At 38.3% G+C, this 72,089-nt stretch overlaps 6 protein-coding genes across 6 annotated transcripts; 2 read left to right on the top strand and 4 right to left on the bottom strand.

The window, feature by feature from the left end:
* Positions 1-6,003: 6,003 nt before the first annotated feature.
* mtnr1c (melatonin receptor 1C) lies at positions 6,004-7,058 on the top strand. The gene has a single exon (XM_015006778.2). It carries the CDS (start codon positions 6,004-6,006, stop codon positions 6,898-6,900), a length of 897 nt encoding a protein of 298 aa, XP_014862264.2. The 3' UTR covers positions 6,901-7,058.
* Positions 7,059-17,954: 10,896 nt separating this feature from the next.
* On the top strand, positions 17,955-21,552 carry vma21 (vacuolar ATPase assembly factor VMA21). The gene is made up of 3 exons (XM_015006781.2): positions 17,955-18,141; positions 18,346-18,455; positions 20,659-21,552. Exons 1-3 carry the CDS (start codon positions 18,080-18,082, stop codon positions 20,796-20,798), a joined length of 312 nt encoding a protein of 103 aa, XP_014862267.1. The 5' UTR covers positions 17,955-18,079; the 3' UTR covers positions 20,799-21,552.
* Positions 21,553-28,841: 7,289 nt separating this feature from the next.
* LOC148157122 (nerve growth factor-like) lies at positions 28,842-36,027 on the bottom strand. The gene is made up of 3 exons (XM_088009252.1): positions 35,108-36,027; positions 34,649-34,700; positions 28,842-29,808 (listed from the first exon to the last, which is right to left on the bottom strand). Exons 2-3 carry the CDS (start codon positions 34,671-34,673, stop codon positions 29,225-29,227), a joined length of 609 nt encoding a protein of 202 aa, XP_087865378.1. The 5' UTR covers positions 34,674-34,700; positions 35,108-36,027; the 3' UTR covers positions 28,842-29,224.
* Positions 36,028-40,930: 4,903 nt separating this feature from the next.
* LOC148157121 (nerve growth factor-like) lies at positions 40,931-50,052 on the bottom strand. The gene is made up of 3 exons (XM_088009251.1): positions 49,948-50,052; positions 49,527-49,578; positions 40,931-42,563 (listed from the first exon to the last, which is right to left on the bottom strand). The coding sequence occupies exons 2-3, from the start codon at positions 49,549-49,551 to the stop codon at positions 41,992-41,994; spliced, it is 597 nt and encodes a 198-aa protein (XP_087865377.1). The 5' UTR covers positions 49,552-49,578; positions 49,948-50,052; the 3' UTR covers positions 40,931-41,991.
* Positions 50,053-55,049: 4,997 nt separating this feature from the next.
* Positions 55,050-65,381, bottom strand: LOC148157120 (nerve growth factor-like). The gene is made up of 3 exons (XM_088009250.1): positions 65,276-65,381; positions 64,856-64,907; positions 55,050-56,951 (listed from the first exon to the last, which is right to left on the bottom strand). Exons 2-3 carry the CDS (start codon positions 64,878-64,880, stop codon positions 56,377-56,379), a joined length of 600 nt encoding a protein of 199 aa, XP_087865376.1. The 5' UTR covers positions 64,881-64,907; positions 65,276-65,381; the 3' UTR covers positions 55,050-56,376.
* A 3,019-nt stretch (positions 65,382-68,400) lies between these two features.
* On the bottom strand, positions 68,401-69,647 carry LOC148157119 (nerve growth factor-like). Its single transcript, XM_088009249.1, has one exon. It carries the CDS (start codon positions 69,640-69,642, stop codon positions 69,046-69,048), a length of 597 nt encoding a protein of 198 aa, XP_087865375.1. The 5' UTR covers positions 69,643-69,647; the 3' UTR covers positions 68,401-69,045.
* Positions 69,648-72,089: the final 2,442 nt, after the last annotated feature.

The raw sequence follows: 72,089 nt of genomic DNA, 5'->3' as shown, positions 1-72,089 counted from the left end.
TAACAGAGCGTTTTATTGTGATGCTTCTTTTTAAAAAAAAAAAAAAAAAAAAAAAAAAAAAAAAAACAAGGCTGTGTTTTGATTTTCTCGTAATCGGTTTTACTAAAATTCCTGTGAATTTTATGTGGGGACACAAACATGGCTGTCAGAAAACCATGAGAGATTTGAGGTTTTCCACACAACGAAACATTGACGCAATTTTATTTTATTTTTTTACAAGAAACAGGATGAGACGAGATCATACTGACTTTCTGCCTGTTGGTCTGCGATAAAGGGAAGAAAATAACATCTGCTCACACCACAAAGACAATGTCAACAAATATCTGAGAAAGATGAAATCACCATCTAACCGTAGAGCTACTCTGGTACAATACTTGGCTGGATTTTGTCTAATGAACAGAGACGTCTTTGTGCCGATAGGTGACTTCTCAGTCAAAAGTCACATGTGGGGATCCCCTTGGTTCCACTTGAGCATCCCTATTTAATATCTACATGCTTCCGCTAAATCAGATAAGAACAAATTGTACAATTAGTTGAAACTACGCAGATGATACACAGGTCTACATTACATTGTTGCGAAGCAACTCCAAACTCACTGAGGCTTAAGGAAAATCGGTTTTAAGCCTCACTTTAAGTTTTTATGATCCTCCAATCTGGAACAAACTCCCAGAAAACTGCAAAAATGTTGGAACACTGAGTTTCCTTAAATCAAGGCTAAAAAAACCCATTTGTTTGGCGCTGCCTTTGATTAATAACATCTGGAACGTCAATCTGTCTTCGTTTCTCTTTACTTTACCAATGCACAGTGGCAAAGAAGGGAAGACAAATTTTGCTTGTTTGTTGTTTCATCTGCCAGCTGATCATGAAAAGTACTTTGAATTGCCCTGTTGCTGAAAATGTGTTATGCAAATAAAATGTCTTTGCCTTGGGAAAGTGGAACACCTCTTCAAGTCTGAAGGGTCTGACATTCAAACATAAATATCGTTTTTATATAGTTCGCAAAGTCACGAGTACAGTTATTAGCGTTCAACTCATTTTGATGTACATTGACTTCTAATGTACGTAAACGTAAGCCACATTTGGTCACGGTTCAATCTATTTTGGGATTTAAATGTGACAAGCTAATATAAAATGGTGCATGAGTTTGAAGAGGAAGTAAAATTTTTTTCCATTTCTTTTTAGAAAGATCTGAAAAACATGACATACAACCATATATTTCTTTTTGTATTTCACCTTTATTTAGAAATGTAGATCTTACTGAGACACAAGCTCTCAGTGTCTCGTTTTAAATAGAAAACAATAATCTGTTGTACAGATTATAGTCAATGTGATTCGTACAACAAATTAAATGAAAAATAGAAAGAAAGGTTGAATGTAAAAAACGCTTTTGATTGTAGGACATATTTGCTTATTTTTAGATGAGATAGTAAGTCAGAGTGACTCATAAATAAAAGTATATTAATGCAGCAGTATGGATGTGGACAGTTAACCAGAGAGTATAAAATGCAATGGTGGCCAAGAGGTTTAAATTCTTACCTGTAATAAAGCTCAGTCGTCTATAATAAGATCATAAAGAGCCAACAGCTGCATTTCATAAACAATGTTCCCATAATCAGTGTGAGGTAAAAAGGTGACTGTGACACTGACGTGTTCGGATTTAACCTTCTGACCCACATGCAGAATAAACAGAGTCCAAATAAGGGATTGGTTTTGTTTTTAAAGAGTGTTACGGTTAGCTAATGGTGGCTAGAAACGATTGAACAGGGATGGAATAAGAAAGAGTTTACTTTAGAATGACTCAGAGCGAAGCGTGGAGGAAAAGATGGCCAGTGGAGAATGGTTAATGGTGAGTCCTTAGACCAGTGCAAGGAGGGTGGTTACACAGAGAGCCAGGGGTCTGATGGAGCAGGGTGGAGAAACGAGGAACGGCAGAGCAGGCAGGCAGGCAGCTTGCAAGTAAGATCCACAGGAGGAGAAACAGCAGAACTGATTCTTCTTGGAAACCCAACGAGACAACCTAGAGGCAGCAAACACAAGGACTATAAAACGTCTGGCAAATACACAGGAGATAGTCAACATCTTGTAACAGGTAACTAACTACAAAAGAGGACCAGAGAGACTCCCGGTAAACATTAATCATCCAGCACTGAGTGAAGTTCTCTGCCCCAGATCTGTGATGAGGCTGATGAGCTCCACCTGTGTGGCTGCCCAAGTTCTCCACCAAGATCCTCACTGGAAAAGATGCATCACTCACACACACACACGCACACGCACACACACACACACACACACACACACACACACACACACCCACACACACACACACAGGAACCCTGACAGACATGTTGGTTTTCACATTACATGAGAACCATGGTTTACTTCTATAAAAGTAAATATTTGAATTTTTTTCCAAAGATGTTCCAAATTTGACAAAAAAAAAAGCTGGAATTTTACTAAGTACTAAAATATTTACAAGTCATAAATTCAGTAGTGATACCTTATGCAGACACTGCAGCAGGGCAATCAGGGATTTTATCCTTCGTTTTGTTAGCATCAGGTACCGGGTTGAGCTACAAGAAATGTGAGTAAGATCAACACGAAGGTGTTGCATTCTACCTGCGCTTTGGTCAGCTTAGCATACGACCATTGCTACATGGAGCAGAATGACTTTGAATAGATTTTTGAGCAGGTGCCACATTCAGTGCACAAACCTCATAACCATGTTATCCATCCATTATCCTCCTGCTACATAGCAGGAGTAAAAAAAATAAGCTGGAGAGTTTGGAGAGTAAATTTCAGATGAGTTTTACTTCAGAGACCCAACATTTAAAAAAAAAAAAAAAATATATATATATATATATATATATATATATATATATATATATATATATATATATATATATATATATATATATATATATATATATAATAAATAATTGAGGTCAAATGAGTGAGATATCCTAAGACATCCTTCAGTACGCTTGTCTTTTGTTTCCAAGCGGAAATCACCGTACTTGTAGAGGATTTGAAAATCAGATTTCCACTAAAATGCCCTTTCAGGAGAAACACAAAGAGAGGCTGGATAGTTCTAAGTTAAGAACTGATTGACAAAAACTGAAAAACATGTAAGTATTTCATTTTTTATATTCATGTATAGTTTCTTGACCTAGAAGAATATGAAATAGAAAGCTGATAGGGGAAACGCCTTAAATATAACATTGGACATACCATTTGAAATGTGAAACCTGGCGTTGGAGTATCAAGCTGTGGGAATGTTTTGCTTTGGGTTGGGCAAATTCAGATCAGTCCTGCAAAAATAATGTTTCAGCTTGTGCAGTCTTGGGACTGGACCAGAAGTTCATCTTCTGCCGTGTCAATGACCCCAAACAACCAGCCAGAAACACAACATAATGGTTCAGAGCACTTAATGTGCTAGAATGGACCAAGCAAAGTCCAAATTTTAATCCAGCTGACAATCTGTGGCAAGATCTGACAATGGATTTTCACATACTCTATCCGTTCAATCTGACAGAAATTGAGTTATTTTGCAAAGAAAAATTGGAAAAAAAAATCCATCTCAAAATGTGAAGAGCTGGCAGAGACACCTCGCCGCTCCCTAAGAAATCAAGGTGTAATTTCAGCAAAAGGTATTTCTGACATTCATGAATATATGGTTTAGGGTTCAGATTTTTATATCTGAAATGTCTTCTTTTTTTTCAGACATAACAAAAACATTTTATATCTTTATATCTACAGTGTCTTTTAAGATTAAGTTTGTGATAGCAGCATGGGAATATAACGATCCTTCATCTGCAGCTAACACATTGCATTTCTTGCATCATGTTAACCTCTGATTTTAGTATACCTCCAGACTTACTTTTAAGGCAGCTATTGATGAAATGTCTTACAGAACTCATTAAGGACATTGAAAAAAAACAAAAGAACAAACAGATATTCTCACACATTGCGACATGCCCAGACACATGGATACTCTGACCTTCACTGAAGCTCACAATGTTCCCGGCAGCAGAGAGTCAGATTGCTGTTTCATAAGGAAAAATTGAGAGGACCACCAAAGTCAGACAGAAGACAAATATCAGTCTTTGTCATTTAAAGGATACTGAATTTTTTTTTTTTAGCTCGCACTGAAAGAACAGACCAGTAGATGACTGAAAAGAAATAAAAAATGTCAGTATTGACTATGATGACATAACAAGACTAAGCAAGACATACAAAAGAAAAAGAGCTTGTGACAGAGAATACATGGACTTGGACAGTAAAAAGAAATTATTTCAGTCCGTTTTAATCGTTGTTTTGTGATTAAACTGATACAGTCAAGAAAAAGGTTCACAATTGATAATGAGAAACCAAGATGAAAAGACAAAACCATTAAGAGACTCTCATAACGCAGTTACGGTCTGCTTTTCTCAAACGGTTTGTTATGCACTGCTTTCCTAAGTCAGGCGCTGCTTCACATCGGTTTACTGCTCTACGTTGGTTCTCTCTTTATTGCGTTACTGCTGCCATACACAGGGAAGACAGGGAACTAGGTTCAATGATTAATGCCTTAAACATACCAGAAAACAGACTACAAAAAACACTCTTAAAAATCAATGTGTTTTATGTTACCTGCTTCTAAAAGGTCTACTGGTTTTTATATTACTGTTGCTTTAATATTCCCAGTATCCACTGGTTATATCCCCTCTTATCCTTGCAGTGTCGTTTGGGGCAGGATCCTATCTCCAATGGTCAATGGGCGAGTGAAAGAGTGTGTGAATGTGTGTGTGAATGCATGTATGACTGAATGTAGTGTGAAGTGCTTTTAGGTCCTCTGGACTTGATAAAGTGCCATTTACCATTAGTTGCATTGAGAATGCATTCTATTAAACTCAAACAATGTGTGATTTATTCGTATTTTTCAGTGATTTTCAAAAACAAGTTGAGTCATTTTGCACCTGCTGTCAGTTCTTCTCTAATCCACACCTTTGCCGAAGCGTACTCATTCTGATCTTGATTAAATGTAAGCAAGCTGCACCTCAACCAGAAGCTTTTTCTACCCACCAACGAGCTTCATTTATTTTTGTTTTTGACATGTTTTCAAGAGAGGTCAGAGTCATTCCAGAAACTCAATATAGTTCTGATCTGTGCACTTCAAAACTACTACTGAGTCATGTTTTTTTATTTTCCCTTGTTTTAGTTCTCGTTTTAACCAAGTGATGTTGGAGAATTTGAAGTGGACCTTCCTCTATTTTATTTCTTCCACTTATTTGGAAGCCACTGGGGTTCCTGGTAGCTTAATAGTCAACATGAAATCGGCATCACCACGTTTGACAGGTGGAACAGTGTTTTTAGGTTTGAAAACCTCAACTTGACTACTTTAGACATTCTTCTCATCATTTTTGTCTAAATAGCTCATCCTTCTCTCAGGTGTCTCCTGAATGCATTTGGTTTGACAACGTGGGCGGCTGCATCAGTCAAGTTTGAAGGTGCTTTTTTGGAGCAGTAGAGCCGAGGTCTCCTTCTCGGTAGACACCTCTGAGTCCATGGCGATGTAAAACAGGCTTCATTGAGTTTCTGAAAAACTTTCTGGTTCCTGTGCTGTTTTTGAATATTCTAAGCAAATTTCCTTTCATGTGAGGGTTCGGCTCAGGTTTTTGATACTTTGACATAATTGGGTGTTACTTCAGTACGCTTCTGAACACCTCTGACCTTCACCCCATTGGAAATTCATGAATTATGCTTAAAGACAGGTAACTGTCAAAAGACGGACCAATTAAATGAACTCCACCATTACTGATGAAACGAAAGTTTAACTTCAAGAACTTGTTGATGGCTGCAACTCGTAAGGCAGCAGTTATTATAGTAGAGTAGAAACTGAATTAGAAACTTTTTGAATCGTTGAGGTTATTTGTTGTGCAATCATATCATTTTGGAAAATAAACAACTAAAATACATCAGTGAATGCCCCAAATTATGTTGACAGCCGGTACTTTGTAAAACAGCATGACTCACGCTTTGCCCTTTTGTTCTCCAGGCAACATCTTTGTGGTGAGCTTGTCTGTAGCGGACCTGGTGGTGGCGCTGTACCCGTACCCTCTTGTGCTGACAGCGATCTTCCACAATGACTGGACCATGGGAGACCTGCACTGTCAGGCCAGTGGCTTCGTCATGGGCCTAAGCGTCATAGGCTCCATATTCAACATCACAGCCATCGCCATCAACCGTTACTGCTACATCTGCCACAGCCTCCACTACGACCGCCTGTACAGCCTGAGGAACACCTGCTGCTACCTGGGCCTCACTTGGCTGCTCACCGCCATCGCCACAGTGCCCAACTTCTTCGTCGGCTCTCTGCAGTACGACCCTCGCGTCTACTCCTGCACCTTTGCTCAGACCGTCAGCTCGTACTACACCATCTCAGTGGTGGTCATCCACTTTCTGATCCCGCTCCTGGTGGTGTCCTATTGCTACATGAGGATATGGGTCCTGGTGATTCAAGTGAAACACCGGGTGAAACCGGAACAAAGGACGAGACCGAAGCCCAGCGACGTGAGGAACTTCCTGACTATGTTCATGGTGTTTGTGTTGTTTGCGGTGTGCTGGGCTCCGCTGAACCTCATAGGTCTGGCTGTGGCTATAAATCCCGCAAAAGTGGCGCCCAACATACCTGAGTGGCTCTTTGTCACAAGTTACTTCATGGCATACTTCAACAGCTGCCTCAACGCCATCATATACGGACTGCTGAACCAAAACTTCCGTAAGGAGTACAAGACGATCCTCCTTGCCCTTTGCGTCCCACGTTTGCTCCTCATGGAGACATCCAGATGTGCCACCGAGGGGCTAAAGAGTAAGCCTTCACCGGCTATAACGAACAATAATATAGCTGAAATAAATGTATAAATTGATGTTACACTGGACAAGTAATGGTGCCATGTTTCACTCAGTGCCTGTTTTGGATGTTTATCTTTGTTTCTTGTTTTTAAGTGTGGAGTTATCCAGATGTCTCCCAAAAATCTATACACCATGGAAACTTGACATAAAGTACTCTGTTTCAAAGCATGTCAGTGCCTCTCGATAACGTATAATTTCACGGTCTAGATTTAGGTTTTTATTTGATTATGGCTTATGATGAATAAAAATTCAAAATCTTAGACTCTTAGATTCTTATAAAATTACATAAGACTAATGATATTAGTAATGTAGGTCAAACTAAAGTTATATCCAACTATTGTACAGTATTTGTACTAAATGCTGCTTTTACAGGAATTTCTGCAACTATGCAGTTTGGCATTGAGTTTAGCACCAAAGTTGACACAACTCCCCAAATTATCACTCACAGAGGAAACGTCACACTTGACCTCAGTCAGTCATGATTCTGTGCCTCTGGGTTTTTTCCACAAGACTCTGGAAAACTGATCTTACTGTGACAGTAGTTACTCATGTCTTGGAGGCTCTTGAAGTATTGACCTTCGCCTCACATTCCTCTCAAAGTTGTAGGAATCCATGTAGATTTTTCCTTCACACATTTTCCTTCCACTCAACTTTCCATTAGTGTGCTTGGATACAGCGCTCTGAACAACAATTTATTGCGCAACACACACACACACACACACACGCACACGCACACACACACACACACACACACACACACACACACACACACACACACACATATGCATATATCTTATTTTGGTCCTGAATGAATAAAATAATTCTATTTTTCAATATTTTTGAAATCTACTTAGATGCATCTCTGTGTGCTCTCCCAAATATCGATGTTCATTGCAAGGAACATCGAACATCAAAAGACAATATTCTGTGACCTCCAAAATGCTGAACAACAGTTGAGACACGTAGGACTATGTTTCCTCTTAAAGGGGCAGTGTTATGTGTCTAGGCAGCGCCTGGTTCAAACCCAAATGGCTGCCATGGGATATTCAAGGATTAAAAAAACATGCATGAAACAATCAAAGCAACCCGCCATGTATGTTAAAAAGCTAAAAAAAGAGTAAATTTGAAATAATACTGCCCTTTCAACTGCGATTGCCGAGCTACGCTGCATTGAAGTGCAGGCAGTTTAACTGGGTGAAGGCAGATAAAACCACAAAGATGCACAAATCACAATCCACTGAAACATTTTGGTAAATGAGTGGATACAAATTAGTTTCCTGAATATTTTCTATTTAATTTCAATACAGCCGTGAGGATTTATTTTCTGTCACATCCGTACATGTGTGCATCTAGGAAGAAAAAGACTCCCTGCCTTTATTTGCACTGATTGACTTAGTCAGAAGCACACGACAAGAAAGTTTTTTTTTTCTTGCTACACTTTCTTTGGTCTCTCAAATGCAGCATTAATAAAAGCCCCAATGTTTGTAATTTCCCTGTAAATTCAATCCTTTTAAGCTTTGATGCTCAGTCAATTACCAAGGACTTAATGGTCTTATTGGGATTAAGTGGCTTAGAGTATTAGAAGAGGGCTAGGTGCCAATTTGGAGAATAAGTCTTCTTTATCAAAGCTGCAGAGAAGATGACGTTATACTCCATCCTCGGTTTGTGAGAACATCTCAAGCTTATTTTTTGTGGAGAATGTAGAGTTGTTAATTCACCACAACACTGTTTCACCCTGGAAAAAAAAGACAAGTTAAAACACTTATAATATCTGTGAAACCTTTGCTATGGTTTCAAATAAAGAAAAAAAAGAAAGAAATTCCAACAGGCTTTGTGTGAATGAAAATATGTTTTTTTTTGTAAAATAAAAAAAATAAATTCTTCTAACCACTTCTACCTCTCCAAATGCATTGACTTTTAAAGGTCTGAAGGCGTTTTTTCAAAATGATTCTAAATGATTTTAGAAACTGTCAAAAGAGGAAGAGCAACTGATAAACAAAGCCGGCCCTCTTGTTTATTAAATGTCTGCGAGGCACGATATGCATCAGAAGCCAAGGAGATGTAATTTCATGATAATGCAAGTGTGCCTGGGCGCATGTCACCCATACCCAAGATGAGCTCTGACAGGCTCCCAGCATAACTTCCACCCCGCAAAACAAACTGGAAGCATTTCACCTCACAGGGAGGCTCCGAGACGGCTGCGTGACACCTTCTTGAAGTGATGCAGTTTGTTGACGCATTAAACAGATTACGCGTTTCAAACGACACATTCAGGATGTTCGAACTTTCTAAGAGAGTATATTACATTTCACATTCGCCCAGCGATCCATATCCTCTGACTTGTTGACACCTTGCTGTGGTTTAAAGCCTCTAAGCTCAGATGGGTCGTTGGATGTCAGAGTCGAGCGTAAAGAGCCAGGTGCTGTCAGGTTTTCCGGGCTGCAAAAAGGGGGGCACAAAGCCGTTCACTTCTGCTTTTTACAAATAAGTGACTGTGACGTGCAAAAGAAATGCGCGGCACACATGCCAGGGAAATGTCAGCTACTGGTTGGTAGCTAAAGCGGCTCGGGGGGATATGACAGCATCAGCTCCATCACAACAAGTACTTATACACAAATGGGTCATCTTTCCTTCCTCCCATCTTATCTTCTGCTGCTATTTCTTTTTCATTTCTTGTTCTTTTGCTTTTTATATAGATTTTCGGGTGCTGGGCATCATCCGTTTTTTTTTTTTTTTTTTTTTTCTGATAATTTAATAAAAGGGTCATTTGTTCAGTTTACAAGAATTTCCAGCTACTGTTATCCGAGCGTTTAAAGAAGCTGCCAACTTTAATTTCCTACTTGGTTTGGATGTGGTGCCTCGGAAAATTATTCTTATCTCGTGGATAATTTCTCATTTTCTGACATTACAATCACAAGTTCGGCTTTTACTGTCTGTAAATTGCGTAAAAAAAATAAAAAATAAAATAAAAAAGTCCTTCCAACAACATGGTGCTGATACCGCCAGGTTTCACATTGAGGATGATGTGTTCAAGGTCATAAGAAGTTTTGGTTTTCCATCAATCGTGACCAGTTGAACCCTTTATTGCATGAAAGCCATTTTAATCCAGATGTCATCTTACTAGAGCAACTTTTGATATGTTTTATCCCCTACATGTCATGTAACAAACTAAGGATTATAATTTTTTAATTCAATACAATTCAACATATTCATATAGCACAGATTCATAACATCTTTGCAAAACAAACAGACCCTGAAGTAATGTAGTTAACTTTGCAGTAATCCTTCAAACAGAGCATGCAAGTGGAGACAGTTGAAGGAAAGTTTCCCCTTCAGCAGGAAGAATCCTCCAAAAGAGCAGAGTCTTTGACAACACAGAGCACACACACACACACACACACACACACACACACACACACCCACGCACACACACACACACACACACACGCACACACCCCCCCCCCCACACACACACACACACACACACAAACCCCACAGAAGCACTGATGCATGAGTTTAAGTTCAAAGATTGCAAAAAGTTTGTATGACAGGATTATTCTCTAATTGTGAGGACGAATGTTTCTTTGAATTTGGTGAACAATAAATTGACTGCTTAAAAAATTCTTTCAAACATTGGGAATTTTTAGGATCTATCCAACAGCAATCAGAAAATTATGATTACTGCTTTAAAACCGTCTCCAAGTTCTCCCAGTTGCTCTGTAATATCAGCTTTAAATTTTTATTTTTGCTTCCAGTTTTAATTTAAGAGTAGAGCCAAGTCAAAAACTCATAATGTGATGTAAATTATGTTCTTTTCTAATATTTATTTGTCGTATTTTTTTTTAGCTGCAGTTAAATTGTTCTCTTTATCACTGAATAATTATGTGGAAAACTTGGACCAAGAGAACTAAGGGTGTGAATCTGTTTTTTGTTTTTTTTTTCCCCGATGACATAAAACTCAGCTCTGTGGATTTCATTCTCCTCCACAGGCCCTTTTTGTTTGCACAGGAAGTCTCAAAGAAACTAATTATTTGAGTGAGATAAAGGCTATTTCCACACCAGCAGCAAAACCTCACCGTGAACGCAGCTAACACAAGATAAATGAGCAATGAGGCATTATATAGCCCAGCGCTTGCGTGCAATGGTGTTTTTTGTTGGGGTTTTTTGCCAGCTGCATGAAAACCAGACTTAGCTCCTGCTTGTGCACACAGGAATTTTTACTGTTCTTGCACTTCATTGCACTTACACCAGCAGGGTTTCATTGTGAGTCCACTGCTACAAGAGCAAGCCTCCTAATGGATTTTTGCATCAGGTTTAGGAACGCTTGTGTTCTCATGCATATGATGGGTTGCTACATCTCCCGAAGGGATGTCAGGGGCTTTAAGGTGCAGTAGGTCCAGAGAAGCCGATGAAGGCTGGAATTACAAGACAGGGTAAACATTTCATATCGTTTTTTTTTGTTTTGTTTTTTTTGACAGGATCATAGACAACAGAGGGGATTAAACATTAATTTGTCTGCATGGGAACATATCCCCACACTTACACAGCTCTGGTTTGCTACACTAGATCCATAAGGATCCTAAAAACAATGTATAATTCCAACAAAGATACATTTCCTCGTATGAAATACAATTTAGAAATACTACAATAGCACATTTAGAGCCATAACTGTTCATGCTCCAGTATTTTTCCTCTCCGTCTCCTCCTGCTGCTCCTTAGATAGGCGTTATCCGCCGTGGTGCCTGCAGACCTCATCATCATCATCTCCTCATCAGGTCAGTCTACAATCCTCATCTCTGCTTGCCCAGCCTCGGGCACGACACCCAGGCAGCAATACAGGAAACCTACACAAACACAACGGCACCTTTGCTTTATTATGCTCTAATTCTGTCATCCAGAGTCATGCAGCGCTGCGCTGCTGAATCTGAAACAGGACAATATTTGCAGCAAGTGTTTAAACTTGTCCATGCTTCCTCTAACTCGACTCTCCTTTCTGCTAGAAACAGCCGGAGAGCAATCGCCTTTCCTCTGTTTTTTATTCAAAATAATTTCCTTCAACTTTTTTTTGTAAGAATTTCTCTTTGCTTGCATGAAGGATGAACTCAAAACGTAAAATGTTGATAACTACCTTTTCATGACTTTCATTACTTGTTATTATTTGATTACAAAAATGAAATAACATTTATATACTAATCAGTCACAATCAGCCTTATGAACTGGTATTAATTATACTAATCAAATTCCTGAATGGAGGAACGTCTTAATTTGTTTCCTTGTTAGATCATGCAAAAAAAAAAAAAAAAAAAAAATTCATGCAGACCTAGAACAATTTCAATAATTGTTCTAGGTCTGCACTTTAGTCCAGATGTGTAAAATCTCTATATTTTTACACTTTTAAATAAAACACAAAAGGTGCAAAAGTTTCAAAAGTTACTTGTTTTGGCATTAATTTTCTCCTGAGGGCTATTTCTATGACACTTCAATATTAAGAAAACGACAAAAACAGAAATTCATCATTGTCTTATTCTGAGTATAATATACAATATTTCCTTCTGATTATTAATAAAGAAATGTCACGGGAAAAAACTCAGTTATACTCTGCAGGCATGTGATTTGCTGTAATGTCCCCTGAGGGGAGCATCCAGAAGAAGAAGAAGAAGAAGAAGAAGAAGAAGAAGAAGAAGAAGAAGAAGAAGAATCTGCTATTAATTAAAATCGACCTTTCAGTTCATATTTTTGATTCTCTGTTAATTTTGCCTTTGAAAAAAACTTATTGAACTCGATTTCTAGCCGAGCAAATCATGAGATTTAAACACTTAGAACTGACATTTCAAAATTGCTTCAAAATGATTGGTTCACTGCTGGAATCTTCATACTGAATAGCAGCTGTCTTTATTAGTTTGTGCTCTCTTGTATTTGCATCTTTAATTGTTTCTTTTATGTCAACCGTAAACTTGGTATTAAAATTGTAAACCAAATGAAATAAAATGCTTTTTAAATAGGAAAAAGTAACAGATGGTTAATAGAAATGCACAAAACATTTTGGCCCAACCTTTTCTAACTGACCTGCTCTGAAAAAAGTTAATCTGATTCTGATTTTTTTTTTGTTTTTAACATTCAAAAATCATTTCCTATTTTTTATTATTTGTATTATCAACAAAGGGAATCAAAAGCAGTCACCGCTGAGCAGTTTTAGTCTTCATAGAAACTTTTTTATAGAATAGTTTGACTCTTTTAAACAGCAAAAAAAATATAAAAAAATATATAAAATCTGGCATGTCAACATTTCCAAAGCAATAATGATACATTAAAGTCAGATGTTACATGTGAGTGAAAACACTAACATATAAAATCTTGTTGTCTGCATTAGGGTCATTACAAAACATCAAACCTTGATTATTTTGGCAAAGAAATAAATAAATAAGTAAATAGATGGCTGTGGACCAACCAGCATTTGGAGGGATGTGTTACGTATCGAACTCTGCAAGGTGATGGCACAACTTTCCTTCTCATGTTTGACTGACTCTTTAACTCTCTGGGAAACATCACAGGATCTGTCAAACTCCAACTAACCTCTGGAGCCGAAGCAGCAGCTCCCTATACAGATAAACCCGTCACACGTCCATCCCTGTTCTGTTTGGGCTCCGATCCGCATCCGGACCCAACCATTCCTCCTGCCCACATGCTGACTCTGACAAACAGAGTTACCGCCGCAGTGCAGGACCAACATACTGACTGGCATGAATGACTGCTTTCAAGAATCGTTTCAGTCTGACAGTGGTTGACCCAACAATGGATCATAAAGCTATGAATACCGTAAGCTATTCCTAGAGCATTGTAAGCTCTGCTATAGCCTCTCATGGAAACTCCTGGTTACCGCACTTGAAATATCTTCGGAAGGTCACGGTCTTGTGTGGCTCAACAACAGGTGCGGAGCGCACGGCGTCCCGCGTTTGGCATGCACAACTTGTGACGAAGCAAACAGCATAACCTGGGGAGTCCAGAGGAAGTCGTGGAAAAACTCCCAGGAAGCCGAGAGGAGAATAACGGCAAGGATAACTAGGAAGGACATGTTTGCGTGGACCTTGCAAAAAATAGCGTCTAATTTATTCCATGCAAAGGGTTTCTTTTTATCAAGCTATTCTATTAAAATTCCTCCCTTTATGACTGGGTGAGAATGTGCCTCTCTATCTGGCTACATCTGTTGTAAGTTATGGTTTATTGCCAAAGTTCACTGCAATAATCCGTCTGATTTATTTCCATGTACGTTTTTTGTTTTCAGACAAAATACATAATCAAAGTCTATCCCATGATGGGGCTCTGTGTTTGGAATGTTTGCAGATGACCTGTTTATGAGAAGGGGTCATTATTTATTTTACAATTAATCCCAGCTCTTTTGATTGGCAGAACTTCTTTCATGAGAGTCTTTTGCATGTCAGAGTATTTGAAGTTACACCAGAGAGAGAATTTCCCAAAAGTATTATGCTGGGATTTAACTGAAATAATTACTTAAGCAACAAGGAGGTAAAAGTATCAATTTTTGAAAAAAGTAATAGAAAAAAAAAACTCAGAAATACGAAGTAAAATTATTGAATTTTCCATATATGTTTGCTTGCACATGAAGCATGGAGATGACATTTAAAACCTACTTGGAAACAACCCAGAATGACATCTGACATATATTTAATTATGGATATACTTTTAGAAAAATCAGCACATGACACCATCATAAATATGACATAGCACCTGTCATGAACATAACGAAGTCTTTATGAATGCTGTCATGAAGTGTCATTCCGTAAATAGTGACACTTTTAATGCAAAATGTCTTTAAATTTTTGCATTAAAAGTCAACTAAAAGTGCGAACTTTGCATTATTAGCAAATAATGCCACTTTAATCCTAAAATGGCACTTTTAATTGGCTTTTAATGCTAATTTTAATTTTAAATTTTCCATTAAAAGTGTCACTATTTACCAAATGTCACTTGATGACAACATTCATAAAGACTTATTTATGTTCATGACAGACGTTATGTCATATTTATGACAGTGTCATGTCAGTCTTATGCACATGCCTTCAAATAAATTGTTGCCGAAAGACTTTTTGAGACACAGAAAGAAAAACATCAGAAAAAAAGAAATACAATCTCTTAAACAGCCAAATCCCTTATGGAAGGTTTTCATTGGCTCTCCAAATGAAATCAGAAAAAGACACGACAAATTTGCATCAGGAAAAATCATCTTTCACTGCAAAAACAATGAGGATACGTAATAGGTTCTAGCTAAATTTCAAGGGAAATTAAACAACACTGTGCTTTTAGTAACATAAATAACCAGAACTGGCGGCTTTATTGGACTGTTGAAACAAAGAGAGACAAACTGATTTCATGTGAGTGAGAGCAATCAACATTGTAGTAAATGCCTAATCCACCCATGAAAGGCTGCGTTAAAGCTGAAATGTAACAGAAACAAGGCAAATTATAGGCATCTGAAGCTGAGAGACAGAAAACAAAAGGAGATTTTATTTGAAAAAATAAATAACAAGCTGTAAAACACAAAGCCCTGTGTCGCACAGCTGCAGGTCAGGGACCACATTTCCAACATCTCATTTCCGTTTCTTTTTTTCGCGAGCTGCATGTCGACATTCAGTCGCACTCCGCGCTGCTTCTCTTGCAGGTCAAGATCGACCCTGCCACTCACGATGGATGGAGGTGAATGAGGCGTGATGCATTTAAGTTACAAACCCCAGATAAACATGGCGATGTTAAGAGCTGGAAGCCGTGTCTCCTCAGTTGCAAGCGTGCATCATCGTTGAGAACAAAATGGGCAGAAAACTATTTTTCGGATTGTTCCTGTTTGTTCATCCAGCAACGTGGCTGACGAATGATATGATTCACCGTGACAGCCCTTCCTGTCTCCAGAGCCTGTGATGTTCTGGGCGTTCTTTCTTTTTTGCCATTACTAGCACACAAGTGAAATTGCTTCACAAAGCAAAATGATTATTTTGAACACACCCCAATGAATTGTTCCTCCTGCGTTTGGTTGGCCCCTTTAAGGAGTCTTTTCGAATTAAGTGTGTTTTGGGCAACCTGCTGATCGTCGGATCACGGGGCGTGAAGCCAACTGGAGCAGAAAGGGTCACTCCGAGAGGCTCTGCTTGGGAGACATCAGCCCTGAAACGCAGCCGGTGCACCGGCACGAAGCGCACAGCTCGCATGAAACAGATAAAATGACTTCACTTCTGAGACTCAGCAAGAAAGGACGCGTTTATTCGTGTGCAGCACGAGCACTAGCATGTCCTCTGATGAGGATGATCTAATGTTAATCTTTTATCATTCAGGTCTAGTTTGTGTCACATTTTCAGAATATTTCTTATATATACTTATATTTGTTTCCACTGCTTCAATATGTAATTTTGTTAAGCGGCTATAGTGCTGCTCATCAATCTGTTAAAAGTTGTGAAGTCATTTCCAAGTAAGTCTGAGTTTTGTTCGCCAATTGGGCCAGAAAGCTAAACTCCTCCAAGGTCACACACCAGACAACTGCACTGGTGCTTGGAAGATTGAACGGTAAGAGACAACAGCGATTGGAAAAGTATTTTCAATCTAACTCGGACTGAATGTTTAGGGTTGTTGTCTGTCTGGAAACCAACTATGAACCAGTGCATTGACAAGACTGAAGTATGTAACTTTTGTTAAAAAAAACAAACAAACAAACAAAAAACCTGGGACCTGACACAATGTGAAAATGTTCAAGAGATGTGAAAACGTCTGCAAATACTGCATATCTCTGGCTGAGCAGATCCTTAGATACAAAGATAAAATTTGACCTTTTTTGACTTTAAAAAGGAGGAAAAAATATATATCAAGTCATGGCATGTTTGGAAAGGCAGTCAGGAGCCCCCGCCCAATAAAAAACCCAACAAAAAAAAAACAAACTCTCTAGTCTAAAAATAACAGCATCCCAGCTTGGTTTTTAAATTTGCATATGAACTAACCGCAAGACCCCTGAAACAAACTCCTTTGGACAGCAAGGGAAAAAAGTGGAGACATTTTTCCTATATTGCCCAGAGTCATGTCTGAGGAAAAATAAACACACTTCACCAGCATAAACATCTTATCCTAAAAGTCAGAGTTGTGGAAGGATGATGATTTGGGCTTATTTTTAGCCCAGAAACCTTGGCTCTTGGGATTTGCGTGTCATTTGTGTTTTCCTGCATGCAAGGACAACAAACATGTTCAATTGCAAAATTAAAGTGGAGCTAACTATGTAAGTAGTTATACTTTATCGAGTTATACTCTATTAAATTTCTAGGAAGCTGGAGTCTGCGAAGTTCTCCATTTTAAAAAATGGCAAAAATGTCTCATTTTTATTCTGGATAAGATAATTTTTGTAAGATATTAATAAATGCTGCTTTCAAATGAATTATATTAAATTTAATTCAATTAATTATTTTATTCCAACTTACAAAAAAAAGTCATTTTAATTTAATCACACATAAATTCCATTTGATCCTATCAAACAGTGCAATAAAACCACCAGGTATTTTTCTGACCAGAGTAGCTTCATCCACGTATTTGTTCTCTTACTTTTAAGTTGTTTCATGTGACCTCAGACCTTCAATGTATGTTCATAGTTCTGTGTATACTTTGAATTTTCTACAGACATTTTACAAAATACTAAATTCATATCAAATTAAAAGTAATTATAACCTGGACTGGGCTGTATTTTTGCATACATTTTGCCCATTTGGTGAAAGATCAAAGTCTGTAAGCAAATTCAGGTCCAGCTTTTTATTTCAAGATGATTTACGTTGCTGCGTGTCTTTCTATCTTAAGAAGAATGAAAAGCCTTATTCTCCAGATTCTAGATATAAAGTATACAGGAAGTTTCCTGGGGTGAAATTTAAAAGAAAATGTCAGAACATAGTAGCTGCACTCTTTTTATTCTGGGAACTGTGCCATATTGTAGGCCAGAGTCATAAATTTGCGCTCATTCACAGATTTTGTCTTCATGAGAGTCTGACATCGCGAGACTTGTTGGCGACAAAATCTAAGCGACGTCACGGTCTCGTGACTTATGCCGGAAGAACGGGGTTCACAACAACACGAACGAGAGTAAAACACCAAGGAACGGCTTAAATTCTCCCCTGTTTCCACCTTTTTCTCTCCTCTCATCGACGCAGAGATGGACGGCTCAGTCCGAGCATCGTCAGACTCATCTGCTGGACCTCCACCGTATTTTAGAGGGTGAGGAAGCAGCCATTAGTGAACAGACAGGCAGCAGAGGGGATGTGCGTGGCCGAGCTCCCTGTTAGATATGTCGTAAATCCTGCACCGCAGTGTTATCCATGGCCGAAGGACAAAGCCACATCAGTAGCAGCGGTGTTAAATCTAACAGTAGCTCGGCTGTGTTCGCTTCTTGTTGGATAATGTGAACTTTTGCCCCTGCAGAAATGAAGGCTCCTTGGTTTCTGCCCTGAAGACTCTGCTGTTCTTCACGATCCTCATGGTGACGCTGCCCATTGGGTTGTATTTCGCAACCAAGGCTTACATCTTTGAGGGTAAAATTCATTAGTTTGTCACCACTTTTTCTGTGTTCAGTTTGTGTATTATTCAGCAATTTGGATGGAAACGACGAGACTTCTGCAGACTGCCTTTTTGGCGTATTGTTTGTTGCCTTTTTTGGGGTAGGCCCTTTCCATACATCCACAGTCTTACTGTGTTACTTTAATGCATATAAAAGTAGCTGCTATGATGCAGCAGTGGCGTAATCTAGAGGAAATAAGACACAGCAGACAATAAGTACTGCTAATAAATAGCTTGAAACTTGAGATATTTGTAATTTAAGTATATTTGACATTTTTGGAAATGTTGCGTGAACCATTTTTGATGCTCTTATATTTTGTATATTAATACAGGCAGCTTCAGTTCATACCAACTGTTTTCATACACTGAATAAAAAGCCATACTTTTTTCTCACTGTCTGATATTCCATCAGATTAAACCTTTCCTGTTTTAGGTCAGTTATAATCATCAAAATGATCTCTATTTGCTAAATGTCAGCACAATTAGCTTTTTTGTTGCTTCCTCCACATTCTGAACTTTACTATATTTTTAAATAAACCAGGAAAGCCCAGATAATGAAGCCATTGCACTTTAAGCTTTTGATTTATTCACTGAACAACATTTGAGTTTAAAAGAAATGCATCTCTGGATATATTTTAGAATAGAATAAGAATATGCTTTATTGTCCCACAGTAGGAAAATTCAGCAACTATTAGCAGCAAGTTAAGAACAAGAGAGCATACAATGGGAGTAACACCTTAAACATACTTCCTCATTATGTGGCGTCATGGATAAAAATCAAACAAACACCGACAAGATAATTGCGGACCACCACAAGCCTGGTTTATCCTCGGATACAATCGTTTTAAATGCCTGAATATGTCACATTAATGTTTTTAAACAGTTGCATATAGAAACAAACACATTCAGGGTGTGATGGATTCTCCGTCCGTCATCTAAACACGCTTGTCCTCGTGGGGTCGCCACGAGGTTCTGCTGCCTATCTCCAGCAGTCATGTGGTCATTTGTGGAAAATGTGTGTGACCGAAACAGCCTGCAGATCCGACTCAGTTCTACCAGTTTTGTCAGGATTAATGGGCGAAAGTTTCAGCAAACCAAGCCAGTGAAAGGACGCCCGCAATGTTTGACCTGCACTGAACGGTTAAAAAGGATGCAAACTTTTACTTTAAGGAAAGCAGAAATGGAAACAAACGTATAATTCGCCAAATATAAATACTTTAGATTATTCCAACAAACAGGATTTAATGTCGGTGAGAACAAAAAGATTCCATTTTTCTATAGTGAATGTAAATATCAGGTTTCAACTGTTATCCACACTAATATATTAATTTATTAAGCATTTTGGAATTGCAGAATAACATCATAAATAGTGACACCTAAAACAACAATGTGGTAAATAAAATGAATGAGAGCAAGCAAGGAAAAACTAAAAATATCTGAGTTTGCTATTCATCTGTCCATGAATGGGAGTCTGTGTAACATCCTGAGAAGGGACTTCTGCACAAAAAAAATAAAAAGAAAGTGCTCCCTGAGTCTGTATCACTTTTTTTGTAGCAGAAATATTATTTTCAGGGCATAAGTATGTTTTCATTTTCCACGCATAAGGGCTTTAAACAGGGCAATGCTCATTTAAAATCAAATGTGACTGTAGAAATGACATATACAGTAAAACCCTGTTTGTTTTTTTTCACTTCTTTTCTTTTCGACATCTGCTAAGGAAGATCAATTGACTTTTCTCTGAATGAGGTTTTTCTAGACCTCAAAAACATTTTGAAGTTCCAGATTTAAGGCTAAAGTCAGAATAACTTTGGGGGGAATTTTGAAACCGATCCAAACACCAGGTCAGAGCTGCAGGACGTTAAGAGTGTTCAAACATGTTGCTGAGCGGGATTTTTGGATAGACTTTTCTAATTTGCAAGAAAAAATAAAAATTCTGATTGAACAAGCAAGAATATACAGATGTTTTCTTTTATTTACTCACTTTGATCTGTTGTTTTCCACTAAACTCCATGCTAAACTTTCCTGTTCAGGAATTTTGAAGAAGAAAAAAAACATGACATTTTTAGACTTTTGGCCATAACTTTTTTTTTTTTTTACGTTATGCATGTGTGCATTCTTTGTAACGAACTAAGATCACTAAGACATTTTTAGCATTAATCCACACTCTCCTCCTCTCAGGTTCGATGAAGATGTCGAGCTCCGACAGCTACTTCTACGCAGCCATCGTAGCCGTGCTCGCCGTGCACGTGGTCCTGGCTCTGTTTGTTTACGTCGCCTGGAACGAAGGCACGCCTAAAAGCAAGGGCAAACATGATTAAGGCGTACCCTTATCAGCTTCTGAGGCCGCTGGAGATGGTCAGACTGCGGGCAGGGATCCACAGTCCTGTCTCCCGCGGGCATCAACACTCACTGCTGCACCGTCTACCAACCAGACAAGTCGTCAGGGGGAATCTGGCTTGGCTCAGCCTTTACCCCAGGGTTATAAGCAGGAAGTAGTGTATTTTCCTTGACGCAGGGGTGCAGAGACCGGAGGGTGCAATTTTGTTGCCAGGCCCCAGCAGGCATAATTTTGTTCCCATCTCCTCCCCCCTCACACAAAATGATTCCTTTTGTTGACTGAAAACAGTTTTTGAAACAATTTGTCCTCAGATGCATTTTGACTTTTGGGCTCTGAGTCTCTCCACACAAAGAGTTTATGTCAGAATTCATCTGCGCAGCATGTTTTTGTTTTTATTATTATTTTTATTTAATTTGAGTTTGATCGATTTTTAATCAAGAAAACAACTGATTACTCTATCCTGAATTTTCAGTCCTTGTCCGAATACATCAAAGTTTTCCTTCTGTATTTTGGAACAAAGTTATCCTGGTGTCTCATTTGTTAAAATCACCTCATCTATCCGTTTCCTCCCATCGCTCATTTGAAAGTGTTTGTCCGCTGTAGTGAGGTGATGTTGTAAAACATGCATTAGAAATCGTTGCTTTTTACTTAAACGAGTCCTGGAGATGTTATGTGATGTTGGTGTAATACTAGTAGGGTTTGTTGAATTGCTCAAATAAAGTTTGAAGCTTTTATTGTTTGCATGTTTTCTTATTCTATGTCATTAAATTTCACTAACATTTGAGATTTTGCATGGAAATAATTTGTTTTCTTTATTATTATTATTCTCATGGGAATCTGCAACACTCAGTTAAAGGGACAGTAATTTATATCTTACCTACCTCTCTTAAGGCATCTTCTTTGGGCTACAGATGTAATTTGTCCTTTTCCAGGTCATAAATTATGTGCTGCTCCCTAAACCTCACTGCAGCTCAATTACTGGCCTCTTTAATAGGCACAATTAGCTAATACCAGGCTGAAAGTACCACTAATACTTTCAGACCTTTATATCTCTATATTCTTTACGGCATTGATTCAACAAGCTGTCAGAAACCTTCTTCTATTTTTTGCTTTACTAGTTTATTGATATCTCAGAGTTGTTGCAGATTTACCCACAGGACGTCCGTGATAGGTTTCTTATTTGTATATCTTATTTGAGCCTTAGGAACCTTTACACCTGTAGCCAGGTTTATATTGCTGATAGAAACAGGAAAAGTGATTCTGATCAAAGGAACTACCTAAAGAAAAAAAAGACAAATTAAATAGTAAGATAAGATTCACATAAATTGCTGTAGTATTTTGCGTTTCACTCCGTTTTACTTTATTTTGACTCCTGGGATGTCCTGTTTTCAAATCATGTTTCACACAGGAAGGTCACTGGAGGCGCACCCCGTCCAACCGCTGCTTCCTGTGAAAATTTTTAGCCACTTTTGTTAAAATAACAACCTAATCCACATGTTAAAATAACCTTGCAGCATCATCAAATATATTTTAAATTAAAACCGCCGTATTGTTTTGGGTGTTGGAGTTGTTTTAAGAGAGAACAAGTAAACTCTGGTCTTAGCCCCTGTACAATTAGGAGTTAGTTTCAGCCTCTGGGACCAACCAATTTTATTTATTACAGGTCAGATATTAACAGTAGGTTAGTTCAAGAACTATCCCTTTAAAAAAGATGATTTTTTTTTTGTGCGAAGTTGAGTTTTTTTTATTTTATGAATAAGAGCCTTGTAAAAAAAAAAAAAAGAGGAATCAGTTTGTGGTTAAGAAAACACAAACTATGTCTATTGATTCACAAAAACCCTCCTATCTTTTAAAGGATCTACTGATTAAAATCTTGGGTGAACTGAACATTTTTAGGTCTGCGCGTGATGAACAAGCTGTACCACCTCAAGAGACATCGACTTTCTTCCCCCAGCATTTGTTGTTTGAGCCAGCCTGAAAAAGCAACCGCACAAGTATCAGTCCTGTGTTTGTGAGCTTTGACTTTCTGACACTGGCTTTCTGACCAGTGTTTATCCCACAAGCATATTCAACTGTCACAACATTAATAAACCCACCAGGCAGTAATCTAGTGCTGCATAAAAACAACTTTTATTCACGCCCAACATGGATTAGGTCAAAAGAAAAATAAGAAGGGTGGCGGGGGAATTCTAATCATTCAGAATTAAAAAGTACATTTAACTTTCACATTTAATTCCATCCATCCATTTTCTGCACACCCTTGTCCCTCAGTGGGGTCGGGAGGGGTGCTGGTGCCTATCTCCAGCTAACGTTCCGGGCGAGAGGCGGGGTCACCCTGGACAGGTCGCCAGTCTGTCGCAGGCCAACACTGAGAAACACAACCATGCACACACACCTAGGGAGGATTTAGAGAGACCAATTAACCTGGCAGTCATGTTTTTGGACTGTGGGAAGAAACCAGAGTACCTGGAGAAAACCCACGCATGGACAGGGAGAACATGCAAACTCCATGCAGAAAGACCCCGGACTGGGAATCGAACCCAGAACTTTGCTGGAAGGCAACAGTTATACCAACTACTCCACTTCACACAAAATTATCCCAGTCTTTCTGTGGCCTCAGAAACACTGCAGTGGAATGAATCAATTGAGTTGTGATAACAACACAATCTTTCAAGAGTCCATGAGATGCTTTATTAAGTTGAGCAGAGCGTTGGAGTTGTCACATGGTGGCAGCAAATGGTCAGCCTGTTCCCGTATCCCAATAAGGAGGCCGAGAGGAGCGCAGACAAATCGACATAATGACATTTTCTGCATAGGAAACCGTGACAGCAGCTGACTTCAGTTCATCTCCCCCAAAGACTCTCCTCATCTTTGGAGCCCCTCGACTTTCCTCTTGCGCCGTTTTTTTTTTATTTTTTTTTTTATAGATTTTACTTTGTACATCCACATCAACATTAAAAACACTCAAAGAAAATGTGTACAATACCATGTTTTAAGTTTTTAAGACATTTACTGAACAAAATCTACAAACAATTCTGTTCTAAATTTCAAGACTTAATACCGGGCCTGATGCAGTGACTCAATCAGCCTCACTTGGTCTTTTACAGAACTTGACAAAAATGTTTCAATAAACAGCCCAACATAAACTTACATAATTACAACCATTACATTTGATAGAGATTTTTGGTATTATCATTTTGTTATTACTTTAGTTCTAATGTTAATCAGTATTATTGTGATTTTTAGTTTAAAGTTTCTCTTCCTTATGTGTGTATGAACTGACCTGGAGGTCAGGACTGTCTGTTTCATCTTCATGTGAAACAGTTAACTCTGTGTTTCTCAGACCTTAAATTCTTCTTGTGTTAGTTTGACCTAGAGATGAACTGGGCTCAGACCGTAGATCAGATATCACACCTGGCTAGTTGTTTAGATTAGAAGTTTTACGACCTCTGTTGTTTTCCTGACTGCTTCCTGTGGCTGTTCTGCTTTGACAATAAAACAGGGGCTCACGCAGAAGCAGATCAGAACTCTCTGTGAACGGCTGAAGAAGTTGTTGATGGAGATTTCTCCTTTTGCAAAAGTTTTGTCATAAAATTCATATACGTTGTCTGTGGTTCTTTATGTAGGTTCGAGAAAAATACCTATCAACATTCATTTCAGTGAATGGCCGAAAACAATATTATACAGAAAACCTTGTAAAATAGTCAAACTGCAGTAAATAAAAAAAGGAAATGAATACTTTGTAATATAAAAAAGAAAAAGCAACATCATGGAAGAACAGCGACATGAGAGGATTTACTTGCAGGTTCCCCCGTATCATCCCAGACTTGTGCGCTAGAAAAGAACAATAAAATCAGATTGTGGAGTTCTTGTGCTGAAAGATTCACAAATCTCTCTTTCTAAGATGTAAATGTGACTTTAAAAACGAGGTTATGTAGCCAAAGAATTTTCCACCCAAATGCCAGCTAGTACTTACATCTTGTTTTGTCCCAAAGATACAAAATAATCTTGACTTATTAAGTGTTAAATGATAAACTGACTGCACAGTCATTTTTAGCACTACACAAGCAATGAAATTCTCTCATAGCGCTTCAGTTTCTTAGAATAGTCTAAAAATCAAAACAGAAAAAAAAGTGACAGTTTCAGATTTAATTTCCAGCTTATATGAATTATAAAGGGCACAGAGTTAAATATTTTCTAGGAACATAGTGCCTTTTCATAATACAATCAAGTAACTTTAACAACCTTCAGCTGTTATAAAAAGTGTTGTACATATCAAACATGACTTAAAAGAAATGTCACTTTGCCATTTACACACTTTAAATTGTGGATCCCAGAAAGAGTAGCCATGTTTAAAATGGGTCTCTGTCTCTTTAAGAAGCGCCTGCTCTTCTGACACTGCCTTCAGGATGTCATCTCAACATCACTCCTTCATTAAGTGTTTACAGCCATTCTTAGTAGCGTTGGACTGAGGAAGCAATCCCTAACATGAGCTCAGCAGAGGGGCTGCTCCACCAGCCGTTTGCTAATTGCTGCTGCCACTAGTCTTAAGGGGTTGGATCAGTAACGTACGAGGGAGGTATGCTTTGTCGGGCGTTACCTCAGCTAGAGTCGGAAAAGCCAGAAATAGCTTTTGGGGCAAAAAGCCACAAAAAGCTTGATAACATTATAACATGATATACAACTAATGGAAAAGTTGATTTTCCATTATGTTTCCCCCTGAAATAGCAAAATATTTCTAATAAGTGCAAATAAAAACACTTCTCACCAAGCAGAGCAAGGCAACCAATGAATTTTTACTTCCTCTTTCCCCTAGACAGAACATAAAACAGAAGAGAAATTAATTAAAGCAATCATCAGAAAGCAAATCCATAAAGTGTTTCTAAAATGCTTAAGCATTGAAGCAGTTTTCACACATTATTGAAGAACAATAAGTGTTGAATCATAGGTTACCTTTAAAAAGTCCAAATAATCCCAAAATCAACATTTCTTTGCTGATAAACGGCTTAATTATGATTTTTGGAGTTCTATCTCTATGTTTCTATGTTTATGTGCAAATGCTGATTTTTTTTGTGTGTGAATTTGTTTCGCCCAGAGATGTTGTGGCCTATGTGGTATAAGTACTACTGATTCCTGTTGTAATCCCCCTTTTTTGTCCTCATAAAAAAATAAAGATAAATAGAAAAAAAGAAAAGGAGTCTGGTAGGTCAGTAATTAAAACAGGAACACCTTCTATCAACTACATTTCCGCCAACCTAAATAAAAAGAAAAGGGAAAAAAAAGCAATTCTAAAAACAAAATAAGAATTAAAGTCAAAGCGTGTACACTAGAAAACTGAAAACTAGTGTGGTGACTTTCATATTTTATAATTCTGCTAAACTTTACTCTTTTTTATATCGATTTACACATTTTCTCAAATTAGGTCAGAGGTTGATATTAATTTTAACCACTTTACAATGGCCACAGAAATGGAAACTAAGCCCAAAACAAGTTTTCTTTGCTTATAAACAGTCTATATATGTTTTCTGTTTCTGTGAGAATTTTGACATTTTAGTGGTGGACTCCTGAAGTCACTAGTTGAGTTTTCTTCTGGGTTCGATTCCCGGTCCGGGGTCTTTCTGCATGGAGTTTGCATGTTCTCCCCGTGCATGGTGGGTTCTCTCCGGGTACTCTGGTTTCTTCCCACAGTCCAAAACATGACTGTCAGGTTAATTGGTCTCTCCAAATTCTCCCTAGGTGTGTGTGTGTGTGTGTGTGTGTGTGCATGGTTGTGTGTCCTGTCTGTCTCTGTGTTGCCCTGCGACAGACTGGCGACCTGTCCAGGATGTACCCCGCCTCTCGCCCCAAATGTCCACTGGAGATAGGCACCAGCAGCCCTCCTGACCCCACTAGGGACAAGGGTGTAAGAAAATGGATGGATGTAAAGAAAACAAAACTTTCGCTTTCTCTTCTTATTGTCTACCCTGACTTAAGGAGATGGCTTGGGCAGCAGTTGACATGATTGCAGGTGTTGCTGATCTATGGGAGGAGACAGATGGAGTGGGAAGAGAGGCAGCTGGAGAGGTACTTCTGGGTCTTTTCTTCTTGGGAGGATGGAACAACAGCAGGAGAAACATGAACAAGATCAAGCACTATCACAGTCTCTTCCTGGATCTCTGGTATCATCATTGGATGCTCCTCAGTAAGCATCCCAGGCTGCTCCTCAGCTTTGGTCTCTGTCTGTTCACAGATCAGGTTCTCAGCTCTTTATTTCTCTTCATCTGGCTTGCAACAGCAACAAATAACATAGACAGGAGGAAAGAACTTTGCCTGTACTGATGCAAGTTCATTTTTACTTCAAGTAAATGACCTATAGCTGCAATCAGTGTATTCAGACAGGGTTCATAAACAAAACTTTAAAGATCATCACAGCCTAGGGACACTGATGTTTTTAGCAACCCTCCAATTTTACAAAGTGACAACAACAAGCATGACTATAAACACTATCATGTGACTATCATGGCTAATTAAATGTATAAAGCACACGTACAGTGCACAGAAGTGTTTCTCAACCTTTCTCAACCCTGTGAATTTCTGCTGGAGATTTTAGAAACATACATCAAAGGACTCGCATCTATAATGAAAGATTTAAGGTTTCCTCAGACATGCATCGAGGAATGCATGTTGGAGAAATTAATATTCTCAAACAGGCAAAAACGGGACAACATTTTAACATGCTATGAATCTCAAAAATGACAATTTTACATACTTTCCCCCTTTAACACCTAGCTTTATTTTACTTTGACAAATAATACATTTATTTTAATAATTAAATTAAATTGGACTTAACCAGGTTTTTGTGGAGTAAATGTAGAACACAGGACTAAATCCAATTGTAAGAGCCAAAAATGTTAGTTTGTAACATTGTTTATTATTGTGTATGCTGTTTGGATATTTAGATATTTTGTCAATAAGATTGCATTTCACTACGTTTTTTGTAGAAAAGCGACACCTAATGGACGTAATTGAAATTGTGTGAAGAGTGCTGGGTCACTTAGTTTATGAAAGGAAGTTAAATGTGGCGCATTTACCTGAACTCTACAGTTTTTTGACCGTTCCGTTACATTACTTTACATGTGGAATGCTGTTCAAGATTAAAAAATCATCTGTAACATCTGTTCAAAGAAAAGTAAAGTTCGTCAGACTTGTATGGATGTTGTAAGTACTTCTTTAATTCACTGAAAGATGCACAAAGGCATATCGTGGGACAGAAAGGCGTCAACTGAGAGCTAAGCTAATGAAGGTCAACGAAAGAAAACGGAAGCTTGTTAAACAATTTAGTGGCTTACACTGAACCGAATAAGCAGCCACTACACTAATCAACTCAAACCTTATTATATGTCCTCTAGAGTTGTTTCAGTAAATATAACATCTTAATTGTATTTTTCATTTTACCACCAGACTGTAATTTCAAACTGTTTATTCTGTAGAAACTAGAATGATTTTCCTCATGTTCAGTAGGGTTAGGTTCTGACAAGGTTCACTTCTAGCCTTTGTCCACTAGAGGGAAGTGTTGCATCTGATTTTGGGAGCAGCTCTTGAGTAGCTCCAGATTCAAGAGCTCCGGTTGAAAAACTGCATTTATATCTGACAGGTTGAAGCTATTACAAGTTAAATGTCTTATTGTAAAACACTTCCGTTCCAGCTTCATCATTTCATTTCAGTTTCCCTTGTGCTTCCAATCCAGAGTTTCACAAGACTGGCTCATGAACACAAGTTGTGACGCAAACCTGGGCTGGGAACCCAAAAATGTCCCAACTAATACCGATTGAATGCCAGCAGTCCAATTTTTTGTGTGCAGACAACAGTGAAATGTCACTGCCAAAACAAAGAATATGCTAAGCCATGATATAATCAGTGAGTAGGACTCATGAATCATTTGCTGTTGTACTATTTAGTTTAAGGCTGGCTGGATTCTAGGATTGTTCTCTTAAGGTCAAAACATTGGCAAGGTAAACAGCCAGTATGACTTGCATAGATGGGGTGATGTGAAAAATCTTTACAGCTGATATTTTATTCTGTTTTTGCTTTTATGTCACATTTAAATGTATAAAGCTATCAAACAAATTATTCAACTCCTAAATTTTGTTTTGTTTTTGCAAAACACTGCCTCTTTTATAAAAACAACAGCTGATTAAAACACCTTCACAATCATGTTAATACTTCAATGACTAAAACTACTTGCAGATACTCCTTGATCCAGGTCTGCTGTACATACATGCAGTCCTGATACTTTGACACATACAAGAATAATTTACTTTGTGCAGAGCGTGAGAAGTCATTAGTGATAAGTTATGTGATAAGACAGGCTGCATTTTAATGCATCCGTCTACATTGTGTTCTGTGTGCCAGGAGTGAAGACTCACTCTATGGGTGAGTCTTCCACGAATGGCGGCTGATCGCACACACACACTCCGCGTTGATCCGAATTAAACTCCAAGTCACCTTTGACTCGAATGTAGTCAGAGCTCGGACGTATGTTTCCACGTTCTTGCAGTAGGAGCTCCACGTCCTCGCGTCAATTCCCAAACATTTTGTGTTTCCAGATGGATTGTCGAGACACTTTGTCTCATAGAAATACTGTTTCACTTTCATATTGTTTACGTTCACATGCTCGATCACTGTCACCTCCTTGCCTGCAATGTTTGTGGCAGTGGTTTTGTTGCGCACCCAGGTGCTAATACTCTCACACAACGAGAACACCCCCCGTTCTGGAGGATTCCTTTGAATCCTCCCGCTGACGCCCTGTAGCCCTGCTGGCTCCGCATCGGGGGGCTGTGCGCTGAAAAGCACCCTGGGTGATGAGTAGCGGTGCTTTTTGAAGAGCTTGGGGTCCACAGAGGGGATGGAGGCGGGGTCGTCCTGTTGCGCTGTTGTGACGCTGCACAAGACCCCTATGATGGTTAAGATGAGAAACACGGCCAGCATGGATGACCTCATGGGCAAACAATCTGAGATGACCAATGAGAAGAGCAAACACAACTGTTACAACACAATCAAAAAAACATCCAAAGGAAAGAAGACGCCAGCTTCTGGTACGTTGATGTGAAAAACACTGTTTTAGTTGTTTGTAGCTACTTTACAGAAACATCAGCAGTCATAAACAGTAGTCACCCTTCAGCTGTGTTTTGTGCTCGTTTTTAGCCAACTCTAATGGATTTAAAACCTTTGTGTGGTCACCAGTTTATTTTCTGCTTGGTCGTAGGCAAGTCCATCTGAATAGCAGCATTTATACAAAAGGTGACTCAATCTGCTTCACAGAAGAGTAAAAGCAACACAGATGAAGATAAGCAAAAACATGACACACTTAAAAACAATGATAATAAAGTTTAAGCTTCACACTAAAAAAAGCAAAGATTAAATTGGTGGTTTAATAAGGTAATAGATAAATACAATTACCCATTAAAATAAAACCTGACCTTTATGTGTAAGTAGCAGAAAAACTATGTTTTGGTCCTTCTTGTTTAGATCTGGGATTTCCAAGTTAACAGGTTTCAATCAAACGGGTCAGCAGTTTCAAATTTAATGCACTTGCAGGCCACTATAGTCAATTTGTTCAAAATAAAATCTTAAGGATAATTTCTTTGTGCTCTTTTTTTATTTGTATCTGCTCAGCATTCTGCCTAAGCAGCCTGCTATGAATGTGGATGTAGCTTTAACATATGTGACCATAAATTCCATATAAAATAATATTTCTTCTTGGCAGTGGGTTTTATTAGGTGGAAAATCCTAGGAAACTGCAGAAATATTTCAAGACAAGCATAGGAAACACATTGCTGATGTTACCTGATGGACTTCAAATTATCCTCAAGTATTTCTGTACGAAAAAGAAAAATCTTTATATTCTTTTTTATATGCATATTTTTACATTTCATCATATTTGGCTGAATGCTAAAAACTAACAAGGTGTATAAGATCATGGCTTTCTACAATTTCAGCTTTTTAGGGAGGATTGTACCTCTTCTGCAGTAATTAGGACCCAAAGTTTCAAATAAAGTATAAAAGTAAAAACTGTCTGAAGTACATGGTGAATAAATAGCCAATGTATTTGTAGTAGTTTATAAATGGTTCATAATCTCCCCAACTAAAAGTAACCAGTTTGTCATCCAAATTCTTGTCAGTTTTGATGACAACTAAAAATAATAAACATGTAATTAATTGACAAACAAAAATACATTAAAAGCTAAAATGTCAACAATTCCTATAAGAACAACATAACTGTTTAGCATTTCAGGACCTCCTGACAAAAACATCTTTGCGACTCGTGTATTTAAAGTCAGACATATCTTTACAAACAAAAAAAATCATACCATTTTAGACTTCTTAAAAAAGCTATATAAAAAGATTTATTAAAGAAGCTGTTGGAGCAAACACTCAACTGCATAAACAACAAATCTGGCACTGACAAAATGGATATTTAACAGTAACTGTGTGGGACACTAACAAGGTCAACATCCTGGACACGCTGCCAGACCTTTAAACGACCAAGACAAAGACAAACAACCATAAACTCATTCATATTGCTAAGATTTATAATCGCTTATTAACCTGCAACTCTTTGCAGGTCCAGAGGAAGTCGGAGCACTCTGAGAAAATTCCTGTAGGCACAAAGAAAACATGCCTGGTCCAAACTCCACATGCTCTTAAATTTTAAGAGTATAAGAAGTTCAGCCTTAAGAGCAAAGCAGAAGATTCTGTTTGCTGATATCCATTTCAGATTAGCTTATTTTAAGGAAAAATTACAAACACACTTTTACAAACACAGCCAGACAATGTGAAGTTAATTATCTTTTATTAATAATGATGTACAAGTTTCCTAGACAGCATAAGAATAATACCATTCACATTTAGTTCAAAGTTAAAATGTATAACTTAATAACATTATACAACTTTCATCATTAGATGAAATACAGTCAGAATGTTGTATACAGTTAAACATTTCACAAATCCTACATATTAAGCTTAAAATTATATAAATAGCAAAGAAAATGCTATTTACAGAATTATATCTGTACACAAACTTATTGGCAACTTTCCATGCCATACTTTTCAGTGTCTCAGTGTGAACCGTTTCACCTCAGAGGCTCCTACAGGACGTGATTAAACGGGCTAAAGTAAACGGGCCGTAATTTTGTTGATGTGTTGACTGGACAGTGAATTACATCCAGAGGCAAATGCTTCAGTGTCAAACTGTACAGGTGCGAGCTACATTAGAAAAGACAGAGGCACGGTTGAACAGATGATGAGACTGGACGTAATTAATGTAAGAGAAAAGGAAGTCTCAACGATTTTCCAAATATGATGATGGAGGAATAGTTTGGCCTTCACTGATGGTCCCAGTGGAGAAATGGTTGTTCTCACTTCCAGATATGCTATTTCATTTTTACTTCTTACTTCAGTATGAGACTAGACCATCTGACTGATTTCTGGAATCAGCGCTGCTGTTGAAACAGTAAAGTCAACTATTTCTGCAGCTGAGAGAGAAACAGAAGCCAGAATCCTCCTGAACCCACTGCACATGCGTCCCTTTCTTAGAACAGAGGAAGACATCAAAAGTAGGATTAAAAATCAAGTCAAATTATTACAATTATCCAAACAAGCAGAAATCACACATGGATGGTTGAATTTGAACTTGGATGAGTTTGTAAACTTGGAGTTTGCATAATGTGAATGTGTGTGTTCTTGCACTAATTTTCACCACAGAATGATAAAATACAGCAGCCTGCAGGGGCGCTTCGATTGAAAGAGACAATACTGCTCAGGAACAGGCCTGTTTCAATGCTTGGAGATTCACCTTTCCTAAATGTGGTGGTCTCTATTAAAGCCCTTCTAATGCAAGTAGAGAGTATCTCTGACTCATTAGGAGAGATAGCTGTCTGCAGGCTTTAACAGCAGCCTTTCTGGTAAGCGTTCTCCTTTTAATGCCAGTTTGCATAACAAAATGTTATGTGTATTTAAGCTTAAAATCTTAAATGGCTTGCTTACTCAATAATGAGATTTTTGGTTGCTTATTTTTACAGTGTAATGGCACATTCATGCATTGTAAATGAAAGTTTAATCCACCTACCTTTAAAGTATCTTCTCCCATAGATGTAGAATTCCTGAAGCTTCCGGAAAAATATCCCAGTTTGTATGTCCAAGTTCACAGAACTCCAAGAGCAGCACAACCATTACAATCCAAGCACTCCTATCTGAGCCTTGCACTTGCTTGAAAATTGTTCAGAAAGAAAGTGGGAAACTTCTTACAGACTGGAAGATCTCTGTGGCTGCACCAAGCTCAGGTCCTAGTGCCCCCAGACTGAAACGTAACTTGAATATATATATGGGTGGAGAGCAGGCCCGGTTCTAGCCGTGGATACACGAGGGGGCAGGCGGAAATGTTAAGGGGGTGTGATTATGTATTAGGGCAGTGGTTCTTAACCTGGGTTTGATCGAACCCCAGGGGTTCGATGAGTCGGTCTCAGGGGTTCGGTGGAGCCTTTGCTGCGGAGGTAAAGACACACTTGTGTAAAGTCGTGATGACGCCCCGCTTTGCTGAAGAGGATCACGTTACATTGCTGAGCCAATCAGAGCTGCGAAGGAGCACTGATTGAAGGAGCTCCACTGTCAGCAGGGATTTGAACTTGTGTCTTTAATTACTTCAGCAAAACTCACCGTTTTTACCAAATTCTATAATCTAAATCTGCTTCTTAGTCACATCTTTTCGGGGTTGGTACTGCCTCTAGTGGCGTGGGGGTGGTAACACAGTTAATATAATTACATTACTAAATCAGAATACCGCAAAGTATTTTGTGTGTCGGGGAGGGAGGGGTGGAATAAGAAGGGTTCGGTGAATGCGCATATGCAACTGGGGGGTTTGGTGCCTCAAAAAAGGTTGAGAACCACTGTATTAGGGGTTGATGTACTTCATATATTTTAAGGTAGACTATAAAATGATAAAAGTCGAGTAGAAGTCAGACTCATCGCAGTGATGTCATAGAACCATTTCAAAAATACTTCATATCAACTTAGAGGCCATCATATTCACAGCAAATATTGACAAAAAACCCTTTATGTCTATTTTGCAGGAATAAAAGTACAAGAGACAGATCTTTGTCAGCAGCGGTTTAGCACACCTGGATCAAATGATGGCTCATGAGGCCTAAGAATATTGACTTGCTGAAATGGTTCTTACTACCACCAGGGAGAGAACTAACACATGCAGGATCCCAGCCTCCAGGACCCACTTTGGGTCTCACTGGTCTACAGTCTGTGTTTGTGGGGCCCCCCTACATAGCGCCCCTATTGCGGTAGTTTTTGCTAAAGTCTGCAGTATCTCTTTGATGAACTATTTACATTTTTATACAATATGAGCTCTCTGAGAAACTCGTAGTTGATCTTTCATTTTCTTGGAAAAATTAGTTTTGTCATGTGATTGCAAGTAGTGGACTGACCGCCTGTAAAAGTCATTGCAGAGTAAAGAATCGACTAGTCGTTGGTGCAACCCGTAATACATTAGCATTGTTAATAAATATAATCTTCATGGGATTGGGGTAAAATGCCAACTTTGCATTAAATTATCATAATTTACAAAATCATGCAAAGTTGGCACTTTTAATGCAACTTTTAGAGCAACTTTGCATTAAAAGTGTCATTGTTTACAAAATGACACTTCATGACAACTGTCAAACATTCACAAAATCTTCTTTAAAAACAACGATATCAAACTGAATTAAAATTTTGAAAATATTTCACATAGCATAACATTATGTCTAAAGTAAGAAACTGAACGCATCACAAACATTTTCTTACCTCTCACTTTTGCAGCCATGCTCATGTGCAGTCCCAGGTAGGACTGAATGATCTTAAGGTGAAAATATAAAGGGAAATTCAAAATTAGTGAAAAACATCAATTTAAATTTTTCCCACGCCTTTAACCTTAGAACGTTAAAGATGCACCGAATCGTTGCTTTACACGCAGATCCGTAGCGTTAAGCATTAAGATTCAGCACCAAAAACGCAAACGTTTCCCACACACAGAAAAGAATATTCAGTCTGTAACAGTTTGCTTTTCTGGCTTGAAATTTATTATTGCGATTTCTACCAGTGAACACATCGTGGTTGTTTAGCTAACTTGGAAAAAACTGCTCAACTGATTATTTTAACTGAACCGAAACACACCAAACTGCGCAGCACGACATGTTAGGTTAACATAAAGGAGCTGCTTCCAACTCCCTCGAAATTTGTTAAAAATTAAAACCTTTTACTGACCTGTGAAACGTTGGGGCTTGTTTTGTGGCGTTAGTAAAACACTGTGCTCCTTTCCTGTACAATTTGAGAGATAAAGTCGCTGTTGCTGGCAAGCAGGTCTTTTTGAGGGAGCGGGATCTCGTTTGAATACTGAATGCTGATTGGCTGTTTACTAGAGGGGTTTCAGCTGCAGACTGCTTGCAGACAGACAGAAGACCGCAGCCTGTCCAGCAGGGTGCGCTGCAGAGCCTCGCATAAGGGAGCTGTTGTGTTATTTGTGGCAAGTTCATTTGAGTCGGCACAACGTTTGTTTGAGGGGGCACCTTTTGCTGGGGCAAAAGGGGGACACTGCCCCTACACTGCGTATAGCCGGTGGAGGGATACATTTTAATAAACTCTCTAAAAAATTACCACAAAGGAGTTAAGAAAATTTTTATCATATTTCACAAGGAATCCCATTGAAGATTTCATCCTTTATTAATGACAAGTAATGCAAAAAAAAAAAAAATCATCCAAAAGTTCATATCATCACCTTGTGATGGTAGCGCCAAATTACAACACAGAACTAGTATTCTGTAATAAGTAAACAAGTTTCTTAAAATAAATTCCCATTTTTGAAAGGCATAATCTTACAGTACCACCCACTTCCTTCCCTTGGATAGTTACTTTGTTTCTTTAGGCACGAAAAAAGAACAAAAACACCACTACCTTTCGATAGTTACTTTCTTTACTTTCTCTCTTGAAGGTGAAAAATAATTAAAAATACCCACTATCTGCCTTTTAGTTACTTTCTTTCGTTAAAGGTGCAAAAAGATTTAAAATACCCACTATCTGTCTTTTAGATAGCTACTTTCTTCACTTAAAGGTGATAAAAGAATAAAAACACCCACTATCTGTACTCTTTAGACAGTTAACTTTAGCTTACTAGCAGTCAGATCCTGTCCCAGCAAATATGAAGAAAAAAAACAATTCAAACAGTCCTCACCCAATTAATTTATTCAGGTTCTTATGGATCCAGTCGGTCGGCAGTCGCAGACATGAGACCTCGGACTTCCCTTGTTCAATTTGGAGGTGAACTGAAGACAAACTCCTCAGGTTGGCCGATGCATCCGATCTCCCGTCGCCCTCAACCTCTCCAACTCGCCAGATCCTGTTTGTGACACAAAAGTCCATTCTGATCACATAGTTTGATAATCTACTTGGTTACAGGACAGACAGCAGACTGGACAGCAGGCACACATGTCTTCTTCACTAAGAGCCAGGACAGATAAAAGAACAATTCAATGACTTCCTTGTAATGTTAAGGCCAGAGGACCTGCTTCAGAAGTCTCTGCATGAGCTAATGCATCACACAAGGATCTTAATACTGCTATGCAATGATTCAGCTAATAATAGTAACCTTAAAGTTTCCCACTACAAGGTCCACCAACCCCAGGGACGGGAGATGGTGGGACCAGTCCTCCAGCACCAAGAGGAGTCTGATGGCAACCCCAAGGCGTCTGAAGGCCAAGTATGATTCTGCCACAATCTCCACGTAGTCCTTAATTTGTTTTTAATCACTTCGTATTGAAATTGTGTTTTTTTGATACTATAATGGCATAGAAATTATTACTTAAAAAAAAAAAAATCAATCCACTGATGGGGCCCCTTACTGGCCTTAGGGCCCTTAGCGGCTTTTTAGATTGCTTATGGTGGACCTTGTAGTGGGAAACTTTAAGGTTACTATGATTATTAGCTGAATCATTGCATAGCAGTATTAAGATACTTGTGTGATGCATTAGCTCATGACAGAGACTTCTGAAGCAGGTCCTCTGGCCTTAACATTACAAGGAAGTCATTGAATTGTTCTTTTGTCTGTCCTGGCTCTTAGTGAAGAAGACACGTGTGCCTGCTGTCCAGTCTGCTGTCTGTCCTGTAACCAAGTAGATTATCAAACTATGTGATCAGAATGGACTTTTGCGTCACAAACAGGATCCAGCGAGTTGGAGAGTTTGAGGGCGACCAGAGATCGGATGTATCAGCCAACCTGAGGAGTTTGTCTTCAGTTCACTTCCAAATAGAACAAGGGGAGTCCGAGATCTCGTCTCTGCGACTGCCGACCGACTGTATCCAAAAGAACCTCAATAAATTTATCGGGTGAGAACTCTTTCAATTGTTTATTTTTTTTTTCTTCATATTTGCTGGGACAGGCTCTGACTGCTAGTGAACTAAAGTTAACTATCTAAAGAGTAGATAGTGGGTGTTTTTATTCTTTTTCCACCTTTACGTGAAGAAAGTAGCTATCGAAAAGGCAGATTGTGGATATTTTTAATCATTTTTCACTTTTAACAAAAGAAAGTATCTAAAAGGCAGAGATTGGGTATTTTAAATTATTTTTCACCTCCAAGAGAGAAAATAAAGAAAGTAACTATTGGAAGGTAGTGGTATTTTTGTTCTTTTTTGTGCCTAAAGAAACAAAGTAACTATTCAAGGGAAGGAAGTGGTTTTTCGCATTTCTACAAGAAAGCAGTGGAGAGACGTCTCACTGAAAATATGAGTTCCGGAACCTCAAAGAAAAGTTTGGAGCGACCTGATCCTGGGCCTAGCAGTTAAATTTATGACCTAAAGACAAAAATAAAAAAAGGGAATGACTGTAATGATGGGTAGATGAGGCGTCATGTATCGTTTCGACACAGAGCAAACTTTGTGGATTCTGTGTCGATACTGTGTCACTCAATACTGACAACTGCTGTACATTAAAAATTCCTACAGGCAACGTAGTGATTTGATGACCTAGTAGTCCATACAATAAGATTTAAGTCTTTGTATTTTACTGAATATTATATATTGTATTATTTCATATCTTCAGTTAAATTTAAAATATATTTGATATACAGTCAATAAATAATGTGAACATGTACCATAAAGTGAAAGTTTAAGTGAATTTATTTGGAATGAGGATGCATGGACTGTTTTTTCCCCACAAATTTTTATTTAAAAAAAGTTTTTACAACATTTTGAAATTTAGCCTGCTAGGGTTTTTTGACAAACTTCTCCTGCTGTAGAAAAAAATGAAGTAAACATTACATTTACAGCGAACCCTTGTTTTTTTTGGGGGGAGGGGGTTGCGTTCCGAAAATAACCCGTGATATGCGAAATCCGTGAAAAAAAAAAGTAGGTCTGCATTACATTGTCACAGTTATGACTGGAAAAAGCCAACGGCTTTACAGACAACTGATTCTCATGTAATAGATGGTCTTACATAGTTTTTAGACTATAGATAGGGAGGCTGCACAGAGCAGTCAATGACTAGAAGATTACAAGATATCTTATCCTGTTCTATCAGCTGTTACATGCAGCACTGATGCATTTTCCATTGAAGCTATCAGTAGCAACATTTTAAAGTGAAATGGTTGTAATTTTATTGTTGTACCGCTTACAGTTCCACTGACCTCTTGTGACTCAAACTGCCATCGTTTTTTGCAGCTTTCTGCTGTGTTGCCTCTGAGAAGCTGAGTGGGGCAACTAGAACTATAATAATGTTGGGTTAGAGACACACAAATACCAATCTTGAAAACCATTTCCTGTAGTCCAAAGGGGGCAACCTGTAATAAATTTGGATCAAGTGAGAGCAGCGAATATTTCCACCAACTCTTTTTATAATGTGCTTTTTTATTATTTGAATGCTTCTCAATATTCTGCACATTATTTATATTTTTCTTTTACCCAAACACTCATTTGTAGCTGATCCATTTCCCCCAGACTTGTTTACAAATTCAAATGAGAAAGCCTCGGATGCTGCTTCTCCTGACCAGCCACTTCTTTATGTTTTATTAAAACTGGTGAGATCAAAGACTTGTCACCATGTGTTGTTTCCATCGCTTTCTGATAACATCATCAAATCAAGTCTTTTGGTCTGATTTGTAATCTATGCCGACTCAGGTTAGATGTCTAAATCAATGGAGCCATGTAATGAGCAGTTTTCTTTTCAAAGAAGTTTCATCACAGAAAATTGCCTTCAATCCTCCTGGGAAAACTCAGAAGAAGAAAAAAAGTTGCACTGACATGTTAGCAAAGCAATTTGCTTTCTGGATCAGGTGTTGGTAGTAAACAACAGAGGCTTTACCTGCGTTTAGCAAACATACAACTGAATCACACATAGAGCAAAAATAGCAGCGTACATTAATAAATATTAAAACTACATAAAGATTAACCTCAAGAAAAACAATTACTTTTAAGGTTTTGAAGTTTTCATGTCTTCATGAATATTTATGATTGTTGTCATAAAGTGTCATTCAATAAATCATGACACTTTTACTGATCGACATAAATTTGTTATGAAGATATTACAGATTAAACTTTATCTTTAATAACATAAAGCTACATTTTTTTAAAGACATTGAGGAATGCATGTTTGAGAAATTAATATTCTCAAACAGGCAAAAACAGGACAAAATGCTATAAATCTCAAAAATGGCAATTTTACATACTATCCCCCCTTTAACTCCTAGCTTTATTTTATTTTAACAAATAATACATTTATTTTAATAATTAAATTAAATTGGACTTAACCCGGTTTTTGTGTAGTAAATGTAGAACACAGGACTAAATCCAATCAACTCAAACCTTATATTTCCTCTAGAGTTGTTTCAGTAAATATGACATCTTAATTGTATTTTTCATTTTACCACCAGACTGTAATTTCAAACTGTTTATTCTGTAGAAACTAGAATGATTTTCCTCATGTTCAGTAGGGTTTGGTTCTGACAAGGTTCACTTCTAGCCTTTGTCCACTAGAGGGAAGTGTTGCATCTGATTTTGGGAGCAGCTCTTGAGTAGCTCAAGATTCAAGAGCTCCGGTTGAAAAACTGCATTTATATCTGACAGGTTGAAACTATTACAAGTTAAATGTCTTATTGTAAAACACTTCCTTTCCAGCTTCATCATTCGTTTCAGTTTCCCTTGTGCTTCCAATCCGGAGTTTCACAAGACTGGCTCATGAACACAAGTTGTGATGCAAACCTGGGCTGGGAACCCAAAAATGTCCCAACTAATACCGATTGAATGCCAGCCGTCCAATTTTTTGTGTGCAGACAACAGTGAAATGTCACTGCTAAAACAAATATGCTAAGCCATGATATAATCAGTGAGTAGGACTCATGAATCATTTGCTGTTGTACTTTTTAAATAGATATTTCTTGATTCATATCAATTGTTGAATGATGGTGAGAAGAATCAACATAAAGACCAGGCAAAGCAATAAATCAAGTTCATGATCTGTCAAAAACATTACATTTGTCTGTATTTTTTTAACAAAAGCTGCAAATCTCACATAGATTGTTGTAATGTTTCTTCATAGCTGCAGGAACCACTTCATGAAACATACAGTTTATGTTCGTATAATAAATAACAACATAATTATTTATTATTTTAAAAAATTAACAAATTGCTTATAACAGACCTGGGTTCAATTGTATCTGCTGAATGGTTTTATTAATCTTTCTCAGCTGGATGGGTTTTCTTTAAGACGGTGAACAGTGAGGCAAAAATGATTGCAAAACATTTGTGTTGCTGTGCCAACTTTTTTTTTTTACAGGATTTTTACTGTGATCGACTCGGCTGCTATTAACAACAGAGATTTTAGCCTCTGCTTTGTAAAAGCTACAGTCAAATAGACTTGTAAACCAAAATGCTGTGTTTTCAGAAGCTGTGGTTTACAGTGCAGCTGTGGTTTGGGTCCACAAGCCTGCTTCTTTGTCCTAATCAGGAATCAAGTACATCGTAATTCTTTTTCCAATATAAAATGTTGATGGTCATAAAAATAACCCCTTAAATTACACACTGCAGCAGAGCAAACATGCTGTCTGCAAGTTTGAGGCTAATTTTATTGTAGTTTGATGGTTTGATTAGGCTGTACATCATACAAAATGTAAGGAGAAAGCTGAATTCAGTAAAAATGCTACTGGATAGTACCTCCTAATTCCTTTTTAAGCAGCAAGTACTCAACTGCAATAAGAAAGGACTAAAATTCCTGTTAAACTAAGGCTGTTTTATAAAAGTGATCATTTGGAATTGAGAGAATATTAAAGAATAGTTTAAACTAGCAAGAGATTCTACTTATATGTAACTTTCAAATTGCATTAAATTTACTGTGGCTTAGCGATATCTTGTGGTAAAGGGCCAGACTGCAATCGACTGAATACTGTTCACTTCTCTTTACAAACATGTGACAATTATTCAGTTCCTTCAGGAGAGAACAAAAAGCACTATGAGAGACATAAAATTGTTCTGTCTTGTGGTCAATTGTCTTTGAATGCTATAACCCTGCATCACTGCTTAGTTTAAGGCTGGCTGGATTCTAGGATTGTTCTCTTATCTTAAGGTCAAAACATTGGCAAGGTAAACAGTCAGTATGACTTGCATAGATGGGGTGATGTGAAAAAATCTTTACAGCTGAAATTTTATTCTGTTTTTGCTTTTATGTCACATTTAAATGTATAAAGCTATCAAACAAATTATTCAACTCCTATATCTTTGTTTTGTTTTTGCAAAACACTGCCTCTTTTATAAAAACAACAGCTGATTAAAACACCTTCACAATCATGTTAATACTTCAATGGCTAAAACTACTTGCAGATACTCTTTGACCCAGGTCTGCTGTGCATACATGCAGTACTGATACTTTGACACATACAAGAATAATTGACTTTGTGCAGAGCGTGAGAAGTCATTGGTGATAAGTTATGTGATAAGACAGCCTGCATTTTAATGCTTCCATCTACATTGTGTTCTGTGTGCCAGGAGTGAAGACTCACTCTATGGGTGAGTGAAGACTCACTCTATGGGTGAGTGAAGACTCACTCTATGGGTGAGTGAAGACTCACTCTATGGGTGAGTGAAGACTCACTCTATGGGTGAGTCTTCACTCACCCCGAATTGCGTCTGATCGCACACACACACTCCGCGTTGATCCGAATGAACCTCCAATCCAACCTTGCCTTGAATGAAGTCAGTGCTCGGACGAACAACTGCGTGGTATCGCAGTAGGAGTTCCACTTCCTCACGTCAATTCCCAAACATGTCAGGTCTCCAGATGGATTGTCATGACACGATGTCTCATAGAAGTACTGTTTCAATTTACGACTGTCTACCGTCAAATGCTCGATCACTGTCACCTCGTTGCCTGCAATGTCTGTGGCAGTGGTTTTGTTGGTCACCCAGGTACTAATACTCTGACACACAGAGAACACCCCCCGTTGTGGAGGATTCCTTTGAATCCTCCCGCTGACGCCCTGTAGCCCTGCTGGCTCCGCATCGGGGGGCTGTGCGCTGAAAAGCACCCTGGGTGATGAGTAGCGGTGCTTATTGAAGAGCTTGGGGTCCACAGAGGGGATGGAGGCGGGGTCGTCCTGTTGCGCTGTTGTGACGCTGCACAAGACTCCTATGATGGCTAAGACGAGAAACACGGCCAGCATGGATGACCTCATGGGCAAACAATCTGAGATGACCAATGAGAAGAGCAAACACAACTGTTACAACACAATAAAATAACATCAAAAGGAAAGAAGACGCCAGCTTCTGGTACGTTGATGTAAAAAAACACTGTTTTAGTTGTTTGTAGCTACTTTACAGAAACATCAGCAGTCATAAACAGTAGTCACCCTTCAGCTGTGTTTTGTGCTCGTTTTTAGCCAACTCTAATGGATTTAAAACCTTTGTGTGGTCACCAGTTTATTTTCTGCTTGGTCGTAGGCAAGTCCATCTGAATAGCAGCATTTATACAAAAGGTGACTCAATCTGCTTCACAGAAGAGTAAAAGCAACACAGATGAAGATAAGCAAAAACATGACACACTTAAAAACAATGATAATAAAGTTTAAGCTTCACACTAAAGAAAGCAAAGATTAAATTGGTGGTTTAATAAGGTAATAGATAAATACAATTACCTATTAAATAAAACCTGACTTTTATGTGTAAGTAGCAGAAAAACTATGTTTTGGTCCTTCTTGTTTAGATCTGGCTCTGGGATTTCCAGGTTAACAGGTTTCAGAAGATCTCAAGCAAAGGTGTCCAAACTTTTTAATCAAATGGGTCAGAGTTTCAAATTTAATGCACTTGCAGGCCACTATAGTCAATTTGATCAAAATAAAATCTTATGGATAATTTCTTTGTGCTCTTTTTTTATTTGTATCTGCTCAGCATTCTGCCTAAGCAGCCTGCTATGAATGTGGATGTAGCTTTAACATATGTGACCATAAATTCCATATAAAATAATATTTCTTCTTGGCAGTGGGTTTTATTAGGTGGAAAATCCTAGGAAACTGCAGAAATAGTTCAAGACAAGCATAGGAAACACATTGCTGATGTTACCTGATGGACTTCAAATTATCCTCATCAAGTATTTCTGTACGAAAAAGAAAAATCTTTCTATTCTTTTTTATATGCATATTTTTACACTTCATATTTGGCTGAATACTGAAAACTAATAAGGTGTATAAGATCACAGCTTTCTACAATTTCAGCTTTTTAGGGAGGATTTTACCTCTTCTGCAGTAATTAGGACCCAAAGTTTCAAATAAAGTATAAAAGTAAAAACTGTCTGAAGTACATGGTGAATAATAGCCAATGTATTTGTAGTAGTTTATAAATGGTTCGTAATCTCCCCAACTAAAAGTAACCAGTTTGTCATCCAAATACTTACCACAGTTTTGATGACAACTAAAAATAATAAACATGTAATTAATTGACAAATAAAAATACATTAAAAGCTAAAATGTCAACAATTCCTATAAGAACAACATAACTGTTTAGCATTTCAGGACTTCCTGACAATATTTAACAGTAACTGTGTCGGACTCGAACAAGGTCAACATCCTGGACACGCTGCCAGTCCTTTAAACGACCAAGACAAAGACAAACAACCATAAACTCATTCATCTTGCTAAGATTTATAATTAGAGATGTGCCGATCAGGTTTTTTCCTCCCGATACCGATCACCCATGATCGGTATCACCGATACCGATCACCGATACCGATCACATAATTATTTTTTTTTTTTAATCATAAACACTACCGGTTACATGAATTCACCTTAATTTAAAAAAAACTTGTTTTTAATAACGTTTTTCAAGAAGAAAACTAAACAAAACAGGCATTGTGCAAATTGTACTGCTATTGATAATACTACCTTTAACAGACTGATAACATATGAAGGCTCTGAAGAGGCTAAATAATACAAAGAGCCAAAATAAAACCTCTCAACATTGGCAAAAAAATTCAAGTATAAAACTTAACATTCAAAGGCAAAAACAGGATCCATTACATTAAACAATCCAGAGTTACTGAATGAAAACTTCCTGATAGCATGGCGGCTAGCTGATTACTGCTAGCTCTGAGTGGCTGTTTCTGACTGAGCGGAGTAATTATGCAGATCAGGGAGGAGATCGATTATTTTTTTTAGAGATTATCTGTCTCATGTTAGGACAGAGAAAGTTTTAATACGTATGTAAAATTTATTTTTTTAGGTTAGATGCTGCAGCTTTAAGCAGAGGTTCGGTGTGAGAGTCACTACCAGGTGGAGCAGAAGCGAAACTCCGTCTGTGAAATATTACTACCTGTAGCGTAGCAGCGGTTCAACAGGAGAGCAGAACCAGCGTCTGACATCGCAGCTCGAAGACTTAAATAATTTTGCGGGTTATTTGTTTAGCTTTCTGACCGTCATGCTAATCCGGGTGAGTGTTTGTAGCTGTGCGCTGCTTTACCTGCTATCTGATCGCTCCGTATGTCTTTTTTACTGCAGTGAGCCTCGATGTAGCCAAACTCCGTCAATTATGGCACTGTTTTTATGTCGTACTCGTATTAGCTTCGTTGTGTTGATGCATTTTGACGTGCTTTAATTTTCCGCCGCAACACGCAAACTTCCCCATTCACTCAGTGCGTTATAGTTACACATCGCTTAGGATTTGTTGCTGCGCGTTTGCACAGTGTGAAGGAAAGAGGAGACCAGCTGCACAGGCAGGCTGGAAATGAGATGCAGGTGATCGGTATGGGCAACAAGAGCCAATGATCGCCGATCATGCACTTTTTCACGAAAATCGGCCCGATTATCATTGGTGACTGATCGATCGGCACACCTCTATTTATAATCGCTTATTAACCTGCAACTCTTTGCAGGTCCAGAGGAAGTCGGAGCACTCTGAGAAAATCCCTGTAGGCACAAAGAAAACATGCCTGGTCCAAACTCCACATGCTCTTAAATTTTAAGAGTATAAGAAGTTCAGCCTTAAGAGCAAAGCAGAAGATTCTGTTTGCTGATATCCATTTCAGATTAGCTTATTTTAAGGAAAAATTACAAACACACTTTTACAAACACAGCCAGACGATGTGAAGTTAATTATCTTTTATTAATAATGATGTACAAGTTTCCTAGACAGCATAAGAATAATACCATTCACATTTAGTTCAAAGTTAAAATGTATAACTTAATAACATTATACAACTTTCATCATTAGATGAAATGCAGTCAGAATGTTGTATACAGTTAAACATTTCACAAATCCTACATATTAAGCTAAAAATTATATAAATAGCCAAGAAAATGTTATTTACAGAATTATATCTGTACACAAACGTATTGGCAACTTTCCATGCCATACTTTTCAGTGTCTCAGTGTGAACCGTTTCACCTCAGAGGCTCCTACAGGACGTGATTATAGCTCACAGATCTGGGCGCCTCCTGCCATTAGGCCTGGCTTTGGCCCCCATGCAGAACACCTCTGCCCTCCTAAGTCTCAACTCTTCAGTCCTGTTGAGAGACAAGCCGAGAAAGTACCTCAGTCGCCTCATAAAACACACTGTAAAGACATTCTTTGCAAGACCAATACAGGAAGAGGAAGTTCATACGATTTGTTCCCCTCACCAGCTCATCACATGCTGAACATACCAAAATAATGAGCTGATAATCAGCTTCTTCAGTTGTGCTTAATACAACAAAAGTTATAGAACGGCCTCTCGCTGTCCCTCGTGTGCAACTTTACCGTCTCATTTCAAGTCCAGCCTTTTGTCAAGATGTTGGGATATATTGTTAATAATCATGGTCATAAGAACATGAAGTACAATAATTCGTTTTCTAGTTGATGTTTTCTGATTTTTTCTCAATCAACACACATCTTCCTTACTAAGATGTGCTGCATTAATGTAAAAGACACAAAAGTTCTAAATTTTTGAAATAAATATTGCTAAGTGCTACTTTTGAAGTGTTTTGTAAAGGTATAAAATTGACCTACATGGACAAAATGTAAATGATGGTGTTTCACCATACAGAGTCATTTACAAATTAAAATAGCAAGGAGTAAAACATTCCAAAATAAATGTAGTTTGTTTCTATTTTCTTTTAAACACTGGATAAAATGACAGTTTTCCTCTGTTGCTTTTTGTTTAGGGTGCAGCCTAAACAGCAGAAGCCATTTCACTGAGGTTTGCTTGTTACATAACAAATATACACAATTTTAAATGTTACTTTGGAACAAAACTGGATCCCTGTTACTATATTCGTACTTGTCAAAAACAGTCTAAAAGACCATAGAGGACTGTCAGTAAAGCTAGATATTATGATCTCTGCATCGTTGAAACTTTCACGTCATAATTGAAGGATGGAATTCCCAATTAACAGTTTCTTCATCTTTACTTTGTTGTTTCTATGGACACACATTCATGGACAGGAAGATGCAGCAGTGGCAGGATCTAAACATCACACGTGTTGACAGGCTACAGTAAACGGGCCGTAATTTTGTTGACACTGTCCAGTCCACTGACTGGACAGTGAATTCCATCCAGAGGCAAATGCTTCAGTGTCAAACTGTACAGGTGCGAGCTACATTAGAAAAGACAGAGGCACGGTTGAACAGATGATGAGACTGGACGTAATTAATGTAAGAGAAAAGGAAGTCTCAACGATTTTCCAAATACGCTGATGGAGGAATAGTTTGGCCTTCACTGATGGTCCCAGTGGAGAAATGGTTGTTCTCACTTCCAGATATGCCATTTCATTTTTACTTCTTACTTCAGTATGAGACTAGACCATCTGACTGATTTTTGAAATCAGCGCTGCTGTTGAAACAGTAAAGTCAACCATTTCTGCAGCTGAGAGAGAAACAGAAGCCAGAATCCTCCTGAACCCGCTGCACATGCGTCCCTTTCTTAGAACAGAGGAAGACATCAAAAGTAGGATTAAAAATGAAGTCAAATTATTAAAATTATCCAAACAAGCAGAAATCACACATGGATGGTTGAATTTGAACTTGGATGAGGTTGTAAACTTGGAGTTTGCATAACGTGAATGTGTGTGTTCTTGCACTAATTTTCACCACAGAATGATAAAATACAGCAACCTGCAGGGGCGCTTCGATTGAAAGAGACAATACTGCTCAGGAACAGGCCTGTTTCAATGCTTGGAGATTCACCTTTCCTAAATGTGGTGGTCTCTATTAAAGTCCTTCTAATGCAAGTAGAGAGTATCTCTGACTCATTAGGAGAGATAGCTGTCTGCAGGCTTTAACAGCAGCCTTTCTGGTAAGCGTTCTCCTTTTAATGCCAGTTTGCATAACAAAATGTTATGTGTATTTAAGCTTAAAATCTTAAATGGCTTGCTTACTCAATGATGAGATTTTTGGTGGCTTATTTTTACAGTGTAATGGCACATTCATGCATTGTAAATGAAAGTTTAATCCACCTACCTTTAAAGTATCTTCTCCCATAGATGTAGAATTCCTGAAGCTTCCGGAAAAATATCCCAGTTTGTATGTCCAAGTTCACAGAACTCCAAGAGCAGCACAACCATTACAATCCAAGCACTCCTATCTGAGCCTTGCACTTGCTTGAAAATTGTTCAGAAAGAAAGTGGGAAACTTTTTACAGACTGGAAGATCTCTGTGGCTGCACCAAGCTCAGGTCCTAGTGCCCCCAGACTGAAACGTTACTTGAATATATATATATATGGGTTGAGAGCAGGCCCGGTTCTAGCCGTGGATACACGAGGGGGCAGGCGGAAATGTTAAGGGGGTGTGATTATGTATTAGGGCAGTGGTTCTTAACCTGGGTTTGATCGAACCCCAGGGGTTCGATGAGTCGGTCTCAGGGGTTCGGCGGAGCCTTTGCCGCGGAGGTAAAGACACACTTGTGTAAAGTCGTGATGACGCCCCGCTGTGCTGAAGAGGATCACGTTACATTGCTGAGCCAATCAGAGCTGCGAAGGAGCACTGATTGAAGGAGCTCCACTGTCAGCAGGGATTTGAACTTGTGTCTTTAATTACTTCAGCAAAACTCACCATTTTTACCAAATTCTATAATCTAAATCTGCTTCTTAGTCACATCTTTTCGGGGTTGGTACTGCCTCTAGTGGCGTGGGGGTGGTAACACAGTTAATATAATTACATTACTAAATCAGAATACCGCAAAGTATTTTGTGTGTCGGGGAGGGAGGGGTGGAATAAGAAGGGTTCGGTGAATGCGCATATGCAACTGGGGGGTTTGGTGCCTCAAAAAAGGTTAAGAACCACTGTATTAGGGGTTGATGTACTTCATATATTTTAAGGTAGACTATAAAATGATAAAAGTCGAGTAGAAGTCAGACTCATCGCAGTGATGTCATAGAACCATTTCAAAAATACTTCATATCAACTTAGAGGCCATCATATTCACAGCAAATATTGACAAAAAAACCTTTAAGTCTATTATGCAGGAATAAAAGTACAAGAGACAGATCTTTGTCAGCAGCGGTTTAGCACACCTGGATCAAATGATGACTCATGAGGCCTAAGAATATTGACTTGCTGAAATGGTTCTTACTACCACCAGGGAGAGAACCAACACATGCAGGATCCCAGCCTCCAGGACCCACTTTGGGCCTCACTGGTCTACAGTCTGTGTTTGTGGGGCCCCCCTACATAGCGCCCCTATTGCGGTAGTTTTTGCTAGTCTGCAGTATCTCTCTGATGAATTATTTACATTTTTATACAATACGAGCTGTCTGAGAAACTCGTAGTTGATCTTTCATTTTCTTGGAAAAATTAGTTTTGTCATGTGATTGCAAGTAGTGGACTGACCGCCTGTAAAAGTCATTGCAGAGTAAAGAATCGACTAGTCGTTGGTGCAACTCCTAATACATTAGCATTGTTAATAAATATAATCTTCATGGGATTGGGGTAAAATGACAACTTTGCATTAAATTATCATAATTTACAAAATCATGCAAAGTTGGCACTTTTAATGCAAGTTTTAGAGCAACTTTGCATTAAAAGTGTCATTGTTTACAAAATGACACTTCATGACAACTGTCAAACATTCATAAAGACTTCTTTAAAAACAACAATATCAAACTGAATTAAAATTTTGAAAATATTTCACATAGCATAACATTATGTCTAAAGTAAGAAACTGAACGCATCACAAACATTTTCTTACCTCTCACTTTTGCAGCCATGCTCATGTGCGGTGCCAGGTAGGACTGAATGATCTTAAGGTGAAAATATAAAGGGAAATTCAAAATTATTGAAAAACATCAATTTAAATTTTTTCCACGCCTTTAACCTTAGAACGTTAAAGATGCGCCGAATCGTTGCTTTACACGCAGATCCGTAGCGTTAAGCATTAAGATTCAGCGCCAAAAACGCAAACGTTTCCCACACACAGAAAAGAATATTCAGTCGGTAACAGTTTGTTTTTCTGGCTTGAAATTTATTTTTGCGATTTCTACCAGTGAACACATCGTGGTTGTTTAGCTAACTTGGAAAAAACTGCTCAACAGCACGACATGTTAGGTTAACATAAAGGAGCTGCTTCCAACTCCCTCGAAATTTGTTAAAAATTAAAACCTTTTACTGACCTGTGAAACGTTGGGGCTTGCTTTGTAGCGTTAGTAAAACACTGTGCTCCTTTCCTGTACAATTTGAGAGATAAAGTCACTGTTGCTGGCAAGCAGGTCTTTTTGAGGGAGCGGGATCTCGTTTGAATACTGAATGCTGATTGGCTGTTTACTAGAGGAGTTTCAGCTGCAGGCTGCGTGCAGACAGACAGAAGACCGCAGCCTGTCCAGCAGGGTGCGCTGCAGAGCCTCGCATAAGGGAGCTGTTGTGTTACTTGTGGCAAGTTTCATTTGAGGGGGCACGACGTTTGTTTGAGGGGGCACCTTTTGCTGGGGCAAAAGGGGGACACTGTCCCTCCACTGCGTATAGCCGGTGGAGGGATACATTTTGATATACTCTCTAAAAAATTACCACAAAGCAGTTAAGAAAATTATTTATCATATTTCACAAGGAATCCCATTGAAGATTTCATCCTTTATTAATGACAAGTAATGCAAAAATAATTCATCCAAAAATTCATATCATCACCTTGTGATGGTAGCACCAAATTACAACACAGAACTAGTATTCTGTGATAAGTAAACAAGTTTCTTAAAATAAATTCCCATTTTTGAAAGGCATAATCTTACAGTACCACCCACTTCCTTCCCTTGGATAGTTACTTTGTTTCTTTAGGCATGAAAAAAGAACAAAAACACCACTACCTTCCATTAGTTACTTTCTTTACTTTCTCTCTTGAAGGTGGAAAATAATTAAAAATACCCACTATCTGCCTTTTAGTTACTTCATTTCATTAAAGATGCAAAAAGACTAAAAACACCCACTATCTATTCTTTAGACAGTTAACTTTAGTTCACTAGCAGTCAGATCCTGTCCCAGCAAATATGAAGAAAAAAAACAATTCAAACAGTTCTCACCCGATTAATTTATTCAGGTTCTTATGGATCCAGTTGGTCGGCAGTCGCAGACATGAGACCTCGGACTTCCCTTGTTAAATCTGGAGGTGAACTGAAGACAAACTCCTCAGGTTGGCCGATACATCCGATCTCCCGTCGCCCTCTCCAACTCGTCGGATCCTGTTTGTGACGCCAGAGTCCATTCTGATCACATAGTTTGATAATCTACTTGGTTACAGGACAGACAGCAGATTGGACAGCAGGCACACATGTCTTCTTCACTAAGAGCCAGGACAGATAAAAGAACAATTCAATGACTTCCTTGTAATGTTAAGGCCAGAGGACCTGCTTCAGAAGTCTGTCATGAGCTAATGCATCACACAAGGATCTTAATACTGCTATGCAATGATTCAGCTAATAATCATAGTAACCTTAAAGTTTCCCACTACAAGCTCCACCATAAGCAAACTAAGAAGCCGCTAAGGGCCCTAAGGCCAGTAAGGGGCCCCATCAGTGGAGTTGATTTATTTATTTTTTTAAGTAATAATTTCTATGCCATTATAATATCAAAAACACACAATTTCAATACGAAGTGATTAAAAACAAATTAAGGACTAGTGGAGATTGTGGCAGAATCATACTTGGCCTTCAGACGCCTTGGGGTTGCCATCAGACTCCTCTTGGTGCTGGAGGACTGGTCCCACCATCTCCCGTCCCTGGGGTTGGTGGACCTTGTAGTGGGAAACTTTAAGGTTACTATTATAAGGTTACTAGTATACTCTTAGTGAAGAAGACACGTGTGCCTGCTGTCCAGTTTGCTGTCTGTCCTGTAACCAAGTAGATGATCAAACTATGTGATCAGAATGGACTCTGGCGTCACAAACAGGATCCAGCGAGTTGGAGAGGTTGAGGGCGACCAGAGATCGGATGTATCGACCAACTTGAGGAGTTTGTCTTCAGTTCACTTCCAAATTGAACGAGGGGAGTCCGAGATCTCGTCTCTGTGACTGCCGACCGACTGTATCCAAAAGAACCTCAATAAATTTTTTGTTTTTCTTCATATTTGCTGGGACAGGCTCTGACTGCTAGTGAACTAAAGTTAACTATCTAAAGAGTAGATAGTGGGTGTTTTATTCTTTTTCCACCTTTACGTGAAGAAAGTAGCTATCGAAAAGGCAGATTGTGGGTATTTTTAATCATTTTTCAGTTTTAACGAAAGAAAGTATCTAAAAGGCAGAGATTGGGTATTTTAAATTATTTTTCACCTCCAAGAGAGAAAATAAAGAAAGTAACTATCGGAAGGTAGTGGTATTTTTGTTCTTTTTCGTGCCTAAAGAAACAAAGTAACTATTCAAGGGAAGGAAGTGGTTTTTAGCATTTCTACAAGAAAGCCAGTGGAGAGACGTCTCACTGAAAATATGAGTTCCGGAACCTCAAAGAAAAGTTTGGAGCGACCTGATCCTGGGCCTAGCAGTTAAATTTATGACCTAAAGACAAAAGTAAAAAAAAAGGGAATGACTGTAATGATGGGTAGATGAGGCGTCATGTATCGTTTCGACACATAGCAAACTTTGTGGATTCTGTGTCGATACTGTGTCACTCAATACTGACAACTGCTGGACATTAGAAATTCCTACAGGCAACGTAGTGATTTGATGACCTAGTAGTCCATACAATAAGATTTAAGTCTTTGTATTTTACTGAATATTATATATTGTATTATTTCATATCTTCAGTTAAATTTAAAATATATTTGATATACAGTCAATAAATAATGTGAACATGTACCATAAAGTGAAAGTTTAAGTGAATGTGTTTGGAATGAGGATGCATGGACTGTTTTTTCCCCACAAATTTTTATTTAAAAAAAGTTTTTACATTTTGAAATTTAGCCTGTTAGGGTTTTTTGACAAAACTTCTCCTGCTGTAGAAAAAAATGAAGTAAACATTACATTTACAGCGAACCCTTGTTTTTTTTTTTTTTTTTTGGGGGGGGGGGATGGGTGAGGGAGGGGTTCGTTCCGAAAATAACCCGTGATATGCGAAATCCGTGAAAAAAAAAAGTAGGTCTGCATTACATTGTCACAGTTATGACTGGAAAAAGCCAACGGCTTTACAGACAACTGATTCTCATGTAATAGATGGTCTTACATAGTTTTTAGACTATAGATAGGGAGGCTGCACAGAGCAGTCAATGACTAGAAGATTACAAGATATCTTATCCTGTTCTATCAGCTGTTACATGCAGCACTGATGCATTTTCCATTGAAGCTATCAGTAGCAACATTTTAAAGTGAAATGGTTGTAATTTTATTGTTGTACCGCTTACAGTTCCACTGACCTCTTGTGACTCAAACTGCCATCGTTTTTTGCAGCTTTCTGCTGTGTTGCCTCTGAGAAGCTGAGTGGGGCAACTAGAACTATAATAATGTTGGGTTAGAGACACACAAATACCAATCTTGAAAACCATTTCCTGTAGTCCAAAGGGGGCAACCTGTAATAAATTTGGATCAAGTGAGAGCAGCGAATATTTACACCAACTTTTTATAATGTGCTTTTTTATTATTTGAATGCTTCTCAATATTCTGCACATTATTTATATTTTTCTTTTACCCAAACACTCATTTGTAGCTGATCCATTTCCCCCAGACTTGTTTACAAATTCAAATGAGAAAGCCTCTGATGCTGCTTCTCCTGACCAGCCACTTCTTTATGTTTTATTAAAACTGGTGAGATCAAAGACTTGTCACCATGTGTTGTGTCCATCGCTTTCTGATAACATCATCAAATCAAGTCTTTTGGTCTGATTTGTAATCTATGCCGACTCAGGTTAGATGTCTAAATCAATGGAGCCATGTAATGAGCAGTTTTCTTTTCAAAGAAGTTTCATCACAGAAAATTGCCTTCAATCCTCCTGGGAAAACTCAGAAGAAGAAAAAAAGTTGCACTGACATGTTAGCAAAGCAATTTGCTTTCTGGATCAGGTGTTGGTAGTAAACAACAGAGGCTTTACCTGCGTTTAGCAAACATACAACTGAATCACACATAGAGCAAAAATAGCACCGTACATTAATAAATATTAAAACTACATAAAGATTAACCTCAAGAAAAACAATTACTTTTAAGGTTTTGAAGTTTTCATGTCTTCATGAATATTTATGATTGTTGTCATAAAGTGTCATTCAGTAAATCATAACACTTTTACTGATCGACATAAATTTGTTATGAAGATATTACAGATTAAACTTTAGCTTTAATAACATAAAGCTACATATTTTTTTAAAGACATTGAGGAATGCATGTTTGAGAAATTAATATTCTCAAACAGGCAAAAACAGGACAAAATGCTATAAATCTCAAAAATGGCAATTTTACATACTATCCCCCCATTAACACCTAGCTTTATTTTATTTTAACAAATAATATTTATTTTAATAATTAAATTAAATTGGACTTAACGCGGTTTTTGTGTAGTAAATGTAGAACACAGGACTAAATCCAATCAACTCAAACCTTATATTTCCTCTAGAGTTGTTTCAGTAAATATGACATCTTAATTGTATTTTTCATTTTACCACCAGACTGTAATTTCAAACTGTTTATTCTGTAGAAACTAGAATGATTTTCCTCATGTTCAGTAGGGTTAGGTTCCGACAAGGTTCACTTCTAGCCTTTGTCCACTAGAGGGAAGTGTTGCATCTGATTTTGGGAGCAGCTCTTGAGTAGCTCAAGATTCAAGAGCTCCGGTTGAAAAACTGCATTTATATCTGACAGGTTGAAACTATTACAAGTTAAATGTCTTATTGTAAAACACTTCCTTTCCAGCTTCATCATTCGTTTCAGTTTCCCTTGTGCTTCCAATCCGGAGTTTCACAAGACTGGCTCATGAACACAAGTTGTGACGCAAACCTGGGCTGGGAACCCAAAAATGTCCCAACTAATACCGATTGAATGCTAGCCGTCCAATTGTTTGTGTGCAGACAACAGTGAAATGTCACTGCCAAAACAAATATGCTAAGCCATGATATAATCAGTGAGTAGGACTCATGAATCATTTGCTGTTGTACTTTTTTAATAGATATTTCTTGATTCATATCAATTGTTGAATGATGGTGAGAAGAATCAACATAAAGACCAGGCAAAGCAATAAATCAAGTTCATGATCTGTCAAAAACATTTACATTTGTCTGTATTTTTTTAACAAAAGCTGCAAATCTCACATAGATTGTTGTAATGTTTCTTCATAGCTGCAGGAACCACTTCATGAAACATACAGTTTATGTTCGTATAATAAATAACAACATAATTATTTATTATTTTAAAAAATTAACAAATTGCTTATAACAGACCTGGGTTCAATTGTATCTGCTGAATGGTTTTATTAATCTTTGTCAGCTGGATGGGTTTTCTTTAAGACGGTGAACAGTGAGGCAAAAATGATTGCAAAACATTTGTGTTGCTGTGCCAACTTTTTTTTTACAGGATTTTTACTGTGATCGACTCGGCTGCTATTAACAACAGAGATTTTAGCCTCTGCTTTGTAAAAGCTACAGTCAAATAGACTTGTAAACCAAAATGCTGTGTTTTCAGAAGCTGTGGTTTACAGTGCAGCTGTGGTTTGGGTCCACAAGCCTGCTTCTTTGTCTACTGGATAGTACCTCCTAATTCCTTTTTAAGCAGCAAGTATTCAACTGCAATAAGAAAGGACTAAAATTCCTGTTAAACTAAGGCTGTTTTATAAAAGTGATCATTTGGAATTGAGAGAATATTAAAGAATAGTTTAAACTAGCAAGAGATTCTACTTATATGTAACTTTCAAATTGCATTAAATTTACTGTGGCTTAGCGATATCTTGTGGTAAAGGGCCAGACTGCAATCGACTGAATACTGTTCACTTCTCTTTACAAACATGTGACAATTATTCAGTTCCTTCAGGAGAGAACAAAAAGCACTATGAGAGACATAAAATTGTTCTGTCTTGTGGTCAATTGTCTTTGAATGCTATAACCCTGCATCACTGCTTAGTTTAAGGCTGGCTGGATTCTAGGATTGTTCTCTTATCTTAAGGTCAAAACATTGGCAAGGTAAACAGTCAGTATGACTTGCATAGATGGGGTGATGTGAAAAAATCTTTACAGCTGAAATTTTATTCTGTTTTTGCTTTTATGTCACATTTAAATGTATAAAGCTATCAAACAAATTATTCAACTCCTATATCTTTGTTTTGTTTTTGCAAAACACTGCCTCTTTTATAAAAACAACAGCTGATTAAAACACCTTCACAATCATGTTAATACTTCAATGGCTAAAACTACTTGCAGATACTCTTTGACCCAGGTCTGCTGTGCATACATGCAGTCCTGATACTTTGACACAAACAAGAATAATTGACTTTGTGCAGAGCGTGAGAAGTCATTGGTGATAAGTTATGTGATAAGACAGCCTGCATTTTAATGCATCCGTCTACATTGTGTTCTGTGTGCCAGGAGTGAAGACTCACTCTATGGGTGAGTGAAGACTCACTCTATGGGTGAGTCTTCACTCACCCAATGATCAGACACCCGAAAGGAGTCTGACCGCACACATACACGCCCCGTTAATCCGAATGAACCTCCAATCCAACTTTGACTCAAATGAAGTCAGTGCTCGGACGAACAACTGCGAGTTATCACAGTAGGAGCTCCACTTCCTCTCGTCAATTCCCAAACATCTCAGGTCTCCAGATGGATTGTCATGACACGATGTCTCATAGAAGTACTGTTTCAATTTACGACTGTCTACCGTCAAATGCTCGATCACTGTCACCTCGTTGCCTGCAATGTCTGTGGCAGTGGTTTTGTTGGTCACCCAGGTACTAATACTCTGACACACAGAGAACACCCCCCGTTGTGGAGGATTCCTTTGAATCCTCCCGCTGACGCCCTGTAGCCCTGCTGGCTCCGCATCGGGGGGCTGTGCGCTGAAAAGCACCCTGGGTGAGAAGTAGCGGTGCTTATTGAAGAGCTTGGGGTCCACAGACGGGATGGAGGCGGGGTCGTCCTGTTGCGCTGTTGTGACGCTGCACAAGACCCCTATGATGGTTAAGACGAGAAACACGGCCAGCATGGATGACCTCATGGGCAAACAATCTGAGATGACCAATGAAGAGCGAATACAACTGTTACAACACAATAAAATAACATCAAAAGGAAAGAAGACGCCAGCTTCTGGTACGTTGATGTGAAAAACACTGTTTTAGTTGTTTGTAGCTACTTTACAGAAACATCAGCAGTCATAAACAGTAGTCACCCTTCAGCTGTGTTTTGTGCTCGTTTTTAGCCAACTCTAATGGATTTAAAACCTTTGTGTGGTCACCAGTTTATTTTCTGCTTGGTCGTAGGCAAGTCCATCTGAATAGCAGCATTTATACAAAAGGTGACTCAATCTGCTTCACAGAAGAGTAAAAGCAACACAGATGAAGATAATCAAAAACATGACACACTTAAAAACAATGATAATAAAGTTTAAGCTTCACACTAAAGAAAGCAAAGATTAAATTGGTGGTTTAATAAGGTAATAGATAAATACAATTACCTATTAAATAAAACCTGACTTTTATGTGTAAGTAGCAGAAAAACTATGATTTGGTCCTTCTTGTTTAGATCTGGCTCTGGGATTTCCAGGTTAACAGGTTTCAGAAGATCTCAAGCAAAGGTGTCCAAACTTTTTAATCAAATGGGTCAGAGTTTCAAATTTAATGCACTTGCAGGCCACTATAGTCAATTTGTTCAAAATAAAATCTTATCCATTTCTTTGTTCTCTTTTTTTTATTTGTATCTGCTCAGCATTCTGCCTAAGCAGCCTGCTATGAATGTGGATGTAGCTTTAACATATGTGACCATAAATTACATATAAAATAATATTTCTTCTTGGCAGTGAGTTTTATTAGGTGGAAAATTCTAGGAAACTGCAGAAATAGTTCAAGACAAGCATAGGAAACACATTGCTGATGTTACCTGATGGACTTCAAATTATCCTCATCAAGTATTTCTGTACGAAAAAGAAAAGTCTTTATATTCTTTTTTATATGCATATTTTTACACTTCATCATATTTGGCTGAATACTGAAAACTAACAAGGTGTATAAGATCACAGCTTTCTACAATTTCAGCTTTTTAGGGAGGCTTGTGCCTCTTCTGCAGTAATTAGGACCCAAAGTTTCAAATAAAGTATAAAAGTAAAAACTGTCTGAAGTACATGGTGAATAAATAGCCAATGTATTTGTAGTAGTTTATAAATGGTTCATAATCTCCCCAACTAAAAGTAACCAGTTTGTCATCCAAATACTTACCACAGTTTTGATGACAACTAAAAATAATAAACATGTAATTAATTGACAAATAAAAATACATTAAAAGCTAAAATGTCAACAATTCCTATAAGAACAACATAACTGTTTAGCATTTCAGGACCTCCTGACAAAAACATCTTTGCGACTCGTGTATTTAAAGTCAGACATATCTTTACAAACAAAAAATCATACCATTTTAGACTTCTTAAAAAAGCTATATAAAAAGATTTATTAAAGAAGCTGTTGGAGCAAAGACTCAACTGCATAAACAACAAATTTGGCACTGACAAAATGGATATTTAACAGTAACTGTGTGGGACACTAACAAGGTCAACATCCTGGACACGCTGCCAGACCTTTAAACGACCAAGACAAAGACAAACAACCATAAACTCATTCATCTTGCTAAGATTTATAATTAGAGATGTGCCGATCAGGTTTTTTCCTCCCGATACCGATCACCCATGAAGGCCGATCACCGATACCGATCACCGATACCGATCACATAATTTTTTATTTTTTATCATAAACACGCGCCTCACGCTCCTTCACCTCTCGCACATAACGAGGTAAATGTAGCGATTTTTACACTTCACGTATCATCGCCTCCGGGGGGCGCAGATATATGTATTCGCATCCACCTGAATAATGTGTAGTTGCGCCACTGAACAGAGATCCGGTGTGAGAGTCACTACCAGGTGGAGCAGAAGCGAAGCTCCGTCTGTGAAATATTACTACCTGTAGCGTAGCAGCGGTTCAACAGGAGAGCAGAACCAGCGTCTGACATCGCAGCTTGAAGACTTAAATAATTTTGCGGGTTATTTGTTTAGCTTTCTGACCGTCATGCTAATCCGGGTGAGTGTTTGTAGCTGTGCGCTGCTGTACCTGCTTTTTGATCCTCCGTATGTCTTTTTTACTGCAGTGAGCCTCGATGTAGCCAAACTCCGTCAAGTATGGCACTGTTTTTATGTCGTACTCGTATTAGCTTCGTTGTGTTGATGCATTTTGACGTGCTTTAATTTTCCGCCGCAACACGCAAACTTCCCCATTCACTCAGTGCGTTATAGTTACACATCACTTAGGATTTGTTGCTGCGCGTTTGTGCAGTGTGAAGGAAAGAGGAGACTAGCTGCACAGGCAGGCTGGAAATGAGATGCAGGTGATCGGTATGGGCAACAAGAGCCAATGATCGCCGATCATGCACTTTTTCACGAAAATCGGCCCGATTATCATTGGTGACTGATCGATCGGCACACCTCTATTTATAATCGCTTATTAACCTGCAACTCTTTGCAGGTCCAGAGGAAGTCGGAGCACTCTGAGAAAATTCCTGTAGGCACAAAGAAAACATGCCTGGTCCAAACTCCACATGCTCTTAAATTTTAAGAGTATAAGAAGTTCAGCCTTAAGAGCAAAGCAGAAGATTCTGTTTGCTGATATCCATTTCAGATTAGCTTATTTTAAGGAAAAATTACAAACACACTTTTACAAACACAGCCAGACGATGTGAAGTTAATTATATTTTATTAATAATGATGTACAAGTTTCCTAGACAGCATAAGAATAATACCATTCACATTTAGTTCAAAGTTAAAATGTATAACTTAATAACATTATACAACTTTCATCATTAGATGAAATGCAGTCAGAATGTTGTATACAGTTAAACATTTCACAAATCCTACATATTAAGCTAAAAATTATATAAATAGCCAAGAAAATGTTATTTACAGAATTATATCTGTACACAAACGTATTGGCAACTTTCCATGCCATACTTTTCAGTGTCTCAGTGTGAACCGTTTCACCTCAGAGGCTCCTACAGGACGTGATTATAGCTCACAGATCTGGGCGCCTCCTGCCATTAGGCCTGGCTTTGGCCCCCATGCAGAACACCTCTGCCCTCCTAAGTCTCAACTCTTCAGTCCTGTTGAGAGACAAGCCGAGAAAGTACCTCAGTCGCCTCATAAAACACACTGTAAAGACATTCTTTGCAAGACCAATACAGGAAGAGGAAGTTCATACGATTTGTTCCCCTCACCAGCTCATCACATGCTGAACATACCAAAATAATGAGCTGATAATCAGCTTCTTCAGTTGTGCTTAATACAACAAAAGTTATAGAACGGCCTCTCGCTGTCCCTCGTGTGCAACTTTACTGTCTCATTTCAAGTCCAGCCTTTTGTCAAGATGTTGGGATATATTGTTAATAATCATGGTCATAAGAACATGAAGTACAATAATTCGTTTTCTAGTTGATGTTTTCTGATTTTTTCTCAATCAACACACATCTTCCTTACTAAGATGTGCTGCATTAATGTAAAAGCCCAAAAGTTCTAAATTTTTGAAATAAATATTGCTAAGTGCTACTTTTGAAGTGTTTTGTAAAGGTATAAAATTGACCTACATGGACAAAATGTAAATGATGGTGTTTCACCATACAGAGTCATTTACAAATTAAAATAGCAAGGAGTAAAACATTCCAAAATAAATGTAGTTTGTTTCTATTTTCTTTTAAACACTGGATAAAATGACAGTTTTCCTCTGTTGCTTTTTGTTTAGGGTGCAGCCTAAACAGCAGAAGCCATTTCACTGAGGTTTGCTTGTTACATAACAAATATACACAATTTTAAATGTTACTTTGGAACAAAACTGGATCCCTGTTACTATATTCGTACTTGTCAAAAACAGTCTAAAAGACCATAGAGGACTGTCAGTAAAGCTAGATATTATGATCTCTGCATCGTTGAAACTTTCACGTCATAATTGAAGGATGGAATTCCCAATTAACAGTTTCTTCATCTTTACTTTGTTGTTTCTATGGACACACATTCATGGACAGGAAGATGCAGCAGTGGCAGGATCTAAACATCACACGTGTTGACAGGCTACAGTAAACGGGCCGTAATTTTGTTGACACTGTCCAGTCCACTGACTGGACAGTGAATTCCATCCAGAGGCAAATGCTTCAGTGTCAAACTGTACAGGTGCGAGCTACATTAGAAAAGACAGAGGCACGGTTGAACAGATGATGAGACTGGACGTAATTAATGTAAGAGAAAAGGAAGTCTCAACGATTTTCCAAATATGCTGATGGAGGAATAGTTTGGCCTTCACTGATGGTCCCAGTGGAGAAATGGTTGTTCTCACTTCCAGATATGCTATTTCATTTTTACTTCTTACTTCAGTATGAGACTAGACCATCTGACTGATTTTTGAAATCAGCGCTGCTGTTGAAACAGTAAAGTCAACCATTTCTGCAGCTGAGAGAGAAACAGAAGCCAGAATCCTCCTGAACCCGCTGCACATGCGTCCCTTTCTTAGAACAGAGGAAGACATCAAAAGTAGGATTAAAAATGAAGTCAAATTATTAAAATTATCCAAACAAGCAGAAATCACACATGGATGGTTGAATTTGAACTTGGATGAGGTTGTAAACTTGGAGTTTGCATAACGTGAATGTGTGTGTTCTTGCACTAATTTTCACCACAGAATGATAAAATACAGCAACCTGCAGGGGCGCTTCGATTGAAAGAGACAATACTGCTCAGGAACAGGCCTGTTTCAATGCTTGGAGATTCACCTTTCCTAAATGTGGTGGTCTCTATTAAAGTCCTTCTAATGCAAGTAGAGAGTATCTCTGACTCATTAGGAGAGATAGCTGTCTGCAGGCTTTAACAGCAGCCTTTCTGGTAAGCGTTCTCCTTTTAATGCCAGTTTGCATAACAAAATGTTATGTGTATTTAAGCTTAAAATCTTAAATGGGTTGCTTACTCAATGATGAGATTTTTGGTGGCTTATTTTTACAGTGTAATGGCACATTCATGCATTGTAAATGAAAGTTTAATCCACCTACCTTTAAAGTATCTCCTCCCATAGATGTAGAATTCCTGAAGCTTCGGGAAAAATATCCCAGTTTGTATGTCCACGTTCACAGAACTCCAAGAGCAGCACAACCATTACAATCCAAGCACTCCTATCTGAGCCTTGCACTTGCTTGAAAATTGTTCAGAAAGAAAGTGGGAAACTTTTTACAGACTGGAAGATCTCTGTGGCTGCACCAAGCTCAGGTCCTAGTGCCCCCAGACTGAAACGTTACTTGAATATATATATATATGGGTTGAGAGCAGGCCCGGTTCTAGCTGTGGATACACGAGGGGGCAGGCGGAAATGTTAAGGGGGTGTGATTATGTATTAGGGCAGTGGTTCTTAACCTGGGTTTGATCGAACCCCAGGGGTTCGATGAGTCGGTGTCAGGCGTTCGGCGGAGCCTTTGCCGCGGAGGTAAAGACACACTTGTGTAAAGTCGTGATGACGCCCCGCTGTGCTGAAGAGGATCACGTTACATTGCTGAGCCAATCAGAGCTGCGAAGGAGCACTGATTGAAGGAGCTCCACTGTCAGCAGGGATTTGAACTTGTGTCTTTAATTTAGGGCTGTTGTAAACGAATATTTTAGTAATCGAGTAATCTATCGATTATTCTTACGATTAATCGAGTAATCGGATAAAAAAAATTACAAAATGAAATATTGGTAAATCTGGCATAATACCGGTGTTACTATCAGATATCAATATCAGTCCAATTTTTCATATTTGAGCATCCCTAACAGTTGCTTTTTTGTAGTTTAGAAAACTAACCTGTAACAATAATAGCTCACTTTCTAAGTTAACCAGAAGAAAAGTTATAGAAAAATCTGAAATTATATTGAATTTAATAACAAAGAGGCAGGCTCACAAATATACTTATAAAAATGTCTACAATCCAGCTTTTAGTTTAATCTTCAGTGAGTTTAATAGATTAATTAAACTCACCTTGCCACCTAACCTGTCACGCTTTGGGTTTGAAAATACGGGAAATGCCGCCTGGAGTGGGAGGAGAGGGCGAATGAACGAACGTAAGATGGGGTGGAGGGGAGGAAATAGACCAGCGGACTGACGAACCGTTAGACCGGGGGACGAACACGGGGGGAAGCAATACGGGATATTTACGACACCTTCACTGGTCACACTCAGAAACTCATCTACCAGCCATGTACGATGCGCTCCGCCACCCGTTTCTTCAGACCGGGATATGAAATTTATTGTGCGGTTCGTCGGTAAAGCTACATTTACACGGTAAGCATCAGCTACTCAGCCACCCGCCCTGTTCAGTCTATCCGCTCACCTCAGCGCTCTTCCCGCCGTTCGCTTTCAACCAGCAGCCCCGGAGGAGAAATGCTGCCGTACTCCAGGCATTCCCCAGTCATTTTAAGGATGCTTATTGGTTCCCCAAAAACGATAAAAAGTCGGGCATTATCATCAATCAATAAAATCCCCACGGGCCAATCTTGAAGACTGGACTTTATGCCGCTGAGACTTAGCTTTTGTCAACAACTCAGAGGCGGAAGTGAGAGCTCCGCGCAACGCAAATGAAGTCCCGGCCGGAACACGGTGCGCTAACTAATAAAACATAAATTAACGAAGCTTCGAGGCAGGTAAATTTTCCTCGAGGAATTTTAGTAATCGAGGTACTCGAATCATTCGAGGAATCGTTTCAGCCCTACTTTAATTACTTCAGCAAAACTCACCATTTTTACCAAATTCTATAGTCTAAATCTGCTTCTTAGTCGCATCTTTTCGGGGTTGGTACTGCCTCTAGTGGCGTGGGGGTGGTAACACAGTTAATATAATTACATTACTAAATCAGAATACCGCAAAGTATTTTGTGTGTCGGGGAGGGAGGGGTGGAATAAGAAGGGTTCGGTGAATGCGCATATGCAACTGGGGGGTTTGGTGCCTCAAAAAAGGTTGAGAACCACTGTATTAGGGGTTGATGTACTTCATATATTTTAAGGTAGACTATAAAATGATAAAAGTCGAGTAGAAGTCAGACTCATCGCAGTGATGTCATAGAACCATTTCAAAAATACTTCATATCAACTTAGAGGCAATCATATTCACAGCAAATATTGACAAAAAAACCTTTAAGTCTATTATGCAGGAATAAAAGTACAAGAGACAGATCTTTGTCAGCAGCGGTTTAGCACACCTGGATCAAATGATGACTCATGAGGCCTAAGAATATTGACTTGCTGAAATGGTTCTTACTACCACCAGGGAGAGAACCAACACATGCAGGATCCCAGCCTCCAGGACCCACTTTGGGCCTCACTGGTCTACAGTCTGTGTTTGTGGGGCCCCCCTACATAGCGCCCCTATTGCGGTAGTTTTTGCTAGTCTGCAGTATCTCTCTGATGAATTATTTACATTTTTATACAATACGAGCTGTCTGAGAAACTCGTAGTTGATCTTTCATTTTCTTGGAAAAATTAGTTTTGTCATGTGATTGCAAGTAGTGGACTGACCGCCTGTAAAAGTCATTGCAGAGTAAAGAATCGACTAGTCGTTGGTGCAACCCCTAATACATTAGCATTGTTAATAAATATAATCTTCATGGGATTGGGGTAAAATGACAACTTTGCATTAAATTATCATAATTTACAAAATCATGCAAAGTTGGCACTTTTAATGCAAGTTTTAGAGCAACTTTGCATTAAAAGTGTCATTGTTTACAAAATGACACTTCATGACAACTGTCAAACATTCATAAAGACTTCTTTAAAAACAACGATATCAAACTGAATTAAAATTTTGAAAATATTTCACATAGCATAACATTATGTCTAAAGTAAGAAACTGAACGCATCACAAACATTTTCTTACCTCTCACTTTTGCAGCCATGCTCATGTGCGGTCCCAGGTAGGACTGAATGATCTTAAGGTGAAAATATAAAGGGAAATTCAAAATTAGTGAAAAACATCAATTTAAATTTTTTCCACGCCTTTAACCTTAGAACGTTAAAGATGCGCCGAATCGTTGCTTTACACGCAGATCCGTAGCGTTAAGCATTAAGATTCAGCGCCAAAAACGCAAACGTTTCCCACACACAGAAAAGAATATTCAGTCGGTAAGTTTGTTTTTCTGGCTTGAAAATTATTTTTGCGATTTCTACCAGTGAACACATCGTGGTTGTTTAGCTAACTTGGAAAAAACTGCTCAACAGCACGACATGTTAAGGTTAACATAAAGGAGCTGCTTCCAACTCCCTCGACATTTTTTAAAAATTAAAACCTTTTACTGACCTGTGAAACGTTGGGGCTTGTTTTGTAGCGTTAGTAAAACACTGTGCTCCTTTCCTGTACAATTTGAGAGATAAAGTCGCTGTTGCTGGCAAGCAGGTCTTTTTGAGGGAGCGGGATCTCGTTTGAATACTGAATGCTGATTGGCTGTTTACTAGAGGAGTTTCAGCTGCAGGCTGCGTGCAGACAGACAGAAGACCGCAGCCTGTCCAGCAGGGTGCGCTGCAGAGCCTCGCATAAGGGAGCTGTTGTGTTACTTGTGGCAAGTTTCATTTGAGGGGGCACGACGTTTGTTTGAGGGGGCACCTTTTGCTGGGGCAAAAGGGGGACACTGCCCCTACACTGCGTATAGCCGGTGGAGGGATACATTTTGATATACTCTCTAAAAAATTACCACAAAGCAGTCAAGAAAATTATTCATCATATTTCACAAGGAATCCCATTGAAGATTTCATCGTTTATTAATGACAAGTAATGCAAAAATAATTCATCCAAAAGTTCATATCATCACCTTGTGATGGTAGCGCCAAATTACAACACAGAACTAGTATTCTGTAATAAGTAAACAAGTTTCTTAAAATAAATTCCCATTTTTGAAAGGCATAATCTTACAGTACCACCCACTTCCTTCCCTTGAATAGTTACTTTGTTTCTTTAGGCACGAAAAAAGAACAAAAACACCACTACCTTCCAATAGTTACTTTCTTTACTTTCTCTCTTGAAGGTGAAAAATAATTAAAAATACCCACTATCTGCCTTTCAGATACTTTCTTTCGTTAAAGGTGCAAAAAGACTAAAAACACCCACTATCTATTCTTTAGACAGTTAACTATAGTTTACTAGCAGTCAGATCCTGTCCCAGCAAATATGAAGAAAAAAAACAATTCAAACAGTTCTCACCCGATTAATTTATTCAGGTTCTTATGGATCCAGTTGGTCGGCAGTCGCAGACATGAGATCTCGGACTTCCCTTGTTAAATCTGGAGGTGAACTGAAGACAAACTCCTCAGGTTGGCCGATACATCCGATCTCCCGTCGCCCTCAACCTCTCCAACTCGCCAGATCCTGTTTTTGACACAAAAGTCCATTCTGATCACACAGTTTGATAATCTACTTGGTTACAGGACAGACAGCAAACTGGACAGCAGGCACACGTGTCTTCTTCACTAAGAGCTAGGACAGACAAAAGAACAATTCAATGACTTCCTTGTAATGTTAAGGCCAGAGGACCTGCTTCAGAAGTCTCTGCATGAGCTAAGGCATCACACAAGGCCAACCTGAGGAGTTTGTCTTCAGTTCACTTCCAAATTGAACGACGGGAGTCCGAGATCTCGTCTCTGCGACTGCCGACCGACTGTATGCAAAAGAACCTCAATAAATTTATCGGGTGAGAACTCTTTCAATTGTTTATTTATTTCTTCTTCATATTTGCTGGGACAGGCTCTGACTGCTAGTGAACTAAAGTTAACTATCTAAAGAGTAGATAGTGGGTGTTTTATTCTTTTTCCACCTTTACGTGAAGAAAGTAGCTATCGAAAAGGCAGATTGTGGGTATTTTTAATCATTTTTCACTTTTAACGAAAGAAAGTATCTAAAAGGCAGAGATTGGGTATTTTAAATTATTTTTCACCTCCAAGAGAGAAAATAAAGAAAGTAACTATCGGAAGGTAGTGGTATTTTTGTTCTTTTTTGTGCCTAAACAAACAAAGTAACTATTCAAGGGAAGGAAGTGGTTTTTCGCATTTCTACAAGAAAGCAGTGGAGAGACGTCTCACTGAAAATATGAGTTCCGGAACCTCAAAGAAAAGTTTGGAGCGACCTGATCCTGGGCCTAGCAGTTAAATTTATGACCTAAAGACAAAAATAAAAAAAGGGAATGACTGTAATGATGGGTAGATGAGGCGTCATGTATCGTTTCGACACAGAGCAAACTTTGTGGATTCTGTGTCGATACTGTGTCACTCAATACTGACAACTGCTGGACATTGCCGTCAATCCTCCTGGGAAAACTTAGAAGAAGAAAAAAAGTTGCACTGACATGTTAGCAAAGCAATTTGCTTTCTGGATCAGGTGTTGGTAGTAAACAACAGAGGCTTTACCTGCGTTTAGCAAACATACAACTGAATCACACATAGAGCAAAAATAGCAGCGTACATTAATAAATATTAAAACTACATAAAGATTAACCTCAAGAAAAACAATTACTTTTAAGGTTTTGAAGTTTTCATGTCTATGATTGTTATTTATGATTGTTGTCATAAAGTGTCATTCAATAAATCATGACACTTTTACTGATCGACATAAATTTGTTATGAAGATATTACAGATTAAACTTTAGCTTTAATAACATAAAGCTACACATTTTTTTAAAGACATTGAGGAATGCATGTTTGAGAAATTAATATTCTCAAACAGGCAAAAACAGGACAAAATGCTATATATCTCAAAAATGGCAATTTTACATACTATCCCCCCTTTAACACCTAGCTTTATTTTATTTTAACAAATAATACATTTATTTTAATAATTAAATTAAATTGGACTTAACCAGGTTTTTGTGGAGTAAATGTAGAACACAGGACTAAATCCAATCAACTCAAACCTTATTATATTTCCTCTAGAGTTGTTTCAGTAAATATAAAAATAAAAACAGTAAAAATAAAAACTAGAATGATTTTCCTCATGTTCAGTAGGTTTAGGTTCCGACAAGGTTCACTTCTAGCCTTTGTCCACTAGAGGGAAGTGTTGCATCTGATTTTGGGAGCAGCTCTTGAGTAGCTCAAGATTCAAGAGCTCCGGTTGAAAAACTGCATTTATATCTGACAGGTTGAAACTATTACAAGTTAAATGTCTTATTGTAAAACACTTCCTTTCCAGCTTCATCATTTCATTTCAGTTTCCCTTGTGCTTCCAATCCGGAGTTTCACAAGACTGGCTCATGAACACAAGTTGTGACGCAAACCTGGGCTGGGAACCCAAAAATGTCCCAACTAATACCGATTGAATGCCAGCCGTCCAATTTTTTGTGTGCAGACAACAGTGAAATGTCACTGCCAAAACAAAGAATATGCTAAGCCATGATATAATCAGTGAGTAGGACTCATGAATCATTTGCTGTTGTACTTTTTAATAGATATTTCTTGATTCATATCAATTCTTGAATGATGGTGAGAAGAATCAACATAAAGACCAGGCAAAGCAATAAATCAAGTTCATGATCCGTCAAAAACATTTACATTTGTCTGTATTTTTTAACAAAAGCTGCAAATCTCACACATCTTAGTTTAACTGCTTAGTTTAAGGATTGTTCTCTTATCTTAAGGTCAAAACATTGGCAAGGTAAACAGCCAGTATGACTTGCATAGATGGGGTGATGTGAAAAATCTTTACAGCTGAAATTTTATTCTGTTTTTGCTTTTATGTCACATTTAAATGTATAAAGCTATCAAACAAATTATTCAACTCCTATATCTTTGTTTTGTTTTTGCAAGACACTGCCTCTTTTATAAAAACAACAGCTGATTAAAACACCTTCACAATCATGTTAATACTTCAATGGCTAAAACTACTTGCAGATACTCCTTGACCCAGGTCTGGTGTGCATACATGCAGTCCTGATACTTTGACACATACAAGAATAATTTACTTTGTGCAGAGCGTGAGAAGTCATTGGTGATAAGTTATGTGATAAGACAGACTGCATTTTAATGCTTCCGTCTACATTGTGTTCTGTGTGCCAGGAGTGAAGACTCACTCTATGGGTGAGTCTTCACTCACCCAATGACTGGGTTGATCCATAGAGTGGGTGGATCGAGCAGACTGCCGCTAATCGCACACACACATGCCACGTTGATCCGAATGAAACTCCAAGTCACCTTTGACTCGAATGAAGTCAGTGCTCGGACGTACATAATCGTGTTCTTGCAGTAGGAGCTCCACGTCTTCGGGTCAATTCCCAAACATTTCGTGTTTCCAGATGGATTGTCGAGACACTTTGTCTCATAGAAATACTGTTTCACTTTCATATTGTTTATGTTCACATGCTCGAGCACTGTCACCTCCTTGCCTGTCGCGTCTGTGGCAGTGGTTTTGTTGGTCACCCAGGTACTAATACTCTCACACACGGAGAACACCCCCCGTTCCGGAGGATTCCTTTGAATCCTCCCGCTGACGCCCTGTAGCCCTGCTGGCTCCGCATCGGGGGGCTGTGCGCTGAAAAGCACCCTGGGTGAGAAGTAGCGGTGCTTATTGAAGAGCTTGGGGTCCACAGACGGGATGGAGGCGGGGTCGTCCTGTTGCGCTGTTGTGACGCTGCACAAGACCTCTATGATGGCTAAGACGAGAAACACGGCCAGCATGGATGACCTCATGGGCAAACAATCTGAGATGACCAATGAGAAGAGCGAACACAACTGTTACAACACAATAAAATAACATCAAAAGGAAAGAAGACGCCAGCTTCTGGTACGTTGATGTAAAAAAACACTGTTTTAGTTGTTTGTAGCTACTTTACAGAAACATCAGCAGTCATAAACAGTAGTCACCCTTCAGCTGTGTTTTGTGCTCGTTTTTAGCCAACTCTAATGGATTTAAAACCTTTGTGTGGTCACCAGTTTATTTTCTGCTTGGTCGTAGGCAAGTCCATCTGAATAGCAGCATTTATACAAAAGGTGACTCAATCTGCTTCACAGAAGAGTAAAAGCAACACAGATGAAGATCATCAAAAACATGACACACTTAAAAACAATGATAATAAAGTTTAAGCTTCACACTAAAAAAAGCAAAGATTAAATTGGTGGTTTAATAAGGTAATAGATAAATACAATTACCTATTAAATAAAACCTGACCTTTATGTGTAAGTAGCAGAAAAACTATGTTTTGGTCCTACTTGTTTAGATCTGGCTCTGGGATTTCCAGGTTAACAGGTTTCAGAAGATCTCAAGCAAAGGTGTCCAAACTTTTTAATCAAATGGGTCAGAGTTTCAAATTTAATGCACTTGCAGGCCACTATAGTCAATTTGTTCAAAATAAAATCTTATGGATAATTTCTTTGTGCTCTTTTTTTATTTGTATCTGCTCAGCATTCTGCCTAAGCAGCCTGCTATGAATGTGGATGTAGCTTTAACATATGTGACCATAAATTCCATATAAAATAATATTTCTTCTTGGCAGTGGGTTTTATTAGTTGGAAAATTCTAGGAAACTGCAGAAATAGTTCAAGACAAGCATAGGAAACACATTGCTGATGTTACCTGATGGACTTCAAATTATCCTCAAGTATTTCTGTACGAAAAAGAAAAGTCTTTATATTCTTTTTTATATGCATATTTTTACATTTCATCATATTTGGCTGAATACTGAAAACTAACAAGGTGTATAAGATCACAGCTTTCTACAATTTCAGCTTTTTAGGGAGGATTGTACCTCTTCTGCAGTAATTAGGACCCAAAGTTTCAAATAAAGTATAAAAGTAAAAACTGTCTGAAGTACATGGTGAATAAATAGCCAATGTATTTGTAGTAGTTTATAAATGGTTCGTAATCTCCCCAACTAAAAGTAACCAGTTTGTCATCCAAATACTTGCCATAGTTTTGATGACAACTAAAAATAATAAACTTGTAATTAATTGACAAATAAAAATACATTAAAAGCTAAAATGTCAACAATTCCTATAAGAACAACATAACTGTTTAGCATTTCAGGACCTCCTGACAAAAACATCTTTGCGACTCGTGTATTTAAAGTCAGACATATCTTTACAAACAAAAAATTATACCATTTTAGACTTCTTAAAAAAGCTATATAAAAATATTTATTAAAGAAGCTGTTGGAGCAAAGACTCAACTGCATAAACAACAAATCTGGCACTGACAAAATGGATATTTAACAGTAACTGTGTCGGACACGAACAAGGTCAACATCCTGGACACGCTGCCAGACCTTTAAACGACCAAGACAAAGACAAACAACCATAAACTCATTCATATTGCTAAGATTTATAATCGCTTATTAACCTGCAACTCTTTGCAGATCCAGAGCAAGTCGGAGAAAATCCCTGTAGGCACAAAGAAAACATGCCTGGTCCAAACTCCACATGCTCTTAAATTTTAAGAGTATAAGAAGTTCAGCCTTAAGAGCAAAGCAGAAGATTCTGTTTGCTGATATCCATTTCAGATTAGCTTATTTTAAGGAAAAATTACAAACACAGCCAGACAATGTGAGGTTAATTATCTTTTATTAATAATGATGTACAAGTTTCCTAGACAGCATAAGAATAATACCATTCACATTTAGTTCAAAGTTAAAATGTATAATTTAATAACATTATACAACTTTCATCATTAGATGAAATGCAGTCAGAATGTTGTATACAGTTAAAAATTTCACAAATCCTACATATTAAGCTTAAAATTATATAAATAGCCAAGAAAATGCTATTTACAGAATTATATCTGCACACAAACTTAATGGCAACTTTCCATGCCATACTTTTCAGTGTCTCAGTGTGAACCGTTTCACCTCAGAGGCTCCTACAGGACGTGATTATAGCTCACAGATCTGGGCGCCTCCTGCCATTAGGCCTGGCTTTGGCCCCCATGCAGAACACCTCTGCCCTCCTAAGTCTCAACTCTTCAGTCCTGTTGAGAGACAAGCCGAGAAAGTACCTCAGTCGCCTCATAAAACCCACTGTAAAGACATTCTTTGCAAGACCAATACAGGAAGAGGAAGTTCATACGATTTGTTCCCCTCACCAGCTCATCACATGCTGAACATACGAAAATAATGAGCTGATAATCAGCTTCTTCAGTTGTGCTT

Source organism: Poecilia mexicana, unplaced genomic scaffold, assembly GCF_051168715.1.
Source record: "Poecilia mexicana isolate PSO_F unplaced genomic scaffold, ASM5116871v1 scaffold_10, whole genome shotgun sequence".
In the NCBI taxonomy this organism is placed as follows: domain Eukaryota; kingdom Metazoa; phylum Chordata; class Actinopteri; order Cyprinodontiformes; family Poeciliidae; genus Poecilia; species Poecilia mexicana.
Note: the sequence above shows the minus strand (reverse complement) of the source record. Positions and strands in the feature narration are given on the sequence as shown.

Coding starts and splice junctions, on each gene's coding strand:
- mtnr1c (XM_015006778.2), top strand. CDS start 6,004: ATGACTCACGCTTTGCCCTTTTGTTCTCCAGGCAACATCTTTGTGGTG.
- vma21 (XM_015006781.2), top strand. CDS start 18,080: ATGGACGGCTCAGTCCGAGCATCGTCAGACTCATCTGCTGGACCTCCA. Junction 18,142..18,345: donor CCTCCACCGTATTTTAGAGG/GTGAGGAAGCAG, acceptor TTGCCCCTGCAG/AAATGAAGGCTCCTTGGTTT. Junction 18,456..20,658: donor CAAGGCTTACATCTTTGAGG/GTAAAATTCATT, acceptor TCCTCCTCTCAG/GTTCGATGAAGATGTCGAGC.
- LOC148157122 (XM_088009252.1), bottom strand. CDS start 34,673: ATGAGCATGGCTGCAAAAGTGAGAG. Junction 29,809..34,648: donor CATGGCTGCAAAAGTGAGAG/GTAAGAAAATGT, acceptor TGGTCATCTCAG/ATTGTTTGCCCATGAGGTCA.
- LOC148157121 (XM_088009251.1), bottom strand. CDS start 49,551: ATGAGCATGGCTGCAAAAGTGAGAG. Junction 42,564..49,526: donor CATGGCTGCAAAAGTGAGAG/GTAAGAAAATGT, acceptor TGGTCATCTCAG/ATTGTTTGCCCATGAGGTCA.
- LOC148157120 (XM_088009250.1), bottom strand. CDS start 64,880: ATGAGCATGGCTGCAAAAGTGAGAG. Junction 56,952..64,855: donor CATGGCTGCAAAAGTGAGAG/GTAAGAAAATGT, acceptor TGGTCATCTCAG/ATTGTTTGCCCATGAGGTCA.
- LOC148157119 (XM_088009249.1), bottom strand. CDS start 69,642: ATGAGGTCATCCATGCTGGCCGTGTTTCTCGTCTTAGCCATCATAGAG.